The sequence below is a fragment of the Apodemus sylvaticus genome, assembly GCF_947179515.1.
Source record: "Apodemus sylvaticus chromosome Y unlocalized genomic scaffold, mApoSyl1.1 SUPER_Y_unloc_2, whole genome shotgun sequence".
NCBI classification, from domain to species: domain Eukaryota; kingdom Metazoa; phylum Chordata; class Mammalia; order Rodentia; family Muridae; genus Apodemus; species Apodemus sylvaticus.
In genome coordinates, this window is record NW_026262996.1 from 274,659 (window position 1) to 346,747 (window position 72,089).

Consider the following 72,089-nt stretch of genomic DNA (forward strand, 5'->3'; position numbering starts at 1 on the left):
CTTATATAAGGCTAGGATCACCTCCTATACTTTAAGTCCCCCCACCCCCTTTTTGAGATCCTATATGGGAGCCCCCGCACCTCCCATGCTGCCTAAGCTTCAGTCTGCTATCTTAGCTGAATATGAGCCAAACATGGTTTTAAAATCCTTGGGTGTCCTCCATAGGGTTCAGAATCAACTCTGGCCTTCCATCTGCCAGGTTTATGAGTCTGCTGCTTCTCTTAACCCCCACTGCTTTGAACCAGGTAATGGATCTGGATTAAGAGACAAAACAGCAGATTCTGAACCGTTTCTGGAAAGGGCCTCACACCTTGACCTTGCGTGATCCTGACCACGCAGACAGCTGATAAGGTGCATTGGAACAGGACATGAATACATCAATCCCACATTAAGCCTGCCACGATAGAGATGATCCAGCAATTGAGGACCCAGCTGACAAGACTTCTGAGAGAAGTGCCACAGGGACGATGGAAGGGTCACCCCGTACCCTGCTGAATCTGTGACTCCTGTACTCCTTGTCAGGAGCCATAATGGGACAAACTAATGTACTAGCAGATGATCATCCTGAAATGCCTGCTTCGGATTATTATATAATCTGTGCCAGGTGAGCCCGCATTCTGCAAGGCTGTGGGGGACTAATTCTAGGAAAGATTCCTGCTATTAACATGCTTTATCTGTTATCATCATACATCTATAATAATTAATAAGTAATAGCACACCCCTTTGGAGCAGATCTCTGCAGATCCACAAAGATGTACTGTCTTATAGTGATGCTGAGTAGACAAATAGAGGATTTAAGTTTTAATGATGATCCTATAAGAATTCCTAAAATTATATCTGTGATTCTTAAGCTCTTTTATAATGGGCCTGCTATTAGGTCCTTTTCTATAGTCAAACTGCAATGAGAACTCTGCCAGTCTCCCAAGTGTCACAAGTTAATTTATTCTTAGATGGCAACCAGACTCAATCCTACTCAGAGCATGTTCCAAGACCTGGTAAAAGAATTAACCAAAGGTCATAAAAAGGGAACTAATGGTTTATTTTACGTGCTAGGACAGAAGATAAAATACTGCCTGGGTTCACCTATATAAAACTTCACTTATAACTTAGTTGTGGTTTTAAACTTTCTACCAACCTGTAGAGAAGACAAGATGTTAGTGATAGATGTTACTATCTAGATAATTCCTCCTAATGGATATGCGTGTAAACATTCTCTGTTGTAAACTTCTCTTTCAGTTTATGATTTGACTTGTGTGTGTGTGTATGTGTGTGTGTGTGTGAACTTGGGATGAACTTTGTAACATGTGATCGTGTATCCTGAAAGATGTATAAGTAGTGAAGACAATAGAGAGAATGTGCCTTTTTTCTCCTCCTCCTCCTCTCTCTCTCTCTCCCTCTCTCTCTCCCTCTCTCTCTTTCTCTCTCTCTCTCTCTCTCTCTCTCTCTCTCTCTCTCTCTCTCTCTCTCTCTCTTTCTCTCTCTCCTTTTTACCTTTCTCCAATTAGAAGAATTTTCCCCTTTCCCCCATTAGCATCTTTCTGGTTTTCCCCCTTAGATAGCTTTCATAGGAAACTTTTTACAACTTAGTAATAAACTCATCAACCACTTCTTTAAGTGTCCTATTTTACTCCCTGGGAAGACTTCTGACTAGGAGGCTGAAAGGTAGAGCCCAGGAGTTCCTGCTGAGATAGAACAAAGACCACACTGCTTAATCCTCTGCTGTTAGGCTACAGGTGCTAATCACCTAAGCCAGCAGTCTTTCACCCTCAGAAAGAGCAAGAAAGTTCCTAGGACATTTTAGAAGTTATCATCAGCATTTCAGTACAGTTAGAAAGTCCTGAGACCCTCACACTTCAAAGCCATCATCACCAGAGTCCTACTCTGTGCCTCCACCACTACCTTCCTGGGGCCGGGTGGGGGGGGGGGCATAGGGGGAGGTCTGGGACTTTGGCAGCTCCTCATCCTGCTTATGCTTTGCTGCACCAGCCACTAGCCCCGTTACATTCTGGGTACCCCACAATGGGGGATGCTACAACCTCATCATCAAGTTCATGATGGCTGGGCTAACAAGAAGGCTAATAGGATTGCTGGTTCTTAACTTCTCTCTCCCTGGACTTAACACAGAAGTGTTGATTACTGGACAGGGACTGTGCATTGGAAATAAGATTCCCCCAGCCTATTCCCACCTCTGCAGCGGCAACATAACCCCTGTTGTTGATATATGCTACCCCCAGAGTGTGTTTGGTGGGCTTGCACCGTGGGGCCTACTCCATGCATTTATGCCTGGTTGTAAATACGACAGAGGATTTTTGTGTTCTAGTACAGCTTGTACCCAGAATAACTTATTACTCTAGGGAGGGTGTCCTCAACCAACCAGCACTTCCAAACAATGGGGTCCATTTGTGTTGTGTTACTCGGTTCTCTCCTTGGCATAGGGCTGGCTGGAGCTGCTAACGTAGGGACCTCAGCCCTAAATCCCAAGATAAAAATTTCAAGACCCTCTGACTAGAGATAGATGCAGAAAAATAGGAGATGAAATTAGTGGATCCCTGGCAGAAGTGGTCTTATAGAACAGAAACAGCCTAGACTTGCTGTTCCTTTGGCAGGGAAGACTCTGTGAAGCCTTAGATAAGGAGTGATGTTTCTGTATTGACCACGCAGGGGTGGTCAAAGAATTCCTGGCCTGATGGATTACAGAAAGGGCCTACAAAGAATCAGATTCTACTGATCTTGTCCCTGCATCATCAATGCTTTAGTTAGGTTTGTTAAGGAACGGGTTCATTAAACATCTCAAGGAAGAGAGATGGCACAAACTGAACAGGGGAAAATGATGACACAGGCTGACTCTATGACAGGCTTCAGTTTAAGAGATTAGGCCTAATACCAAGCCAGGCCTTAAGCAACTAGTCAGAAACTGCCCCACCACCTGACCTGAAGTAAGGACAATGGCTCAGCAACAGTTTCCAGCCCTCACACTCAGATAATAGTTCTGGAATGTCGCTAGAAACAGGGGCAGGATAAGGTCACCTACTGTGGACTTCCCCTAATGTGTTTTGAATCAGGCCTGCTAGCTCACTCCGGTGTCTGTCTCTCTCTTGATAATGAGAGACCCCAGCATGCAGGACTTCTGCAGAATAAGACACTCTTTGTGTTTACATACTATTTGAGTCCATGGCACCATTCTTTTTCAAATCGCAGAGGCTTACAAAGGGACAGAGGGACCTGTACATGTACATATACACATACCAGGAACTTAGAGCTTTTATTTTAAACACGGCCTCTTGTAACTCATCTGCAGCTGATGTAACGCTCCATGTCTTAGATGCTTGTGCCTGGGATTCCTTCCTTACTCTGTTGCTGGAAAGTTGCCATTCACATTTTACTCAAGAGTTTGGTTGAGTAGGGATGGGTCCTGTGGTCCTCTGAGCCATTTTGCTTGTCCCATTCTGTCTTCTGACACTGGACTTCTCTTTCTTGGACGATTAAGCAAACTTAATATTTTGATGTTCCAGCAGTTATGAATAGTGTTTACATCTATTTCCACATCTGTGGTTAAGTTATATGCTGGAAACAGCTGTATTGTGTCCCTCCTGTAGCTGAGGTTGTGCTTACTCACTCACGTGTGCCTATTTGTACGAGAAGGCCAGAAGAAGGTAAGTACCAAAGCAGATACAAACCCTTCGATCTATAATGCTATCCTACCTACAAGACATGGTACGGTAACAGTGTCACAAATTTGAGGGAATAACTAGTCAATATCTGATTTGACTTAGGGCCCTCTCCGTGAGACCTATATTTGACACTGCTTGGGTAACCAAGATGTTAAGACGTAATAGCCCAGTGACCTAAAAGCAAATACTACCGACCTATAGAAAAATAAAATTCAAAAGGGACCAATAAAATTATTGCTAAAGATATTTTTCTGTATATATATATATATATATGGCTTTGTTCTTTGTTCAGCCATCAAAGCTTCCTCCTGCAGCAGATGGGAAAAAATACAGAGACTCAGCACCAGACTTTATGGAAAGAGAGAAAGATAGAGGAGAGAGAGATAGAAATAGGGAGAGAGAGTGAGAGACAGAGACAGAAAGATAGAGAGACACAGAGAGAGATAGAGAGACAGAGACAGAGAGATAGAGACAGAGGGCGACCCAGAGAGAGACAGACACACACAGAGAGAGATAGAGACACACACAGAGAGAGATAGAGACACAGAGAGACACCGAGAGATAGAGACACAGACAGAGACAGAGAGACAGAGAGACAGAGAAATAGAGACAGAGAGACAGACAGAGACAGAGACAGAGAGACAGAGAGAGACAGATACAGAGAGAGACAGAGAGAGGCAGAGAGAGACAGAGACACAGAGAGAGATAGAGACAGAGAGAGACAGAGACAGAGAGACAGAGAGAGACAGATACAGAGAGAGACAGAGAGAGGCAGAGAGAGACAGAGACACAGAGAGAGATAGAGACACAGACAGAGAGACAGAGAGAGACAGAGACACAGAGAGAGATAGAGACAGAGAGAGACAGAGACAGAGAGACAGAGAGAGACAGATACAGAGAGAGACAGAGAGAGGCAGAGAGAGACAGAGACACAGAGAGAGATAGAGACACAGACAGACAGAGAGACAGAGAGAGACAGAGAGACAGAGAGGCAGAGAGAGACGGAGACACACAGAGAGATAGAGACACAGAGAGAGACAGAGAGGCAGAGAGAACCTTTGGTATACTCAGCTCTGAGTGGGATGCCTCCATCCAATCCTCCTGTCAGGGCTCAGGGAACCTCATAAAAGAGGAAGTGGAAAGCTGGAAAGCTTGTAAGTGCCAAAGGGGGTAGAGGAGAGAAGAAAACAAGGCTCTCTAAATTAACTGAGCAAAGCTCATATGAACTCACAGAGACTGAGGCAGAAATCACACAGGGCTTCCATTGGTCTCCACCAGGTCCTCTGGGTATATGTTATGGGTTTCAGTTTAGTGTTTTTGTGGTGTGTTATGGTTTTAGTGTATGTATGAGTGGGTCTCTGATTCTTGTGCCTTCTCTTGGTTTCTTTTCTTTCTGTCATAGTTTTTGTTTTATCTTGGTAAGTTTTATTTTGTTATATTTTATTATTAAACATTAAAAGCCTGTTCTTTTATAATCAGAGACAGAAAGGAAGGGAATCCAGAAGGGATGGAAGGTGTGCAAGTATTGGGAGGGGTAGAGGAAGGAGATACCATAATCAGGATAGATTTTGTGAGAAAAAAAGAACTGTTTTAAATAAATGGAAACGATAAACCACAACCAATCAAATAAGAACAAACTGCAAGACCTCTCTCTTCACTACATTAAAAGTGAAGAATGTCTCCTGCCTTCTCTGTGCCCCTTATATTTAATTTTGTATTCAAGTACACCTCGTACAACAATACATCAGTTTTACAACAATGATTGTTTAATGGCAGGTTTACATTCAGCTTCTGTTTTAAAGGTACAAGTCACATTGAATAAGCCATTTTGACCCCCATAGCAGATGCTTTCTGCTTTAGAAAACAGGGAACGCGGTCTAGTGCAGTGTTCATATGCATTATTTGCTGGGTTGTAGAAGAAAGATCCGACAGCATAGGTAAGTGAGTAAGAGCTTAAATCTTCAAAGCATGTTGTATATTGTGTGCAGCTGTCGTGTTCTCATACCTGCCTGGATTGTAAGCATTTTCCCGCAGATTTCCCAGAGCTTTCATACGTCCAGGAGGCGCAATGACCACTGCTGTGAGGAGCTAGATAGTCTCAGATCAGTGAGGCTCCAAACAGGACATTAAAGCCCCGCCCCCTCATGCATATTCATTCATGCCGGCTGGGTGTGTCATAAATCATTCACGTCGGGTGTGGATCACGCTCCTCCCTTCCGCTTCCGGCTGGGCTGGGTGCGTCATAAGTGCTTCAGGCGAGGCGGGCGGGGCGGCGTGGGTCACGCTCCTCCCTTCCGCTTCCGGCTGGGCCGGCGCCATCTTGTTCCTCGTGTGAGGAGAAGGACGCTCCTTTTGTGGAAGGAGTTTCCCGAAAAGCTGGCTGCTGACGAGGGACCTGAAGGTGGAGGCTGCTCCGGTCTGGGACCGGGTCTTCGAGGAAGAGGAAGTACGAAGAGAGTGGCAGAGAGCACAAACAGGCACCAGCATTGGTAACAATCTTGGCCTCTGCGGTGGGAGGCCTCGGGAACCGTTAGGCCGAGTGGTCAGGCCTTGTTAGTACGGGCGGGCGGCTAGCCCGGTGGGACAGTACAGTGAAAGGATTCGATCCGCATCAGGTTAAGGGGCTCATTTTGATGTTCTGGGTTCAGGGACGACAGGCAGGTAGGCAGTGGTTTCTGTTACTTGTGCAGGAAGGGGACAGCGGGAGACAGGCAGTATTTGAGGAGGCGGGAGAGGGTAGCGTTATGCTGGGGAGGCGGGAGAAGGTGGCGTAATGCTGGATCTCCGTCTTGGGTGAACCTTTCTAACCAGGGACACCTCCATCCGTGACCTACTGTTTTATAAAGTGTTTTCCTTGCGTTTGTTTCTTTGTGTTGTGGCGGATTTTCCGAGACAGGGTCTCTCTCTGTAGACCTGGCACTCACTCTGTAGACCAGGCTGGTCACGAACTCAGAAATCCGCCTGCCTCTGCCTTCCAGATGCTGGGATTACAGGCGTGCGCCACCACCGCCGGGCATTGCTCACTGATTCTTTTGGATGTAAACTTTTAAACTTTTAAACTGATCTCCCCTCTGTAGCATGCTTGAAGGTTTTACAGCAGGCAGGTACACACCATCAGGATGAGCTAAGAATGAAACTGGGATCAGCCTGACATTGGAATTGGTGCCTGGGTGTGGACTTAGGGAGTCTGACCCAGATCATTAGCCGTACTTTAGCAGTATTTAAGCACAGCAGAATTTTGGACATATGCATTATAATAATAATTCAGTCCCAAGTGCACAACAAATTTACGACATTGGGATTCTTTACAAAGAACACCGTGGCTTCTTTGACTAGGACGGACGGCTATTATTGAATCAGGATAGTGCCAAAGATTTACAGCCTAGAGAGGTTGACAGACGGAAACATAAATGTGTGTTACCATTGGCCTGACCCTGAGAAAGCCGATAGGAACCACTGAGGCTGTTGATTAGTACAGTCACATCCCTCATAAGAATGGGTTTTATGGCCTAGAAGCAGTGTCCAGGATTTAGAGGGAAAGGTTCTGGGATGAGTAAAACAGTTTCTGGGGCGTTACGGGTGGAGCCTGGCTCATCAGACAGCAAAATGTCACCAGGGTGTAACCTGTGTCTGTTCCCAGCTTTCCAGGAGAAAGGAAGGTAAACGTCTCTTTCCTTTGAAGGATGCCTGTATGCTTGCTTAACTTTCCAGGCTTCTCTAGTGCCTATCTGAGCATACACACTTTTTGCCCTCTCTGTCAGAGAAGGATAGCAGGGCACACACACAGACACACACAATACGGGTACAGAAAACCTTTCTGAAGAAAATGTTCCTGCCACAGAGCCTCAACGGTGATGCTCCCTTTCTCTTCAGATGTCCAGCTCAGTCCTGTCCAAGAAACGCAAAGTGTCTGGACCTGACTCTAAGCTGGATTCTAGTTGGTCTCCTACCTATTCTGTGATGTTTGGTGTGCCCCCAGGGCCAACCAACGTGAGTATGTCTTTTGTCAGGATGGAAACAATCAGTGGGGGTGGTGAAGTACCTCTGTCTTTCCAAATGTCTAAGTCTCATTACTATTTTATCTCCCCTGGAACTCTTTGCTCATCTTTAGGGAATGTCAAAAAATAAGGAAATGGACATAGATGAAGGACTTTACTCCCGCCAGCTGTGAGTGGTACTCAGGATGGGAGATGGAGATTGGGAGAAGGCACAGAGTGGGGCAGACCCTAACCTAGTGTTCTTTGCTGACAGGTATGTACTTGGTCATGAGGCAATGAAGCATCTCCAGACTTCCAGTGTGCTAATATCAGGCCTGCAGGGTCTGGGTGTGGAAATTGCCAAGAATATCATCCTTGGTGGGGTCAAGGCTGTCACACTCCATGACCAGGGCACTGCCCAGTGGGCTGATCTGTCTTCCCAGGTATATGTCTTTTTGACTTCTTCTTGCATATGCTCCAGCACGTGCATTGTGTATGTTTCAGTCCTATCTTTCAACCCCCTTTTCATAGTACTACCTACGTGAGGAAGATATTGGTAAAAACCGAGCTGAGATATCCCAACCACGACTTGCTGAACTCAACAGTTACGTTCCTGTGCTCACCTATACTGGACCTCTAATTGAGGAGTTCCTTAGTGGTTTTCAGGTACCCTGGAGTATCCCCATGCCCCCCACCTTATTCTTCCAGATTTGTTGCCATTTAGGCAGGCACCTTATATCGGATTTGGTTCTGTAAAACTAGGAGATTTAGGTAGCAGTTAGAGCTCCCCAGAGGGGCGGATTCTTTTGTAGAAGGGTGTTGTGTTGTGTTATGTTATAGTGAGGTCTGGAGCACAGCACCTGCATGTATAAATTCTCAGGCCCTTGTACAGGGAGGTGTAATGAGAGGAAACCCAGGTTGACTGGGTAGTCACTGTTGATGAATATATAACCTGGCTGTACATGGCCATCCGTCTATTTTCACCAGATAAATTAACTAGACCTTGTTTGTCCAACACTGCTATTATTATTGCTGCAGTTGGTAGTGTTTTTTAAAGCTGTTCTCTGTCCCTTACTATGTCTGACACCCGTTGAGTCTTGTGTATCTATGTGACAAAAGGGCTGGGCCAGCAAAGCCTGGGTGTTGGATTCTTCTCCTTTCTCTTTCACTTCTGACAGCTTTTTAGTTCTCTCACTCCACCCCAAACCTGAACCTATTGTTCTTTACAGGTAGTGGTTCTTACCAACACTCCTTTGGAATATCAGCTGCGGGTGGGTGAATTCTGCCATAGCCGTGGAATCAAGCTGGTAGTAGCAGACACTCGGGGCCTAGTTGGGTGAGTGCTTGCCTTTGTCTAACGTCTACCAAACATAGGCCAAGAGTCTCCCAAGCCTTCATGTCCTCCTCCACCAACCAGTTTTGAAATGATTTTTCACTTTTTCCTGTGTAATGGTTATGAGCATCACCTGATCCGTTCCAGTACCCTGAGTGCTGGAAGGCCCTGTGCTTAGTCCAAAGCACCACTCCCTTTGCCTCCTTCCCTAGACAACTCTTCTGTGACTTTGGAGAGGAAATGATTCTCACGGATTCAAATGGGGAACAACCGCTCAGTGCCATGATTTCAATGATCACTAAGGTAAGGAGGCCAGCCCCATAGGTTCTCATGCAGACGTAGGCAGTAATTGTGGGTGTCCCCCCCTTTCCTTTTCCTGTTCTCTGACCCTCCTTTTTTCCTCTCCCCTCTCCCTCCTTTCTCACCTTTCTTTGTCTAGATGATTCCTGGTCCTGTCTTTTCCCATTCCCTCACATTCTTCTAAATTCTTTTCCTGTTCCCCCTTTTCTTTCCCTTCCCCTGTTCCCACCCAACAATTGGACTTGGGATCTGCTACTAAATACGTCAGTAACCTATCACTGAGGTTGCAACCACTAGTTGCCTGCCCTTAACTATAAATCTTGGTAGTTTCTCTCTCTCTCTCTCTCTCTCTCTCTCTCTCTCTCTCTCTCTCTCTCTCTCTCTCTCTCTTTTTGTGGTGTGTGTGTGAGAGAGAGAGAGAGACAGAGAGAGACAGAGAGAGACAGAGAGACAGAGAGAGAAATTGAGATTCTTCATAAGTAGTTGAGGCTAGGTTTGAACTCAAGGTGAACCTTCTGTCTTCCAGGATGGTGGGACTATAAGCATGCCACATGTGCATGGCTTAATTCTTAATCTCTTTCTTATTTCTTTTTCCCCAACCAGGAGAATCCAGGCATTGTCACCTGCTTGGAGGAATCCCGACATGGATTTGAAAGTGGTGATTTTGTCTCTTTCACAGAAGTTCAGGGCATGAGTGAACTCAATGGCATTGGTCCCATAGAGATCAAAGTTCTGGGTATGGGAAACCTGTGGAAGGAGGGTGAGAGGTGGTAGCACAGAGAACAAAGGGAAGGTTGACACTGTGATATGGGCTATATCAGAAGCCAGGAATCACTCTGGAACTTTCTCAGCAGACTGGGCTGGTCTCAAAGTCTCAAGAGTCCTCCTGCTTGAGTACTGATTCCTGAGTGCTAGAAAGCCACCATGCCTTGATAAAACATGGATGGCCTAACTTGTATCTCCCACCTCCAGTGCACCATCTCTTTCTGTGACACTGGACTCATTCTCAAGTATTGTCAGGCAGCCCACTTATTCCTTGGTTTATTCCCTTTTGACTCCCCCCCCACCCCCATTGGTTTTATTTTAGACAATTTTCTCTTTTAAGCTCCAGAAAGGCTAAGTGACTAGGTCCATTCTAGTGTGTGTGCTTGGTAAACTAGGTTCTGGTAGACTAATGGCTGGAAAGGTGGCTCAGTTTGTAAGAGCGCTTGCTCTGTAAGCGATGTGGCCCTAGTTTGAATTTAGAATAACCGTGCAAAATGCTGTTTTGCAGTCAGGAAGGCAGCACATGGAGGGAACCACTACACTGGGGCTTGGGGAAAGCAGATAAAGATGGAACCTGAGGGCTCACCTCAGTCTTCCAAACTGCTTCATTGAGAAAATGCATGAAGACCGTGTGGTAGTGATGGACAAGTTAAGGAGAAGAGTCTGTAGTACTTTAAAACACAGCAGTTAGTGTGTGCAGAAGGCCAAATACAGTGAATCTCAGCAAAGGTGTGAGATTAACAAAGCTGTAGAGATAATATCCCTTAAATTAAAACACCTGCAGAAAACTAAAGTGAGATAAGTGAGCTCAACCACAGTCAAAGTAGCATGATGTTTCATAATCGTTGGATAGATGTATAAGGTACTTGTGAGTCTTTACATATTTGATGCTGGCTTCAGTTGACTTGCCGTGCTGAATTGTACTCCTAACTAAAAGATCTTATCTAGTAAACCCTGGTATCAACTACTTTGTATTGTCCAGACTTAAATGAGTGTGATTCTGAGTACTCAAGGTGATGTTTGTTTGCTAGGAAGTCTTTCTGCATGAGCTGAAACTGATCAGTGATGAGAGGGGACCAAAGACTCTTTTTTTAATGCTTTGTAGCCCTCCACCCTTGGGCTCTGTGAATATAAGCAGTTTGTAAGAAAGGTGCCATTGTGGATGATGGCTCCTGTAATCCTGGCACTCAGGAGGTGGGTGATGGGGATTAGAAACTCAAGCTCAGCCTTAGTTACAGAGCAAGAGGCCAGCCTGGGCTATGTGAATACCTGTCTCCAAATCAACAAGCACACGAAAAAGAATTGCTTCTCTTTTGAACATGTCCAGACTTATTTTTCTCGATAGTCACTAAATATTAGTAAAGTGGAGAACATTAATATAACAAGTCAGTTGGTAAACTTCTTGCTGTGCTCTCACAAGTACTTGAGTTTGATTCCCCAGAACCTCTGTAAGAAAAGTTAGGTCCTCTGGCTTGTATCTTTACAGAGTCTGTACGTGATGCTTAGGAGATGGAGACAAGTAGATTTCTTTTTGTCTTGTTTTACATTTATTTTATTTTTGTATGCGTGTATATGTTTTGGGATATGTCTGAGAGCTGCAGACACTTGGGAGCTGCCCAGTGTAGGTGCTGGGTACTTAACTAAGTTCCCGCTTTCTGGAGAGCAAGAAGCAGTCACACTCAGCCACTGAATCAGATCTTGGTTAGAGGAGACATCGGTTCCCTCCCCCCCATTTTGTTTTTCTGCCTTGAAACAGAAGCCAGTTGTAGTGTCACCTTCCTAGTGCCCAGAGTCTGAAGCTGTATGAATGAGATTGTGGCCGTTCTGTTTGGTATGGGTAACCCTTGACTAGTTTTGAACTCTGAATCCTCCTGAGTTGATTTCTGAAGTGCAGGGATTTCTGAAGTCCAGTGCCTTTGATGGATGTGGTGTGGTGTGGTTTGGTTTCATGGGTATGTTTTGCTTGCTTACTTGCTTGCCCACCCGCTTGCCCCTATCTGAGTAGAGCTTGCGATTTATAAAAAGCTGATGTGCCTTAGGCATGGACTGGGAGGATTTTGTATTTGATCTTGGGAGGGTAGCAAAGGACACAGATTGGATTGGCAGTCTTCTCCATCTTTTTCATCTTTCAGGTCCCTATACCTTTAGTATCTGTGATACCTCCAGCTTCTCTGAGTACATCCGTGGAGGCATTGTCAGTCAAGTGAAAGTATCTCAGAAGATCAGTTTTGTGAGTAGGTGGTGAGGGGCTGTGAGTAGGGCTCCTGCTTTTGAGATTCCTGGGTTGTTCATATCTGGTCTCAATTTATGCCCATTATCCACAGAAACCCTTACTCGCTTCGCTGGCCGAGCCAGAGTTTGTGGTAACAGATTTTGCTAAGTGCTGTCGTCCTGCTCAGCTCCACATTGGCTTCCAGGCCCTACATCAGTTCTGTACTCAGCATGGAAGGCCTCCTCGGCCCCATAATGAGGTAAATGAGTGGGAAGCCAGTCAGGAACCTCTGATTTGTCTGTATCCTATACCTGTTCTTCCTCCAGTAGGACCTGATAGGCTCTATTGTGGTTCCTTTTGTCTGACCAGGAGGATGCTACAGAAATGGTGACCTTAGCACAAGCTGTGAATGCTCAAGCATTGCCAGCAGTTCAGCAGGATAGCCTGGACATAGACCTCATCCGGAAGTTGGCCTATGTAGCAGCTGGGGATCTGGCACCCATGAATGCCTTCATTGGTGGTTTGGCTGCCCAAGAGGTCATGAAGGTCAGCACTGGTGGGAAAGGGTGTGGACTGCTGCTGTGTGCTTCTGATTCCATCGCTGCCTTTTAGTCCAGTTAGGCTACTGACAACATTCTTTCCCCAGGCTTGTTCTGGAAAGTTTATGCCCATTAGGCAGTGGCTGTACTTTGATGCCCTTGAATGTCTCCCGGAGCACAGAGTGCCCTTCATGGAAGATAAGTGCCTGCCGGTAGGTCTGTGGGAGCATCAGGAAACTTTGGGAACATCTTGAGGAAAGTGTCTCTCTAACCTCTCTGTACTCATTCACATAAATCCAGCGCCAGAACCGTTACGATGGGCAGGTAGCTGTATTTGGATCAGACCTACAAGAGAAGCTTGGCAAGCAGAAGTACTTCCTGGTGATTGACATTAATGGCCTCTGTCGACCCTTTCTAGGGTCTCTCTCTCCCTCTCTCTGCCTCCATCCATCCCTCTGTCCCTCCCTCATTCCCTCCATCCCTCCATCAATCTCTCTGCCTCCCTCCTCCTCCCTCCATCCCTCCATCTGTCCCTCCGTCCCTCTCTCCCCCACTCCCTCCATCTGTTCCTCCTCTGCCTCCCTCCTCCCTCCCTCCCTCCCTCCCTCCCTCCCTCCCTCTGTCCCTCCCCCTCTCTTTTTTTCTCTCTCTCTTTATCTCCCCCCTCCCTTCCTCCCTCCTTCCCTCCCTCCCTCTCTCTTTGATTCTTTGGGGGGCGTCTTTTGGTTTTTGTATCCTGATCACACCACCTGTTTTGTGGTTGGTCGAGGAAAGGCTTCATGTATCTCTTTTTCTTTCCCTCCTCTCAGCCACCCATAGGAATGTGCATACATGTGAATTGAATGTTTGTTCCTACACAGTCTTATGTTCTGTTGGTGTTTTCTTTTGGGTGTAAGGAATGGTGGGTTAGCATATGCCATCACTATTCACTCTGATCATATGGTTTACCAACTTCTAGGTAGGTGCAGGTGCCATTGGCTGTGAGCTGCTCAAGAACTTTGCCATGATTGGCCTTGGCTGTGGGGAGGACGGAGAAATCACAGTTACAGACATGGACACCATTGAGAAGTCAAACCTGAACAGACAGTTTCTCTTCCGTCCCTGGGACGTCACAGTGAGTAGGATGGCATGGCTTCTCTCTTCTATTTGACTGTAATCTAAATGGCTTAGATGTTTCTGCTTTCCTTTCCTTTTCTTTAGTTCCCTCCTGTTTTTCAGGCATTCAGGTGCGAGGTCAATAGACATTATTATCTGTCACATTTTTTCATTTGCTTGGTTTTCCCTCCTCACCTAAGCTTGAATGCTTGTGCATTGCAGATGTGACATTGTGAGATGGGTAAAAGAGGCATAACTGGGCATTCCCTATAGGTCAGTGTTAACCTTGATTGACTCGCTGATAATTCGTTTTTCCTTTGCTTTGTCTTACACTAAGCATCCTAGACTCTAGATTTAGAAAACATAATAAGGTAACAAAAGAAATGTTCCTAGGCCCCTCTAATGGGAAGATTGGAGTAAGTGAGAAGCTTCCTGATTGCATTTGGTATCCTCCTCCTATAACACTGAGTCTGCAAGACTAAATAATAACTTAGATGGTATTAAAATACTGTTTGTCTTTCCTCTCCCACATTGCTCTATCAGTGGAAAGGACAAATATCTTTCATACTTTTAGGAAGCCAGTTCTGGGAACGTGTTTTCCAGATAACTAGGAAGTGATGACAAAAACAAACAAACAAACAAATAAATAAAATGCAATTTTAAAAATAATTGCACTAGTACTATACTAGTACACTAGTATCCCACTAGTTCATACATATATTATGTATGTAAATATTATGTATGTATATATATACAGACACAGACACAGACACACACACACAAACACGCGCGCGCGGGCAGACACACACACTCACACAGAGCTGTTGTAAGAGAGTATGTAACCTAAAACATACTTATAAAAATGTGAGTATGGTATGAGTCCTCAAGGATGTTCTGTACTGGAAGTGTTTTTTATGCTAAATGCTTATGCTTATCTGTTCTTGACATAGTGTGCTAAGTGGACTAATGCTTTTAAATATTATGCTTAAAATCCTAACATGGGAAGTTGTGGTGTTTATGACCTATATACCCAAAAGCTCTTTTGGAGACTCTTCTTGAACGTGCTTGGCTACTGTTGTAATAAGTGGCATATGGTTAATGTTAGAATTTCAAAGGTGTAAGAGAAGTAATGAAGACCAGAGAAGTAGCAATTGGAAATGGCAGGAGGGTACTTGTTTTCAGTGCTTATGAAGACTTTCTCCTAGGAAAACTGATCTATCAGTGGTGAAACAGTACCAGTATGTGGGCAGACAGTTGACCATGAGAAAGTAGTAGAAGCCTGAAGAAAGATATGGCATTCGGTTGTGTGGTATTTAAAGAACGGAGAATTCAGGTGGAGGAGGCCACAATCCATTTACACCACAAGTGAAAGTAGAACCAGAGCAGGCTTTTGAGAAGTGAAACATGACTCAGTCTGTCTGAGGCTTCATTTGGGTTAGTCTGGATGTCATTAATTGAAAATAGAGTAGCTGTTGGGCCATCCCGTTTCTTGTTTTAGTACTCAAAATATTCTGTGGTGCCAAATTTCATTTACAATCCTTAAAGCAAAAGAGAATGGAATTTCATGAATAATAGAAGTGTAGCTGTCATAAGAGAGTATTCTAATCCGCTTTATAATACCTGTTGTGGCCAGCCAGATGGTATTGACACAGTTGGAGCCTGATCGACTTTGAGCCTTGTTTTGCCCTTTATGAGATCAAAGATATCTTGGGATATCTCTATGGAGTGTTGTTGCATCAGTGCATGGGAAACAGCTCTGTTTTTCATATTCCCACCCAGAAATTAAAGTCTGAGACTGCTGCTGCAGCAGTGCGTGACATAAATCCACACATCAGGGTATTCAGCCACCAGAATCGAGTAGGCCCTGAGACAGAACACGTCTATGATGATGACTTCTTCCAAAACTTGGATGGTGTGGCCAATGCCCTAGACAATGTGGATGCTCGTAAGTTTGGAGTTGAGTGAGGAGGGCAAGAGCAGGGTAGTGTGTATGTGTGAGGTTCTTATGTTCCTGCCTTGTCTCGGTTTTTCGAGACAGGGGTTCTCTATGTAGCCTTGGCTGTCGTGGAACTCACCCTGTAGACCAAGCTGACTTGTGTTCCTGTCTTATCTAAGCATACCTGCTACATGTCTGCCATTTCTTCCCATCCCCCTGAAGGATTATACGTGGACCGCCGTTGTGTTTACTATCGTAAGCCTCTGCTGGAATCAGGCACTCTGGGCACCAAGGGCAACGTGCAGGTGGTTGTTCCCTTCTTGACAGAATCTTACAGCTCAAGCCAGGACCCACCTGAGAAATCCATCCCCATCTGCACACTGAAGAACTTCCCTAATGCCATTGAACACACCCTGCAGGTGATCAACCTTGGGAGGAATGGGAGGTGGAAGGGTTAGGTCATCAAGCCTTTGCCAGTCTCATGCTACAGATTCTAGTTTCCTGTGTGTTCTCTGTCCAGAACACATCCCGTCCCTTTATACCAATACCCAGGGTGCCTGCCATTGGTTCCTTTCTTTAAAAAAAGAACTCTACCTGTGTGTGTGTGTGTGTGTGTGTGTGTGTGTGTGTGTGTGTGCTGTCATATGTGAGCATATGTGCATCAGCCCACATGCGTATCTATCAGACATGGTTTCTTTGGAGTTATCCTGTGCAAATTCAAACCAAGCAAAATCCCAACACAAAGAAGGGGAAGTCTGCACAAAGTTCCAGCTCTATCCGAAAGGATTGATAGCTGCTCAGAAGAGGAAAAAAACATTGTCTGCGATGGATTGTTATGGCATCCATCAACCACATTCCAGGGTAGGCCCCATGCCCATAAGTAGGTGGCCAGGTGGTCCTCAGTTTTGTTCTTGTGGTGCGTCTGTTTTGGTATTTCTTGTCTTGCTTGTGGGTTTTTATTTATTTATTTATTACGGGTTTTGCTTTTTACTGTGTTTTCTTGAGAGATGGCCCCTGAGTTAAGTGTCTAGGGAGTTTAGGGAGGTTCTGGGAGGGGTTGGCAGAAGGAAAAAATACAATCAAACTGAACATTATGAGAAATATTTAAGTCCAGTAATTAACCTTAACCTTCTAATTTGGAAAGAGTTAAAGAGAACATCAATTGGACATGTGTCTGAACAGTGAGAATGATCTATAACCGATGCTTTTTGCTACAGAAATCGGCTATTGTTGTCTGTGCTGATGTTCTAAATTACCTGTAATAGTGAGTGCATTTTTGGTTTGTTAAACTCTTACCTGAAGTGATTTAAACAGCTGGTTTTTCAGTGTGGCTTCTGCCTGTGTAGTCACGTACATAATCTTGTGTGCCCACTGGTTGGACAAAATGAATGCTGCACTGGAGACTAAATCCAGAGCCCAGTCCTGCTTGTGCTCTTCCAGTCCAGTCCAGCGGGGCCCATGGGGTGGGGTGGGAGGTTGTTTGGTTTCCGTTTGCCCGTAGGCTCATAGTGTCAGTATATTGAGGCCATGCTAAGGAGTTGGAGATCAGGAAGGAATGGACTGGAGAGTTCCAACCACATTTCCTTGTCCTGATTTTCCTGTTCGAGGTTATAAAATGGCTCTGAGTCTGCCCAGCAGGCAGAGAAGTGCAAAAGGTTTTAGAATGTGTTCAGTAACTTTGTAGGAGCCCTGTGTGGTCTTCAGATTCCTTATCTGCACAATGTGCATTAATGTAATACCTACCATCGAGATTCTGTAAAGCACTTAAACTAGATATGGGCTGTTTGTATACTTTGCTAAAGTTCTTTGTAGTTGGCACCATACTCAATCTTGCAGTATGCATGTGCTCATTCACTGACTTTGATGAGTGTAAAATCTAGTTACATCAGAGATTTAAAAACCAGGTGGCTACGGGGTGTTGTATTCCTCTGCACTAGGTCGTAAAAGCAGGTTAGTATGTGTTAGAGTTAGGATTTAGAATCTATATGTCCAGTGTCTGTATACATGCCCCAGACCATTTCAGCCGTGACCTCCTAGTTCTCAGAAACCTTGGTGGAAAACCAAAACAACAGAGGAGTTCCTATCGAGACCTGGGTACTGTTCTGCTCAGTACTATAGGTAACTGTTTACGGATCATGTTCTTTTAAGTGTGACTTCTTTTCTGTCTCTCTTTCTTATAATCCAAACACATCACACCTGTGTTGCTATGAACACTCTAGGTTCTCACACATAACATACTTGGCTGCAAAGTATGACCACTGGGTCTGGAACTCGCGGGTACCCTCATTGAACAGATTGAATGCAGCCTTCACCCAGAACAAGCTTTACTAACTGGTCGTCTCACTAATGTGTACAGGAACCTGTTTTGTTGGGCATTGCTGACATGCATTTGTTTGCTCTGTCTGTAGTGGGCTCGGGATGAGTTTGAAGGTCTCTTCAAGCAGTCAGCGGAAAACGTTAACCAATACCTCACGTAAGTAACAGGCAAACCAACAGCCAACAGAAGCCAATCAACCAAGGTGTCCTTCCTTGTCTGTTCTCTTCAGGCACATCCTCAGTGGATGCTTTGGATAATTACTGGTTAATTGAGCCTCATGCTGGTGGAGGATGATGGGAAGCGGTCAGGGTTGACTTTTTCCGTGGAGAAAGAAGGCTTCTCCAGAAACCTTACTTCTAGGCCTGTGAAGTAATCCAGATCTTTGCATTGGCTAGGGACCCCAAGTTCATGGAGCGGACACTGCAGCTAGCAGGCACCCAGCCTTTGGAAGTACTGGAGGCTATACAGTGCAGCCTGGTCCTGCAGAGGCCACAGACTTGGGCCGACTGTGTGACGTGGGCCTACCAGCACTGGCACACCCAGTATTCTCACAACATCCAGCAGTTGCTGCACAACTTCCCTCCAGACCAGGTAGTATATACTCAGTGGATGTATTTGGCTGGACACATTTCCAGGAAATTGGACGCTTACTGTCCTCTGTCTGGACATGGCTTCTTCCAGGCAGTCTTGCTGCCACAGGCAGCCTAAGGCAAGGTGTAGGCCAGTACTTGGTGCAAGCATTTGTGTTTTCCATCTTCTGTCTGCCAGGCAAGGGTCTTAGTTTCCTTTCCAGCTGCACTTGTGAAGGCTGAGTCACGTCTTGAGTTCTCTTTGAGGGCTGCAGTTGTGAGTGAGAAATTTTAGAGTTTAGCATGCAGCTGTCTGTGGGCTCCAATCCCAGCTGTGTTTGACACTGAGTCGTGTCATGCCTAATGTCTTGGTAAGTCTTGGTAATCTGTGAAGTCGGTATGATAATGGCTTGTGGGCATTTAGAAAGGACTAATTTGCATTTCTAAGTATTGCATTGGTTTAGCCTGCACCTCATATAAATTGGTAAGTTGAACTCGCTGTGTGTTTGGCTCATTGTGAATTTCCCAAGAATGGTGAACCTAGGCTTCTTGGCCCGAGGATTGCCTCAGAGTGCCTCTCCCTCGGTCCTCTTCATACCTTTGCATTCTCCTAGCTTACGAGCTCTGGAGCACTCTTTTGGTCAGGACCAAAACGCTGTCCACATCCGCTCACCTTTGACACAAACAATGTAAGTGTCCTGGGGATCTCCCACGTGGGTGGGTGGGGAGTGGGTCTCTACTCTCACCCTGTGGTTGTTAAGCTGACTTTTCTTTGCCATACCTTTCATTCAGCCCCTGCATCTGGATTATGTGATGGCTGCTGCCAACCTGTTTGCTCAGACATACGGACTAGGAGGGTCCCAGGACTGTGCCTCTGTGGCCAAAGTCCTGCAGTCTCTGCCGGTCCCCAAGTTTTCTCCCAAGTCTGGCATCAAGATCCATGTTTCTGAGCAGGAGCTGCAGAGTACCAGTGCCACCGTCGGTGAGAATGCTTCAGCCATTCGTTCAGCTATCACCTGTTTGTGTGTTGTCCCGCTCAGCCTTCCCTCTGGTGTTTGCCACTAGCCATGATTTCCACTGTATTTCTGAGTCTTACCTAGTCTGTGCTTAGGGTGGATGGGTGGTGGAAAAAACAAAAGTTCTGTATCTCATTTCTCTGCAATACAGGCTATTGGAAATGGTTCGTTCCCTTCCTTGTGTGATTACAGAATTCTCCTTCTTGATTCTTCTTGATTTATTTTCATGCAAAAATTATCTGACTGCTCCTTGCCCTCTGGGTGTCTTGATACCTTTGCTACTTTGTCTCCTTGGTAATAGGTCGCTTCTATTTTCCCCTCTGTGTTCCTGTTCTCTCTGTATCTGCTTAAAGCACACCTCGATTTCTGCACTCCTGTGTCACGCTCTGTTTTCTCTTCTGATCTCCCTGAAGAATCTCTTCTCTTGTACAAATCTCCCAAGTTGATACAGTTCCTCAATTTCCCTTTCAGAGTAGTTGTCTCCTCGTGAGTGGTATTTGACCAACAATCTTCCTTTCAGACTTTCCCTCCTTCGTTCACTGTTCATAACAATATGTCTCTCCCCTGTACCGTTGCTTGCCATTTCTTTACGTTAACTATTTTCTATCTTCCTGTGAAGTTATCTGAATCACTTTCCCCAAGTCCATCATCTTCATCTTAGAAAACCAAACTCCTGTGCCCCTTGAACAACTTCTCCCATCCTCTACCATCTCACCATCCCTGAAAACCTTTGTCTACTTTTTTGGTTTCAATATTTTGACCACTAGCTCTATCATATTAGTGGAACCACAGAGCAGCAAAATCATACCAGATTTTTCTTCCTGTGTCCCATCTATTTCATTTAGTGTAACGGCTATACATTAATATACCCCCTGCAGTTTTCTCCCAGCTTAGTAGGCCTCTGTATTTGTCTGTTAACTTATTGATAGGTAAGTGAGTTCCTTCCATCTTTCATTGTGTATGAATGTGCTGCTTCCTTGTGTGGGGGTGTTCATCTTTGTTACTCAGGTCTTCATGTGTTTGTATTCTTCACCCCTATGTCCTTGTGCACTTTCGGCAGGGAAGTGGTTTCTGTTCTCAACACCCCCCCCCCCCCCCCCCCCGCCATCCCACCCCGCCGTTCCCATACACCTTCCAGGATGCCTCTCCTTTTCAAATACTTCTCCATAAACACCACCTCCCAGTCCTATTTCACCTTGGGCAGTACAATGGGTTCACCAGAGACTGTGGTGTCCTTTGCTTTCTGCAGATGACAGCCACCTGGAGGAACTCAAGACTTCACTTCCTACTCCAGACAAGCTGCTTGGATTCAAGATGTACCCCATTGACTTTGAGAAGGTATTTGGTATTGGGGTAGCTGGGATCGTTAGGATGGTGGGCACAGATGCCTAGCAGGAAGCTTTTGTCAAGATCGTGGGCCTGCTGTGGTCTCCTTCTGTTTAAAAAGAGAAGTTTCTTTGATGAAGGGTGAGAGCTACATCTGTGGGCATGAGAGTTGATAATTAGAATGTAGTTGGGAATTAGGCTGGCGTAGTAAAGTAGGGATAACAGCTTCTTCCCTAAGTAACATATTCATTAGTTCACTGGTCCTGGGATGTAGGTTCCCAGTACCTGGCTTGATTTCCACAAACCACAACAGGTCAATATTCGGTATGTTCCATGGACACATCTACAACACAACAATCTGCTCCTAAGACTAGGGAAGAGAAGGTGGAAAAAATGTAAGAGCCGGGGGGTTTTATCTCTTAGAAATGACAGAAACAAGACCTGAAGAAAGGCAAAACCAGTAGTAACTTTTTCTCTATCATAAACGTTTTTAAACTTAAATATACATTGAGCATATTCTTCTCCTTCCTTTCCCTAGTCCCCTAGTCCTTCTACATCATCTTCCCCTCCCTACCCACCAAACTTTTAAGTTCTTTCTCAAAAACAAACAAAACCCTAGTAAAACAGGACTTCTCAAAACCAAGAAAACAAGACATCACAAACTCTTAAATTTTTTTTATTGATTATTTTATTTATTTACATTTTAGCTGTTGTTGTTGTCCCCTTCCTGGGTTCCCACAAACCCCCACAATCCATCCCCCCACCCATCCACTCATCCATTCCCACCTCACTACCCTAGCATCCCCCCTTGCACTGGCGTATCTGGGGTATCGAGCCTCCACGGGACCAAGGGCTTCCCCTCCCAGTGATGCCAGATAAAGCGGTCCTCTGTCCTCTGCTACATATGCAGCTGGAGCCTCTCTTGTAAACTCTTTGGTCAGTGGATTAGTCCCTGGTAGCTCCGGGAGGGGGGGTGGGGGGTGAAGGGGGGTGTTCAGATTAGTTGATGATGTTGTTTGTTCCTGTGGGGTTGCAAACCCCTTCAGCTCCTTGAGTCCTTCTCCTAACTCTTCCATTGGGGTCCTATGCTCAGTCGGATGGTTGGCTTCGAGCTTCTGCCCTTTCTGTTCAAGTGCTTGGTCAAGTGCTTCCAGAGCCTCTCAGGGAATAGCTCTACTAGGCTCCTGTCAGCAAGCGTTTTTCTTGGCATCAGCAATAGTGTCTGGGTTTGGTGTCTGCAGATGGGATGGTTGCCTATGTGGGACAATCTCTGGATGGCCTTTCCCACTCTCTGCTATACTCTGTACATTTCCTTTAGACAGGAACCATTCTTGGTTAAAATTTTTGAGATGGGTTGGTGGTACCATCCCTCAGCCTATCCACTGGATATGATCTCTACAGGTTCTGTCTCCCCTTTGTTGGGTATTTCGGCTAATGTCCTCCCATTGGATCCTGGGAATCTTTGCTTCCCTGGCATCTGGGACTCTCTAGTGGCTCCCCCCCTTCCCCCCCCTCCGTTCCCCATCCCCCACTCAATGCTACACACCTCCATTCAATTTCCTGCCACTCCAGCAGGGCTCCTTTGCACCCACCACACTGACCACTATAGACCTGTGCTCCCTCCAGACTCAAAAGCAGCCCTCCTCCTTTATCTAGGTAGCTGGGGATTTGCTGTATCACCATGCTGTATCAAGCAGTGTCCTCTCTCCCAACCTCTATTAACAGATAGTTTGATTTTTTTCCCTCCCCTACCGCCCTTCTACTGGCTTTAACTTTGCCACTGTGGACCAGAGTAGTCTAATTAATCTGGGTGTTAAGAGCTTTGGGGGTAGGGGTGGGGTAGCTACCTCATACAAGGAATGTCACCTGGTCTAAGCTATGTTTTGCTTTGTCTTGTACAAAAGCCCTAATTGAAGCTTGAGTCCTCTGCCCAGAGACTATTTGCTGTTGATTATAAATGTTTGTAAGACAGCAGTTTTATGTTGCCTAGGGTGATTTGAACTTAGGGTCATTCCGTCTCTATCTCCTGCATGCTGGGATTACGAGAATGCAGTTCTCTGGCTCCTGTTCTAGGGCTGCATGAGAGGGTTGATAGATTTTTTTTTTTCCCAGAGGGAGATTGGGTGAGCAGCACCGTCTCTTTTCCAGGTAGGTCTTGGTAATAGCATTAGATTGGCCTTGATGACATTGCCCAAGCTGGTAGTGCATGCAGCCTGTGGTGCCATGTTACCTGTCAGTGCTGGTCATCATCAGGAGCTTCTTGGGCAAACTCTTAAAGTAAAAGCATCACCGACACAAAACACTGTCTACTCTAGTGTGTATTGGCCAACTACTCCTAAATGTAGAAGTTAGTCCTGGTTCCTCCACCCAGCTCCATGCTCCCTTAAATAAGACTCAGACAGACAGCAAAATATATTTTCAGATACTTTGGCCAGATCATAACTCAGTATAACCCATTTACTTTGATCTACATTCTGCCACAGGGCTGGTTACCTGTGTTCAATTTTACCATGTGTCTGTCTCGTATGATCTTCTCAGAACAGATCTTCCTGTGCCTGGCTCTATCCCAGATTCTTTCTGCCTCCCAGACGTCCCACCTTCTCTTCTGCCCTTTCCTATACTGGCCATCGGTTTTTTAATTGACAGGTGTATCCTGCTTCTCTTCCTGAGTTCATACGACCTTTGCTCAGTTGATTTAGAAGGACTTGTTCTCTTGAAGTCCTCCATCCCCTCTAGCTCTTAAACTCACCCTCCCTGCCTTCGTTTCCGTAAGATTTCCTGAACTCAAGAGTGATGGCTTTCATGGCAGCATCCCATTTAGGGATGGGCTTTCAAGGCCTCTTCACCCTTTGCCTAAATGTCTGTCTGTGGGTCCCTGTCTGTCTGTGGGTCTGTGGGTCTGCTGCAGGAGGAAGCTTCTCTGATGTTGGTGGAATAAGACACGGATCCACGAATATAGAAGAGTATCAGTCATCAGGAGTCATTTTTTGTCATTGTGGCTTCTTTTTTCTTTCTTTGCTTAGACCGGTATTACTTGATTTTACACTAGATTCCTGGAATATCTCAGGTTCTTGGTCACCCAAGCAGTATCAGGTATGGATCCATCCTGTGTTGTGGGCCTTAAGTCAGATCAATCCTTGGTTGATTATTCCCACAAGCTTTATACCACTGTTTTCCTAGTACATGTTGCAGGCAGAACACTGTCGCAGATAAAAGATTTGTGGCTGGCTTGCTGTTTATGTTTTTCTTTTGATAGCATGCAGAGCAACTTCCTGTACCAAAAACTCTGGAAGCCTGTAGGGGTGAAGGTTCTGTGTAGGCATCTCCATGTTCAGTGAGTTGTGCAGGTGCTGTCTTCAGCTATGGGGTCTTGCTGTCAGTTTGTGAAGAAGAGTCACCAATAGTCTTTGCAATAGCCTCGGTTATTTGGGGATTCCCATGGGACCTCTTAGAGCAGTAACTCATTTGGATGGAACCCAATCCGAGCAATGGAGCCTGCCTTTGTTTACAAGAGATGGCCAATTGGGTGCGTGCCTGCGTGTACACATGGGTGGATGGTGTGTATACATGTGGGTATACATGTATGTGCGCACGCACTCACACACACACACACACACACACACACACACACACACACACACACGGCTTTTTAGGAACTTTCTACTTTACTATACCTCTTGTATTGCCATAATTTTAGCTGCCTCTCCCATTACTCTTTCTTCAATTTGTGTACCACACTTATTCGCCGCACTAGCCTAGTCTAGTGGGACTATATCCCTAGCTCAAGTAGATCATGGTGGATGAAGAGTTTTTGAAGTGTCCTTGGATTAGGTTTGCAAGTACTTCACTGAGTATTCTTGCATCTGTGTTTATAAGGGTAATTGTTCTGTAATTTTTTTTGGGGGGGGGTCTTTATGTGATTTGATTTTAAGGGTAGTTGTGTCCTCATGGAATAGTGTTCTGTTTCCATTTTGTAGCGTAATTTTATAAGCATTGGCATTAAGTCTTTTGAAAGTCTGGTAAAATTGAGTGCTAAAATTATATGGCTCTGGGCTTTGTTTGACTGGGAGCCTTTTAAAGACTGCTTCTATTTCACTAGAAGTCTTAGGTATTTTTAAATTGCTTATCTGATTTTGATTTAACTTTGGTCAGTGTTTCTTAGGGAGAAAATGACCCATTTCATTTTAGACTTTCCATCCCAGTGTAGAATACAGGTTTTTAAAGTATGTCCTTACTATTCTCTGGGTTTCTTCTCTGTCTGTTGTCATGGCCCCCTTTTTGCTTTTGAATTTTTTGTTTGTTCATTTATGTGGATGTTCTTCTCTGCCTTGTAGTTAAGGTGTATAAGGGTTTGTCAGTCTTAATTGATTTTGTCAATAAACCAACCATTGTTTCATTGACTCTTTGTATTGTTTGCTCATTTATATCTGGTTTGTTGATTTTTTCAAGCCTGAGTTTAATTCTGTGTGTCTTCTACACTTGGGTGTGATTTCTTCATTTTGTTCTAGAGCTTATGACAACTTTCGTGTAAGCACTTTGTGCTATGAATTTTCCCCTTTGAATGGCCTTCGTTGTGTCCTTTAAGTTTTGGTTTGCTGCATATTCATTTACATTCTGTTCTAGAAAGTGTTTTATTTCTAGTTTCTGTGTTGACCCATTCTTTTATTCAGTAGGGAGTTGTTCAGTTTTCTTGAGTTTGTAAGGTTTCTCTTGTTTGTGCTGCTGATCTCCGTGGTGATCAGAAAGGATGCAGGGCTTTATTTCAACGTTATTGTATCTGTTAAGACTTTGTGTCTGAGCACATAGTCAATTCACTAAGAAAGTTCCATAGGGGCTTAGAAGAAGGTTGTGTTCCATTGTGTTTGGGTGACATGTTCTGTAAATGCCTGTTAAGCCCGTTTGGTTTATAACTTCAGCTGGCTCCACCATTTCTCTGTTCAGTGTTTGTGTGGATGATCTGTCCATTGGTGAGACTGGGGTATTTTGAAGACTCCCACTGTCAGCATGGGAGGGTCAGGGCGTGATTTACAAACTTGAGTGCCCTGTGTGTGGAAACATAGAAATTTAGACTTGAAATGTCTTCTCATTTGATTTTCTTTTGGTGACTATGTACTGTCCTTTCCTGTCTTTTTTTATTAGTTTTAGTTTGAAGCTTATTATGTTAAATATTAAAATGGCCACGCTATCCATATTTTTTGGTTGTTGTTCCTTGGATCCATATTTCTTTCTCTTTTTACCCTGAGGTGATTGATGTCTATCCTTGATGTTGAACTGTACTTCTTACATGCAGCCAAAAGATAGATACTGTTTTCTCATACATTCTGTTAGTGTTCTGTCTTTTATTTTAGGGTTTGAGACTCTTGATTTTGATAGATATCAATGGCCAGTGACTGTTGATTCATGTTACTTTGTTGGTGGTGGTGAGGTAAGTATGTCAGAGTGCATTTCCGTCGTCCGTCTGTCCATCCGTATCTTCCCTTCTTTTGATGTCCTGGTCTGGGATTATTATTTAGCCCCTGCATTTTCTTTGGTGTAACCTCCTTAGGTTGAAGTTTTCAGTGTTTTGTTTGTTTGTTTTTTTGTTTTTCGAGACAGGGTTTCTCTGTGTAGCCCTGGCTGTCCTGGAACTCACTCTGTAGCCCAGGCTGGCCTCGAACTCAGAAATCCACCTGCCTCTGCCTCCCAAGTGCTGGGATTAAAGGTGTGTCTGTGTCCCCCCCTCCCCCTCCCCGGCTTGAAAATGAGTAGCTCAGGCTGGCCTCGATCTCGTGATCCTCCTGCCTGGCCTCCTTCAGCAAATCCTACTGTCGTGCACCACCACTTCCAGCAAAGTTTTCTTTCTTGCACCTTTTTTATAGCTGAGATTGTTGACAGATACTGCTTAAATTTGGTTTTTTGCTTGTTTGTTTTTTCATTGCTTGTTTTGTTTTGTTTTTTTAATCATGAAATGGTCTTAATTTTTCCCTGTACAGTGGAAGTTTTTCTGCGTATGGTATTCTGGACTGGCATCTGTGGTCTCTTAGAGTCTCTGGAACATCATCTCTCCAAGCTTTTAAGGCTTTTAAGGTCTCCTTTGAAGTCAGGTGTAATTCTCATACATCTGTCTCTATTTGTTACTTGGTCCTTTTCCCTCCTATCTTTCCTTGTGTATGTTTGGTGCTTTGATTATTACACAGCGAGAGGACTTTCTTTTCTGGTCCAAATATATGTGGTGTTCTGTATGCTTCTTGTAATTTGATATGCATTTATTTCTTTAGGGTAGAGAGTTTTTCTTCTATGATTTTGTTGAAAATACTTCCTGAGCCTTTGTACTGGGGATTCTCCTTTTTCCTCTACCACCACTATTCTTAGGTTTGGTCTTTCATGGTGCCTCGGATTTTCTTTGACGCAGGACTTCATTTATTCCATGGCATCTTTAGCACCTGAGAAACTCTCTTCCATCTCCTGTTTTCTGATGGTGGAGCTTGCCTCTGTAGTTCCTGTCTAAGTTCCTATGCTTTTCATTTCTGGTTTCCCACAGTTTGGGATGGGGAGGAGTTGTTGTTGTTGTTTAATCTGTTTTCACTTTCAGGTCTTGAATTACTCTAGGAAATTTGCTAATTTCCTCTTTAAGGATGACCTTTATCATATCTAGAAAAGCTGTTTTTAAGTTTAAGGCTTTTTACTTGTGCTTCAGATATGAGGCCTGTCTGAGTAGAGTATGGTGGCTGTGTGTTGCCTCTAGGAAAATCTTCTGAGGTCCTGATAGGTGTGGGGACTGGGGATTCCAGGTAAAATGTGTTTCTTAGTATTGGGACCTGAGACTTAGGAACTGGAATGGACTTGGGGCTATGACAGGGCTTTGCAAGAGGGAGGGAAAGCATGATGTTTGACTAGGAGTGGATGAGTCATTGCCTTGGTTATGGGGGCAGAGAGTTAGGAGAGACCACAGCAGAAGGCCTACTAAAATGCTTCTGTGCTTCTGGTTTCCCAGGGAAGGCTTGCTGAAATTGGGGGATGGAACAAAGCAGTTAGGAGGGGAAGACATCTGTGGGATCTTTAGAGATGAAGTTTGGTGGAAAGCTACCACAGGTAGTCTGCCCCAGAGCTAGGGATGAGGCTAGTAGATTTGATGTGAAGGAGCTTACGGGGAGGGGGAGATCTGGTTAAAGTTACCCTACCTGTTTTCTGGACCAGAATGGCCTGCAGTTTCCCAGAGAGGGCCTCCTATAGTTCAGATCTGGGACAAAGCATGGGATGTGTGGGGTAAGGTTAGGAAGGAAAGATGTGTGGGGTCCACTACAGATGAGTGGAGAGGCAGCTACAGGTATTCTGCTGCAGAGCTGGGGATGATAGTAGGGGATTAAACTTTGGAGGATCAGAAGGAGAGGTGAAGGTCTGCAGTTAGCTGACCTGCTCCACTGAGCAGCCTGTGAGTTTGCAGAGTCCCAGTAGAGACACTTAATGGAGGGGAGGGGGAGTGTGGAGGGGGAGGGGGTAGTTATTATTGGAACCCACCCATAGACAGAGAACTACAGGCAACTAAGGAAGTCTGAGGGTAGAGAAATACTCTACCCTGGTGTTGAGTCTTCTAAACGTTTATTCATTACCAAGATGTCATCCCTGAAATCATGGAGTGCAAGTAGCACTCACAGACTGAGTAGGTTCTATTTTACGTGTTAATATTTAAATATAGGCAAGACCAGAGGCAAGGTTTTTAAACAGAGAGCAGGGATCAGTAGTCAGGAAGGATTTGAAGGAGTTAGAGAGAATTGCCTTAATTATATTTGACTTAAACAGCAACAACAACAAAATTAAAAAACACCTGTACGACAGTATCCATGATCATTGGAGTTAACAGTACATAATTGGGGGAGACAGTGGTATCCTGAGTAGACATTCACTCTCTTTAATTCTCCACTCAAAAAAAAAAAAAAGGATGATGACAGCAACTTTCACATGGATTTCATTGTGGCTGCATCCAACCTACGAGCTGAAAACTATGACATCTCCCCTGCAGACCGGCATAAGGTAATACGAGTCTGTGACGTACCACTGACCTTTGTCCAGGCTGACTTTCCTTCATTTGGGCCTTCTGTAGACCCCTGCTTCCTCCTAAAGAGTAATCCCTGATAGTCACTGTCTGTCTTACAGAGCAAACTGATTGCAGGCAAGATCATCCCAGCCATTGCAACCACCACATCAGCTGTAGTTGGCCTTGTGTGTCTGGAGCTGTACAAGGTGGTTCAGGGCCACCAACAACTGGAGTCTTACAAAAACAGTTTTATCAACTTGGCTCTGCCGTTCTTTAGCCTCTCTACACCTCTGGCTCCAGCGTGTCACCAGGTATGGGACCTATGAGCATAGGAAATGTTGATGTTACCATTTAGAGAAGCTGAGTACCGTGTATGTGTATCCATACCGTGTATTTGTGTGCATGTATGGGGGGAGGTGGGGGGTGCGCTTCACAGCAGATGAGATGGTGTTACATCACTGAGATATATTTTGAATACCTCTGTTCATTCGTCAACCACATAGACTACAACATAATTGTAGTCCGGGCCAGGTATTGCTAGAGTGTAAGATTCTGTCTCAACAAAGCAGAAAACAAAGCAGGAAGGGTGCTTACATAACACTGCGTGGAGAGCTACGGGGTATGTTAAATGAGGGATGGAGAAACCAGGGTCTTAGTGGTGTGTGTGCTTTTCCTTACAAAGAGTCAAGCTCCCTAATCATGGTTAGGTAATGTCACAAAGTGTGTTTTTGATAATAGAGCTGTGGTTAATGAGTTAAGCACATATGTTAAGCCCCGTCTTAGCACTTATCTTTGTCCTCTAGTACTATGATCAAGAGTGGACATTGTGGGATCGCTTTGATGTGCAGGGACTGCAACCTAGTGGTGAGGAGATGACCCTCAAGCAGTTTCTAGACTACTTTAAGGTAAGGCTCCTTCCTCTGTGAACTCCCCCTTTGTGGGGACTTGTCCATTTGAGTAGCACTATCCATCTCACAGTTACCAGTCCTATCTCATCTAACCTCTGCAGACAGAGCACAAACTGGAAATCACCATGCTGTCCCAGGGTGTGTCCATGCTGTATTCCTTCTTTATGCCAGCCACCAAGCTCAAGGAACGGTTGGATCAGCCGTGAGTTAGCCTCTGGGCTGGTGGGAGTGGAAGCCTTTCAATGGGATTCTCAACAACCCATGAGTAGTATCCTACTCATGGTCCCCCATTCTTTTTTTATAATGAAAAAACACCTTTCCTTCTATGTTTGTTTGCTTCCTTCTTAAGTCTCCTGTTCCTTGATTTCAGGATGACAGAGATCGTGAGCCGTGTGTCAAAGCGAAAACTGGGCCATCATGTGAAGTCCCTTGTGTTTGAGCTGTGCTGCAACAATGAGAGTGGAGACGACATCGAGGTTCCTTATGTACGATACATCATCCGCTGATCTCTTACTCAATTCTTTCAGTTCTCTCAGACTACATCAAGACCTTTCTAGTTATGATGAAACCTGAGTTTAAACCTCCTTGTTCCTAAGGCCTTTGTTTAGTGCTGTTTTTACATTGTTAAGTACTGGAATTCATAATAATAAATTTTCAGCTTGTGAGTAGTGTGTCTTCCTCTCCTTTCAAGGGTGAGTGTGCTGCTGCCCCTAGGAAGAAGTGAACTCTCCTTATCCTAAAGGGTAACTCTGTGACAGAATCCAGCTGCACCGAAGCAGCATGGACATTATCCAGTAATTCAGATACAATAATGAAGATTAAACTTGAGATCTTCTCATTCCTCTTGCGACTTCTGCTTAGGGCGAAATGATGCCTGTGGCAACAAGGCCAGCCGGAGCCTGTCAGCCCTTACCTAAAGTTCATATCCTTTCTTTTCTCTTGCTACATACCAGTCCTAGCAGAGACTGTAGTCCTGGCTGATCTGGATTGGGATCCTGTGTCTTACCTTTGTCTTGTCTTCTGATTTTTTTTTCTTTTTCTTTTTCTTTTTTTCCCTTGGGTCAGGAGCCATGATGGGACAAGCTAATAGCTAACAGATGATCATGCTGCAGTGGCCTGCTTTGGATTATTATATAATCTGTGAGACGTGCACCCTTATTACGCAAAGCTCAAAAGGATTCATTTTAGGAAAGATTCCTGCTATTTACATGCTTTATCTGTTATTATCATACATCTATAATAATTAATAAGTAATAGCACACCCCTTTGGAGCAGATCTCTGCAGATCCACAAAGATGTACTGTCTTGCAGTGATGCTGAGTAGACAAATAGACGACTTAAGTTTTAATGATGATCCTATAAGAATTCCTAAAATTATATCTGTGATTCTTAAGCTCTTTTATAATGGGCCTGCTATCAGGTCCTTTTCTATAGTCAAACTGCAATGAGAACTCTGCCAGTCTCCCAAGTGTCACAAGTTAATTTATTCTTAGATGGCAACCAGACTCAATCCTACTCAGAGCACGTTTCAAGACCTGGTAAAACAATTAACCAAAGGTCATAAAAAGGGAACTAATGGTTTATTTTACGTGCTAGGACAGAAGATAAAATACTGACTGGGTTCACCTATATAAAACTTCACTTATAACTTAGTTGTGATTTTAAACTTTCTACCAACCTGTAGAGAAGACAAGATGTTAGTGATAGATGTTACTATCTAGATAATTCCTCCTAATGGATATGCGTGTAAACATTCTCTGTTGTAAACTTCTCTTTCAGTTATGATTTGATTTCTGTGTGGGTGTGTTTGTGAACTTGGGATGAGCTTTGTAACATGTGATCATGTATCCTGAAAGATGTTTAGGTGTTGAAGAGAAAGAGAAGAGAACTGAGGTGAGAGGAACAGACCCAAGGAGAAGTTTTTAGACAGAACTGAACTCAAGAAGAACTTAGAACTATAGGCACAGCTTTCAGAAAAAAGGCATTGAGAGTAAGAGCATTTGTGACTTCAGAGCAGGAGGAGAGAGTAAGATTAAAAGGAGAATGCAGAGTGGAATAACTTAGAAACTATAGGTAACACTAAAGAAACAGAAAACCTAAGAGAGCAGTGTGCAGAATGCAGAGGGAAAAGGAAAAAAGCAGAAAGCAGAGGAGCCAGACAGGCTTCTCCTTACCATGGGACAGAACAGGTCATTTCATTAGAACAAGGCAGGCTTAGTCTTATTAAAAGGAACAAAGCTTTTCTCTTACAAATGTGGGTTTAATTCATTTAGCATTAAAAGGGTGGACGATTTTTCTTTCTCTATGCATTAAAGACTGGAGCTCATTTTTCATCCAGAATGAGTGAGTTCTTTCTGCACTGGTACTTGTTCTTTTGCTTCATATGCATATGTAAGTATGGATGTGTGTGAAAGTATGTAATTGTGAGAATGCATGTGTATAAGTGTGTAATTGTGAGAAGAGAGAGTGTGAGTGTGTGTGTGTGTGTGTGTGTGTGTGTGCGCGCGCGCGTGTGTGTGTAATTGTGAACCTGCATGCAAGTCGGGCCCAACTGGTTTGAATGGAAATGTATGAATGTATATGCATGAATCTATAAGATCTTAATAAGAGATTATGCATATTTGCATATGTAAAAGTTTTTTCTTCCACAAGTGTTATTCTCTTCTGCTGGTTCAATAGAAGTTCCAAACTTCCCCCTAGCCAGACAAACAAGAGGCATCTGGACAATTAATCCTTGATTTAATCCCCTACTGTTTTAGGTTGAGTTGCTTGCACGTGAGACTTCAGTCTCTGGCCTCAGAGGAACATGGAAGGCAGGTCAGTTACCATAGCATAGAAACTGAGACTTGGGCAAGTAAACTTTTTATTATACAGCAACCCTAAATATCTCATGAGAGAAAGTCCTACCCTCCACCGATGCTCTTCCCCCTCCACTGCCTCAAGAAGAACCTACAAGAAAGAAGAACCTCCACACTGGGCCTGGCACTGGTATTTTTTCCCCTGCCAGTTGCTCATGTGAGATAAGGGCATAAAAGGTTGTTACTATAACTAAGGGCCTTAAAATTGGTTGCTGCTTAACACATGTATTATTATTGAATATGTTAGGTTTGCCTAGGCTTTCCCATAACATGCCTCCTCTACTTTGGACAGTTCTTTACATTTAAGGTCATTATTAGGCCATGGGTGCTGGCCCTTGACAACTGGCTTCCCACCCTTACGTGCCCCTTTTCACTGCTTGGCTCAGAACTGTATGTTTCTTATTCTCCTTATGACTTTGGGGTTATTGAGTTGAAATGTCTAAAGGCTTCCTAGTTGGACACTTTTGTGAAAGGTTTTTACTCCTGAGGTGTTGTGATTTCAGGTACCTTGCTTCCTCATCTGAATACTTGCATTGCCTTATTTTCTGCAGTTCTGACCTCCTGTTCATGAATGGTTGTTTATACTTACCTTGGAAGGTGTCATGTAGAGTTTCATTGATTAAAAAAGATAGCTCTGCTCAGTGTAGTTATGTGGTTGGCTGTTATTTTGTCTCGTGGTGGAAATAAAACTGGTAGAATGTTTGCAAGCTATTAAGAGCATAGTCTTGGAGACCTAAAGCACTTCTGAAGAAAATGCTTGTGTGTAACTTTCTCTGGCAGCTTTCAATACTCTGTTCATCCAGTAGTCTCTGCAGTTCTAATATTTTCTTTTTTCTTTGATAAAAATCTTCCCATATGGTACATTTTGATCATGTTTTCCATTCCCTCAAAGTCCTCCTCACCTCATACCTTTGAAAACAGTCACTGCTCTGTGAGATAATAATATCATTGTATCATTTCTTTAACCCATTCCCTTTCTCTCACTAAACCCTGCGATACACTCCTCTTTCCCCTTCGAAATCCATGGCCGTTCTTTCATTTCTTGTTGTTACGTACATACATGTATATACATATATATTTATAAATACATAAATACAAACTGCTCCCACTGTGCAGGGTAACTTGTATACATGTCCTCAGGACTGCACATTTAGTATTGGATAAACAATTGGTGTGCTTCTCCCTGGGAAGGCCTATTCTCCCATTCTCGGCATTCCTCAGTTGCCTGTAGTTCTTTGTCTAGGGTTATTTAAAGAACTTCCTTGTCCACATTAGCATGTTTATTGTTGTTCTCCTTGTTCAGCTCATGCTTAGGTGTTCAACAAGTTGTGAGTTTGTAACACTGCAAGAGACACAGTCTCACAGCATGGGAGACTCCCTGATCCTCTGGCCCTTAAACTCTTCCTTTCCCCTCTTCCTCTGGTGATTTTTGAGCTTGGGTACAGAAATTGTGTTTGTGAGCACAGGGCTCCACAGCTTTCTGCATTTTGATTGGATATAGGCTTTTGCAAAGGTCCCTATCCGTTTGCAGAAAAGTTTCTTTGATGGAGAGTGAGCAGTAAACATATCTATGGGTTTAGCCACAAAATACTGAGAATGTAGTCGGGGATTATACTGGCTTAGTAAAACTGTAGAGGTTGTAGGTTCCTCTCCAAGATCCAGGACTAAATTGGTCTTCAGTAGGTTGATGGGTTTCCAGTACTGGTGTTTTAAATACAGTGTGAGCAGAGGGACATTTTTGGGTCATGTGTATTTTGACTTATGTCTCCTTGTATTTCCTGTGCATGCATTTCCCTGAATATGGAGAGTTGAGGGACTGTGATTCTATTGAAACTTTATTCATTTATTTTTGGTCTCTTTTGTTTCTACCTCCTAGTTCTATACGCAGAATATTTTAAAAATTTATTTAAAAGTTCATGTTTATTTCATATATGTCTGCTGTACGCACACGAACAACTCAAAACCACTCTTTTGTTTCTACAACCTACAGACATTCAGACATCCCTCGCATTCTCCCCTTCATGGATTCATCTTTTTTATTAAATTCTTTGATTTATTTACATTCCAGATGTTGCCTCTCCCCTGGTTCCCCCTCCTGGAGTCCTTTCCCCACATGCCCCTCCTCTTTGCTTCTGATAGGGCGCCCCTCCACCTACACTTCACCAACACCAGCCTCCCCCTTCCATAGGGCATCAAGTTTCTATAGGATTAAGCACACCCTTTCCCACTGAAGCCAGACAAGTCAGTCCTGTGCTGCATCTGTGCCAGGAGCCATGGATCAGCCCGTGTATGCTCTTTGGTTGGTGGCTCAGTCTCTGGGAGCGCTGAGGGATCCTGGTTAGTTGACACTGTTGGTCTTCAACAGGGGCAGGGGTTGCAGTTCCCTTCAGTTCCATTTAATCCTTCCCCTCATTCTTCCATAGGGGTCCCTGACCCCAGTACAAGGGTTGACTGTATCTGCATCTGTTTCAGTCAGCAGCTGAGAGCCTCTCAAGAGGACACAGCTGCTTACTAGGCTCCTGTCTGCAAGCACAGCAGAGCATCAGTAATCGTGTCAGGGTTTCATACCTGCCCATGGGATGGATCCCAGGTTGGGCCCAGTCACTGGATGACCTGTCCTTCAGTCTCTTCTCACCAAAGAAGCCTTTTGTCCCTGCATTTCCTTTAGACAGGAACAATTCTGGGTCAAAAATTTTGAAGATGGGTGGATGGCCCCATGCCTCCACTGTGGGCCCTGTCTATCAGCTGGAGGTGGTCTCTTCAGTTCCACCTCCTTACTGAGTCCTGGAAGCCTGTCACCTCTCTGTGACTTTCTAGAGGTTTCCCCTGCCCCCACCCCACACTTCTCCATGTTTCCAATCATTCTCCTGGCCCACTGGGCTTCTCTCTTGTCTCCCATCATACCTCATTCTGCTCCCCCCTCCTTTCCTGCCCCTGCCCTCTTCCACCCAGATCCCTCCCTCCTTCTTCCTCTCTTGATTATTTTGTTCCCTTGTCTATGTAGGTTTGAAATATCCACAGTTGGGCCTGCCTTCTTGTGAAGCTTCCCACAGTCTGTGAGTTATATCATGGGTATTCTGAACTTTTTGGCTAATACCCACTTATCAGTGAGTAGATACCATGCATGTCCTTTGGTTCTGGGTTACTTCATTCAGGACGGTATTTTCTAGGTCCACCCATTTGCCTGCAAAATTCCTGATGTGCTTGTCTTTATCAGCTGGGTAGTAGTTGATGGTATAAATGAATCACATTTTCTGTATCCATTCATTGGCTGAGTGATTTATGGGTTGTTTCCAGATTCTTGGTCTTTTTAATAAGGCCACTATGAGCATAGTGGGGCGTGTGTCCTTGTGATATGGTGGCGCATCTTTTGGGGAAATGCCCAGGAGTGGTATAGCTGGGTCTTAGGTACACCCAGATTTCCAGTTTTCTGAGGAGCCGTGAGACTGATTTCCAGAGTGGTTGTACGAGCTAGTAACCCCACCAGCAGTGCAGGAGTGTTCCTTGTTCCCTACATCCTCAGCCAGCATGTGCTGTCACCTGGTTTTAGGTTTTGATCTTAGCCATTCTGAGCGGTGAAATCTCGGGGTTGTTTTGATTTGCATTTCACTGATGACTAGGATGTTGAACATTTCTTTAAGTGCTTCTCAACCATTTGGATTCCTCTGTAGAGAATTCTCTTACCTGGATCCTTAAATGCTCTTCTGATCATGGTCATGTCCCAAAGTTGTAGGAATGCTTGTTCATTTTTTGTGTGTGAGTGTCCTCAGCCCATCTTCAGTCTTTGACAGTTCTTTTCTTTCTGGATGATTTAGTTTAGTGATGATGCTTTCCCCATATGTTTGATTTCATGACCTGTGCTGAGGTTTCCATTTTTCCCCAGGAACTTAATGTTTCTTGGATGATTTTCCTAACTGTTCCTAACATGTATATTTTTTTTAACTGACTAGTTTACTACATGGATCTGTTTTGTTGAATCCTCCTGCGCTCCTTGATAATTTTCGACACTGACCGGAATTCATTGGCTTTTCAACCATTTCATTGTGACTAATTTGACTGATGAAGTCTTATGGTCATCTTGTACAGTAGGCTCAAAATGAGGCTAATTTCCCCTTACAACATGTTGTGAAGGGGAAAGCACAATAGTTGGGAAAAGACTTGAGAGATGGTTGAGTCTGCAGAATGCTTGCAACACCAAGTGAAGACCAGTTCAGACTCCCCAGCACCCACATAAATGACAGTCTCCTAATTCCAGCATCTGGATGTTACATATTAATTAGGGTATCGTTGGGGCACGCTGGATAGCTAGACTGTCTCAGTCTGCCTGGTTTATGTGGGATACCGGACCCCCGTTTGAATGAGGAAGATACCCAGTGACTTTTGTATCTTTTGTACATTTCCGTCTAGCGCCTTCTTTAGGGCTCACTTTGTAGATAAATACTGCTTAAATTTGGCCAGAGTTGTTGGATGTTGTATTTTCTCTACAGATTATGATAGAAGGCTTTGCCTTTGTTTCTGGTTACTGGGACCATGCATTAAGGAATGCTGGTAGGCTAGGGACACTTCCCTCACCTGAGTAACAACTCATGCCTACCAAGTGCTAAGGAAGTAGAATCACTGAAGGCAACGTCAGTCCCAGCCCTGTGTTTTTCTCTGGCCACACCTTTCCAGTCCCCCAGATCCAAGCACCTGCAGTTTTCCTTCTCCTACTAGAGGGTATCTCAGGATCCCCTACTGCATGCACATACCTAAAGTGATATGAATCACCTGAAGCTTGGCCATGACTGCCTCTTGCTTGCTGCCTGTTCCATGGAGAGCCTCTGCTTCCTGTAATTAGGCTCACAGGACCACCCCAAAAGAATATGCCATGGCTTAAGAGAACCAGCTCCTTGGGAGCTTTTGTCCTCCCGAGTTCTCTGATGGTTTGCAATAATGTGTGTCTTTCTCAGGAATAGGAGAGGGGCGCTATCCACCTCTCAGCATGCTACTAAGGCAAAGACACTATTTCCACAATTGGCATCCTGCCATATTAAATTGTACACTAAACTGCAGGCCTGCTCCACCCCTACTCCCCTCATCTGGGTAACAGCTCATCCCTACCAAATGTTAAGGGAGTAGAGTCCCCAGAATGGTATTCCAGTCCCAGGTCTGTATCTTTTCTCCAGCCACACCTTGCTCGTACCCAGATCCAAGCATCTGGCTTAATAGACCCAGGTTCTTGGGTCCTCTAGCATTCTCAACTACTTTCTAATAATATGCCTCTATGTCAGGGATAGGAGAGGGTCTGTTGGCCATTTACCACGATCAACTTATTTACTGTATTGCCAGTGTCAGAATGCATCACATACAACAAGGGATTTGACGGAGCTCATTACTACCCACACTAAACCTTGAACCCTCTGGTAAAGGTTCCTAATCTGAAGCTCTTGTTGCCCTGAACGGTGCAGCTAACCACTGGCAGGTCTGCCTCGTGGACCTTGTATTCAAGGACCTAGAGAGCAAAGTGGACAAACACAGGCTGGGGGAACACGGCACAACAGCCAAAGAACCTTGTATCAGGGACACTTCTGTCTCAAATGTTCCCTCGTGCAGATGCAATGGAGAAGGCCAGGCCAAGGGAAATAATCCAGCCTTCCCAGGGAATTCCATGAACACATTATGAGAAATGAAACCAATATCCACTCTCCCTGACGACTCCTCACTCTTACAGCTCATTTCATAGGCTGTCCTTACCTAAGCTGCTGCTACAATGGGCCCCTTCTCCTGCCAGTATATATACTATGTGAAGACAGAGAAGCACACACTCTTCTGGGGAGAACTAGGGACCTTGTGTCTTTGCAAGCTGGACTTTGATTAGCTTGTTTCTACTGACAATCCCCTGTAGCTTAGCCTTTCAAGCTTCTGTCTTCTGTCCTCGCTAACTGCCTCGCTGCATGGAGGATACACTCAAAGGGATATCTGCAAGAGGCACTGGGAAGCAAGCACTTTTCAGGATGATCCCTGGAATCTTTGTGTAGCACAAAATGGAAGTGGTGAGGCCAAATACCACATTCAAACCAAAAACTTCTCTAGGAGAAGGAAGTCCATGTCTGCTATAAACCCCCATAGACCGAGGAATGAAAGAAAGTACCCATGTATTCTCACATTGTCTCTCTCTGTATATATATTCTCTCTCTCTGTGTGTGTGTCTCTGTTTCTGTCTCTTTTTCTCTCTCACACACACACAGTCAGACACACACTCATACTCGCACGCACAAACATACAGACACTACTCACCCAGACAGTATAAATAAATTACAACAACCTAAGCACCTGAGGCTATACCTACCTAATTACACAGCAAACTTATCACCAACAATTACACCCCAACATCTCCACTTTCAGTGACTCTGCTGCTGTTGTACATATCTCTTTCTACCTAAACTTTATGAGTACACATTCAGAATTGTAAAATACAAGTGTGGGTTGGAAAGAAATTCCCCTGGAGAGCCTGAAATGGAGATAGGAATATCTGATAAATATTCATGTAAATGACCATGCTGCCCCAGCGCCAAGCAAGCAGCAGAGGGGACAAGTATGCTCCCCAAAGGTTTTGAGGGCCACAGGCTGGAGCTAGGCAGGGGGACCAGCTATAGGCCAATGAGACCCTGGAGTCCTGCTAAGCCACCAAGTGCCTAGATCAGGGTCTGATCAGAAAGGTGCATTAAGAGGAGTTCAATAGCATGTCTGATGACCAGATCTTTGAGGTTCTCACAGACTCCGAGGAAAAGCACGGTACTGCTCTGCATCTGTGCCAGATTTACACAGGCTTTGTAGCTGTTGGGAGAGCCCACTAGGTTTAGGGATTCAAAAAAAAAAAAAAGACCCTGAGCTACAGGGAATCAAGTCTTCCTTGAATGAGCTTGCACAGAAGGAGGACCCTGATCTAACTCCTAAGGAAAGACACTGGCTTCACAGCCATTCAGTGAGCTGCTGTCAGGAAGACACCATTCAGTGAGCTGCTGTCAGGAAGACACTGTGCCCCTTAGAGTACTAAGTAAAATTCTTAGCATCACAGACAGTAGAAGAGAGTGTGGAGACTGGAAATCTATTGTGATGGTAGAGCATCAGGAACCTGAAGTGGGGGAAGGAACCTGCAGCAGAGTTGACCTCTGAGCTGACTGTCATATATTGTGATTAGCCCACCATTCCTCAAGACGGCCATGCTGCAACCTCTGAAGCCCTTGGCATGGGGCACCTCGGCAGCAACAAGTGGCAACATTCTGGGGATTTGAAGCACTCCCTGGTGAAGAGGCCTTACTGCTGATGGTGGAAGTCCAGGAGGTGGTGGAGGTGGACACCCAAGTGCAGGAAGACCAGAGGCAAGAAGAGGATGAGGCCAGAGACAAGGCTCAGGAAGGCCTGTGGGAACAGCCTGGGAGTGGTCTAGCAAAACACCATTCCCCATGGAGGGACTGGAGCTACTGCAGTCCTAAATAGGCTCAGTCAATGCCCAAGCCAGCAGTGTGCAGGAGAGGCTCAAGAGACATGTAGCTGAGAGGAACAGTAGTCACCTGGGAAGCAGACAGGCTGTGATCCAGGGCATCCCAGGCTGCTGGGCCACATCAATATCCTTAAAACACCTGCCTCTGTGCAGTTCAGTGTACAGAGCAGCGGTTCATTGAAAGGTACACATATAGTTTACAATTGTGAGGGACCCTAGATAAACATGAATAAATGTGTTGTGAGGCCGTGTGCGTGTGCTTTTGTGTGTTTTCTGTGTCTGTGTGTGACTATTTGTATGTGTGTGTGTGTTTGTGTATGTTTCTTACTGTGAAGGTTTGTTTATGTTTATTTTGCCCCCTTTCTCCCAAAATGTAGCTTGTCCAAGCTAGCCAGGGAGAACTTGTTTGGTAAACGTTTATGAACTGCTATGGGGATCAACTTTCTCAACTTGTACCATGAGGCCATCTTCTCCCAGTGGTCTCTGGATTATGCTGCAGATTTATCCAAACAAGTACTGGGCTTAAGACACTGGTTTTAGAAAATGACTCCACCATTTCTGCCTTCACTATTGATTTTACTATGGGTTAAAGAACGACAGGACAACCTCCATTCTCCTTATTGGTCAGCTTGCAGACTTGTTTCCAAAGTCTTGGTATTTGTATTTGTATTTCTCGGGTAAAATGGGATTTAAGTTCCTGTAGTTCAGACTGTTCTTCAAACCAAGGGACCACAAAGTCCTTCTGAGAACCAGGTGGACTTCACTTGAAAAAGGAGATTCTCACAAACTGGCAGACAATATTGATGCAAAAATACTAAATAAAATTCTTGCCCACCGAATCCAAGAACACATCAAAACGATCATCCACCATGATCAAGTAGGTTTCATCCCAGGGATGCAGGGATGGTTCAATATATGGAAATCCATAAATGCTATCTACTACATAAACAAACTCAAAGAAAAAAACCACATGATCATTTCATGAGATGCTGAAAAAGCATTTGACAAAATTCAGCATCCTTCCATGCTAAAAGTCTTGGAAAGAACAGGAATTCAAGGCCCATACCTAAACATAGTAAAAGCAATATACAGCAAACCAGTAGCCAACATCAAACTAAATGGAGAGAAACTTGAAGCAATCCCACTGAAATCAGGGACTAGACAAGGCTGCCCCATCTCTCCATATCTTTTCAATATAGTTCTTGAAGTCTTAGCTAGAGCAATTAGACAACATAAGGACATCAAACGATTCAATGCTATTACCATAAAAATCCCAACCCAGTTCTTCATAGAGCTAGAAAGAGCAATTTTCAAATTCATCTGGAATAACAAAAAACCCAGGATAGCTAAAACTATTCTCAACAGTAGAAGAACTTCAGGGGGATTCAATATCTCAGACTTTAAACTCTACTACAGAGCAATAGTGATAAAAACTGCATGGTATTGGTACAATATCAGGCAAGCGGATCAATGGAATAGGATTGAAGACCCAGATATGAACCAACACACCTATGGTCACTTGGTCTTCAACAAAGGAGCTGAAAGCATCCAGTGGAAAAAAGATAGTCTTTTCAACAAATGGTGCTGGTTCAATTGGAGGTCAGCATGCAGAAGAATGTGAATCGATCCATTCTTATCTCCTTGTACCAAGCTCAACTCCAAGTGGATCAAGGACCTCCACATAAAACCTGACACACTGAAACTAATTGAGAAAAACTGGGGAAGACCCTGGAGGACATGGGCACAGGGGAAAGTTCCTGAACAGAACACCAATAGCTTATGCTCTAAGATCAAGAATTCACAAATGGGACCTCATAAAACTACAAAGTTTCACAAGGCAAAGGACACCATCAAAAGGACAAAATGTCAACCAACAGACTGGGAAAGGATCTTCACCAACCCTAAATCTGACAGAGGGCTAATATCTAATATATACAAACAACTCAAGAAAGTAGAACCCAGAGAACCAAATAACCCCATTAAAAAGTGGGGTACGAAGCTAAACAGAGAATTTTCACATGAAGAACTTCGGAGAGCTGAGAAACACCTTAAGAAATGTTCAACATCATTAATCATTAGGGAAATGCAAATCAAAACAACCCTGATATTTCACCTCACACCAGTCAGAATGGCTAAGGTCAAAAACTCAGGAGACAGCAGGTGTTGGCAAGGATGTGGAGAAAGAGAAACACTCCTCCACTGCTGGTGGGATTGCAAGATGGTGCAACCAATCTGGAAATCAGTCTGGAGGTTCCTCAGAAAACTGGGCATGTCACTTCCTGAGGACCCTGTTATACCACTCCTGGGCATATATCCAGAGGATTCTTCAGCATGCAATAAGGACACATGCTCCACTATGCTCATAGCAGCCCTATTTGTAGTAGCCAGAAGCTGGAAAGAACCTAGATGTCCTTCAACGGAGGAATGGATTCAAAAAATGTGGTATATTTACACAATGGAGTACTATTCAGCCATTAGAAACAATGAATTCATGAAATTCTTAGACAAATGGATGGAGCTGGAGAACATCATACTAAGTGAGGTAACCCAGTCTCAAAAGATCAATCATGGTATGCACTCACTGCTAAGTGGATATTAGCCTAGAAACTTTGAATGCCCAGGACATAATACACAAACTAAATGAGGTCCAAAAAGAATGGAGGAGTGGGCCCTGGTTCTGGAAAGATTCAGTGCAAGAGTATAGGGGAATTCCAGAACAGGGAAGTGGAAGGGGGTGGATGGAAGAATAGGGGGACGGAAGAGGGCTTATGGGACTTGCGGGGAGTGGGAACCCAGAAAAGGGGAAATCATTTGCAATGTAAATAAAAAAAATAAATAAATAAAAATAAAAATGAAAAAAAAATGGGATTTAAGTTCCTGTAGTTCAGACTGTTCTTCAAACCAAACAACCACAAAGTCCTTCTGAGAACCAGGTGGACTTCACTTGAAAAAGGAGACTCTCCCAAACTGGCAGACGACAACCTGGTAAAACAACACAAAGGAAAACACAACACAACACAACAAACTCAAAAAACCTGGTAACCATGTGTTTATACTAAACTCTAACAGCAAAAGTTAAGCTTTCCTGGCTTGCAAAAGTCAGGAAAGACCTACATAAGATTCTCCCTGCAGCAGCTGGGGGTGCCTTGCTCACTCCTGACCCTGAGGAGTGCAAGTATTGGGGCTGGTTGATCATTACAATTCTGGCTGTGTAGATTGTGGTCTCTAGAGGGCTTGCTTGGGTCTCCCCTCTGACACTACAACAACAGTGAGTGACCCATTCCTGATAATGATACTCGGTGGCCCATAATGTGTCTTCATCAGCCAGTGAGTGAATTTCTTTCTGACCCAGAAATGGCTTGTGTTGGTTGGGTTTTCCTGGGAGGGAGACTGTTGTGTACATCCTAGGGTGTTCTCCTGACAGTAGCACAGTATTAAGTGGGAGGGAACAAGTGCCTTTTCTTCTCTTCAGGATCTTTTTTATCAGGCACTCATAAAATTCCCAAGGTTTTGTGGGTGTGGGTGTGTCCTTAACCCTCTGCTGGGAGTCTTTCCTAGCTACAGGAGGTGAGTGTTCAGGATCCACAACCATCCCCAGGGCTAGGAGTCTCAGCTAGGTTCACTCTCAGAGACTCCCTGGAGCCTCCCCCATACCAGGTCTCTGGTACATCCTAGAGAAGTCCACCCACCCAGCTCCAATTTCCTCTCACTCTCCTGGCCCTGTCTCCCCAGCTCTCCCTACATCTGGTCACCCTCCTTGTTCTCTTCCCCATCCCCTCTACACCTTCTTCCAGTACCTCCTACCAGTGATTCACCTATGATGACAATTTTATTTCCATTTCTAAGATTCAAGCATCTTTCCTTAGGCCCTTCTTCTTCTTCTTCTTCTTCTTCTTCTTCTTCTTCTTCTTCTTCTTCTTCTTCTTCTTCTTCTTCTTCTTCTTCTTCTTCTTCTTCTTCTTCTTCTTCAGCTTCCATCAGTCTGTAGATTGCAGCGAGGATGCAGATTGTAGTGTGCATGTCCCATACTCTATGATGAGTAAATACCATGCATGTCCTTTGGGGTCTTGGATACCTCAACCAGGATATTATCTCTTTCTGTATTCTGTTTCTGTTTCTGATTTTATTTTTGTTTTTTGAGACAGAGTTTCTCTGTGTAGCCCTGGCTCTCTTGAGGCTCACTCTGTAGAGCAGCATGGTCTCAAACTCAGAAATCCACCTGCCTCTGCCTTCCCAGTGCTGGGATTAAAGGACTGAGCTACCCTGCCTGGTCAGCATATTTCTCTGTGTGTATATATTTGTGAGTGTGTGTGTGTGTGTGTGTGTGTGTGTGTACATTGTTGATTGGAGGGCATCTAAGTTAGTTCCAGTTTCTGTAGTGGGTTAGCCTGATGCTGCTTGTATTCTAACACTAGTTCTGATCCCTTAGCAGCTGGTCTCCCCACCTCCCCAAGAGCAGATCATCAAGTACTCAAGTGATACCATTTCTCCCCATTTTAACTGCTGATTGAAGGACTGGAGCCTGTGATCTGGCTGTGGAGTGGAAAGGAGGGATTGGAGGCTTCAGAGAGGCCGGCAGGTAGAGAGAGACGTGGGAGAGAGGAAGAAGACAGAGTAGGAGGAAGCCTCCACCGACCAGAAACACGTGGTCAGGAGAAACAGCAAATAACAAGAGGCAGTACCACAGGGGGAATAAGTTAGTTAGTCCTAGATCTGCCCAATCTAGGCCTATGGCTAATAACTAAAGCATCTGGATTGTGTGTCTTTTATAAAGGCTTAGCAGGATGATAAAGGTCAGTAACAAACTGGCACATCTTATGTCTAGCTTGGAACTGAAAACTAACCTGAGATAAAAGCCTCCCCCCTCCTGACTATGAACAACTAGAGCTGAGTTCTAAAGCTGCAGAGGGTTGAAATCAAATGTGGATGGGGTCTTTGAGGTCTATAGAGAGATAGCTTCTACAGAGGCTCCCTCCCCACTGCATCTGCTCCAACAGGAGGCAGCACCAAGACATAAGGTGGTACCAGTGCCACAACACAGTCTGGGGTTCCCTGAGCCTGTGAGAAGGACCAGGGACCCTGGGTCTGACTGCCTGAGATGCAGCCTTCACAGCTGAGGATCAAGAGCTGTAAAATATGCAGCTAACTTTCCAAAGCCTTCTCACAGGCACAGGGATCTGATCTGGGCATCTCTGCTCCTAGTCAGCTTCAGGCTTCCCTTGCAGGTTTTCCTCCTCCCCGAGTTTGTATAGGGCACTGTGCAGCCAGACCCCTTCTCCCGACTGCTTCTATTATAGGCTGCCTGACATCGGCGGTACACATGCTGCAGGGAGCAGCCCGGACAAGAGACAAGCTAAAGCTCAGAGGTACAGAAGCCAAGGGTCTTTCTACAGTCAGCCTCTCACCCAGAATTAAAAGAATAGGAAAGGGCTGCAATGTCCTCAATCAAACACCAGAGGGAGGCAGACAAAGGAACAAGAAGCTCCAGGTCCAGGAATAAGAATTAGACATTGATAGGGCAGGGAGGAGGGGGTGGGTAGTGGGTGGAGGAACACCCTCATAGGAGCAGGGGGAGGGAGGATGGGATAGGGAGCTTCCAGAGGGGGGACCCGGAAAGGGGGTAACACTTGAAATGTAAATAAGGGAAACACCCAATTAAAGAACATTCAAGACAGCAAAAGATGACAAACTCCTCTCAGATCTCATGTCCTGCTACTTTGACCTTTTGAAAGGGATGCAATGAAAGGAAATTGACATTTTTCCACTTTTCATTACTACTAGGCTAAGTATTCAATTTCATCTTTGTTTGCTATGCTTTGCCAAAACAAAAACAAAAAAGCCAAAAACCTGGTGAAAATTTCATGAAGCTTAGAAAGGGAAATCAAAGATTTTGTGTAGCAGAATGAGAAGAGTGCCAAGGAGGAGACGGGAGAATATGAAAGAATTATAAGTCAGACTGTGGAGACTGTTCAGAAGGCTGGGAGACAGGAAGAGGAAGGGGCTGATAATTGGAGAAAGGAGCTGGAAACGAGCCTGGACCAAAACATACAGAATTTCATAGATCAGACTGAACAACAGACACATAGCAATAAACTTTGGAAGGTGAGCCTGGAGGTTAATATTAATGAAATTCAAGTGAGGTAGAGATTACACTATCAGAATTACAACATAAAGATAAGCTATGGCAGCAGGGCCTAGAACAAAAGACACTGGAATTTATAGAGCAGAAGGAAGAGGACAGAGAAATTTAAGACGTGGCAACATGGCCTGGAGGAAACACTGGAACTTTTAGAGGTCACGCGACGCAACAGAGAGAGGAAAATGAAGGTTAGAATCAGGAGTTGAGAAAGACGCTAGACCAAAAGATGAAGAATGTCACAGGTTTCACTGAATGACAGAGTTTGCAAGCACCAGACAGAGACAAATTGTGGGGCATAGGCCTTAAGAGAGGAACTTAAAATATTAATCAGGGAAAATACTCAGGTAGAGACAACAGTCAGGATTAGAGAAAGACAAGCAAAGGTTGTTAGAATGCAGTTAAGTTTTCCCCCTCAGTATACAACAGAGACCAGTAGGCGATAATCATCCCCCAAATTATCAGGAATTTGCATGGATGTTTTAGAGCTAAAAGGTTTTGAGGAAAATGTCACAAATTTTGGAGTGCACTCTCCATCTGTAAAACACATCCTGGCTTCTTGGGCTATCAAAAATATAACTCCCCAAGGATGTGGCCACAGCAACATTAGACCCTGAGGCTCATTTACAATGGTTCTCGTGCTGGAGAGAAGAGGTGAAGGAGATAGCAGGACAATATAAAGTCAGAGGTGGTAATGCCTCTAAAGAGCAGCTGCTTGGTGAGGGTCATTTTGCTGAGCTAGAGGCACAGTCGGATATGATGAAGAAACCTCAACATTATGTCACTTGGCAGCCTTAAATGACTGGGACAAGGTATGAGAAACAGGGAAAAGGCTAAAACCTTTTCTCAGGTCCTTTTCTCAAGGTCCATAGGAAACATTCCTTAGTGCCACAACTCAAGCCTTCCCACATTCAGCAGTGTCAGCATTTCTACAAGTCTAGTATTGCATCTGATTCCCAAGAACTTAGACTGCCTATCTCCAATTGGAATCTATCAAAGTGCCACATAGGCAGATGGTGGTGTATAAAGGTACAAGGGGTAAAAACCTGTGTTAGAATGATGTAGACATGTTACTGTGCACTGTGTAGAGTTTACCCTTGTATTATGCAAATGATGATTTCTCTATCCCTCAGCCACTGCTGAGGCAGGTGCCTGGCTCCCAGTGCTTGGTTCCTCAGCCAAGGGCCAGGAAGCCACCGAAGGTGTAGAGCGTTCCCGGAGAGAGTGATGGTCTTCAAAATGAAAACTCTGCCCTCTGTATTTGTAGGGCTCTGGCAGGGCCCCTCTGCTGGACTGGGCTAGGGTTCCTCAATGGAGGATCTGGAGGGTGATGTGGAGGAGCTAAAGGGGTTTACAGCCCCATGGGAAGAACAATCACTTCGGCCACCCAGACACCCCAAGACTCCCAGGGACTGAACCATCAACCAAGGGGTACACATGGTTGCAGCCAAAAATGTGGCAGAGGAATGCTTGTTGGGCATCAGTGGGAGGAGTGGTCCTTGGTCAGGTAAAGGTTCAATAGAGGCCCCAACAAAAGGAAACTGAGGTTGGGGGGGAGGGGGCGGGCGGTTAGGGGGAGGTGGGAGTGCATCCAGAAGAGGGGCATATAAGTGGAGGAAGGGGGTGGGAGGAGGGGTTGGGAATCTGTGGGGAGGGGGCCTTATCGGAGGGGGGAACTTGGGAAAGGTTTTACTGTTAGCAATGTAAATGAAGAAGATCCTCAATTAAAAAAAAAATGCTGGAAAATTTAAGTTCCTGTTAGGAACTACAGCAACTGAAGGACAAAAACTTTTAAGAAGGAAGTTGTTCTGAAAGCACTGACACTATTGACTGTTCTTTTTAAAATAATAAGGCACTTTTATGGTAAAAGGAAACTGGACTAAAGGTGAGGCCCAAGACTTTTCCTGCCACAAATTACTGTGGAAATAGCTGGCAGTGATCGAAATCAAGAGATCCCAGAGGGTCGTCCCACGGGCTGCTCATGGGACCAAACAGTGACACTTCCTTGGATGCCCTGGGGAGCAAAGATGCCTCCAGGCAGCAGCAAATGAGAGCCACCCCAAAGTTTGGACCATATCAAAAAGCGCTCAGGGAAATCCGATATTCCCTCCTGCCTTTTGCCAATGAGTCAGGTACTCAGCAGCTGCAGAGGTGAACCCGCAGATGTTTCAGGACTTGGTGAATGCAGGATGTGACCAGGAGAGGGCTGGCAGAGCTCTCAAGCAGACAGGCACTAGGAGTATTGAAGCCACCTTGGAATGCATCAGGAAGATGGGCGCCCTGGACTCCTGGATAGAGCAGATTGTGTGAGTCATCCAGCAGATCTCCCCATGAAAGGGCCTGGTGCTCACCCACCCCAGTCACTAGGCGGTCCAGTTTTGAGGCACAGGGGAAGCAATCCCATCCTGCCACCAGCTGGGTGGTGCAAACTATGAGGGCCCTGCCGCACTGGTGGAGAGGACATGTCAATATTTAGATTTCCTTCCCACCCACCCTCATCCCCCGCCCCTGTCAGCACGCACCCAGGGCGCCCCAGCTCACCAACATCCACCCGAAGTACTGTCGATTCAGTGAAGCCAGGGTGCACACTTCCCAGGCACACTATGGTCTTGGTCATCTACTATCAGAGCAGCCTGGGTATGGGGTGCAGCCCACCCCTCCGTCCAGAGCAGGATGCCACCAGATGCCTATTCCAGATGCCTACTCCAGCCTGGCCAAGCGTCACTACCACCAGCGTCACGTTCCCTGCCCATACTGGGCTGTACACCACTTCCGACCACAAGCCGGTGGCTACAGCACCTGGGGCGCACCCATTACAGGTGTTGGGTACCCGGGGTCCCACGTTTACTGGCGACGGGTCTGTCCAGGCTGTGCTGGCAGGGTCCAGGAACAGCCTCAGTGCTGACTTGTTGGAGCTGGGCTCCGAGGTGCCCTGGTCTGCAGCTCCACTGGCACACAGCAGGGACTCGCTGCAGAAGGCTGGTCTAGAGGCCTCCTCTCAGCACGTGACTTTCTGGGCCGGCCCCAGCAGGACCAACTCTTCAGCAGTGGCCCAATCAGAGCCCTCAAAAATGCAGGTCCCCAACATGGTCACCGCTGCGAGGTGTGCCGCACACATCCTTCACTATGGGAAGAGTGCGCATGTGCTGCGGAGCCCCAGACAGCTGTGGGGCCCTCGCACCCCGCACAGCACAAGCCACCGAGGGCCTGGAGACGAAGGAGGGCAGTGCAGGCCCACACCCGCTGGATGTGGACTATGGCGGCTGGCTACGAGTGCAGGTGCCCTCCACCTGCTGATCTAAAGCACTTGCTGCTGCCCGGTAAGTCTGGGCAGTACAGCAGCAGCGTGGACCTGGACAGCCTGTGCACCAGTGTGGAGCAGAGTCTGCGAGGGGCCACTGAGCAACACAGGAATGACATGAGCCACAAAGGTGCCAATGGAGACAAAGCTGGCAGGGACAAAAGGCAGATCCAGACCTTCCCGGTGACTGTCCACAAGAATAGCTGGGATGAAGAGAAGAGAGAGTCTCAAGACTTACTCCCCATATGCCTTCCAATTCTTCATGGAACAACACGTGGAGAATCTCATCAAAACCTACCAGCAGAAGGTCAGCAGGAGGCTAGAGCTGAAGCAGGAAATGGCCAAAGCTGGACTCTGTGCAGGTATGTTGAGTATTTGGCTGTGAGGTAGACAGCTTACAATAGAGGGTTAGAATGGAATTATAATGCCTGGTTTTTGTGCACTGAACATACAGATGGACCTTGGCTTCTCTGTGTCATTGTTGGAGAACTAGCTAGGATAAAGGAAAACAGACACTGTATTAATTCAATGCATTCATTTATATTAATTTTCATTTTTACAGGATGTTTGATTCCAATTTGGGCATGACAAATGCCCAATTTAATTAATTAGGCCAGACAAAGTAGGCTTTTGTTTGCTGGACTTCGTTTGGTAGGTTGACATCTGGACCTTGCTAGTCAGTCTCAGGAGGAGGAAGTGGCCGTATGAGGAAGTAGATCTTGTTGACTTGCTTTAGGAAAGGTAACCTAATGAGTTTTAGCAAAGCGGAGGGAATGGGGGGGGGGGGGAAGGGTAAGCCTGTCACAATACCCTTCAGTATCTGTCTCCGCAAACTATGGCTTTAAGCTGTCCAGAGCACATAATTTCAAACTTTCGGTCTACTTACAGTGAACTGTAGTGAGGGTCCAGACCCTCAGCACTCAACTAGCCTGACCCCACAGAGCTCTACTCAACAGAACGCACATGTTTCCCTATCTAGAGTACAAAGTGTCTGAAGGTCCTCTGACATCCTGCATCTCACTACTTCTGGTTGTCCCAGGCTGACAGCATCTGATGGTCCAAAGGACACAGCATGTTTCTTCCCAGAGCTGTCAGTGTCTAAATCAGTAAGAAAATCCACACTGTCAGACTGTAACACGTCTGAACAACTAACTGACTGAGGCCATACTATCTCAACTTGTGATTTGGACAGTGGAGCCCTTTGGCCACTACATAGTGGACCTAGGGGGCAAGTTAATGCAGTGTTTCAGAAAAGTCAGATACTTCTGACTGTTTTCAGTTAAGCACTGTGGAATCTGCACAGCCAAGCACTCTCAACTCTCAACTGACAAGCCCTTGGCCTTGCTGCTCCCATTTACCAGCAGGAACCCTGGAGGCTAACTTTCCTGGACTGGTTGTTTGCCCACAATTTCCTAGGAGATAACAGGCTGGCTGAAGTGGTGTGCTCTGGTCGTCTTATTCCCAAAAGGACTGTCATGTGTCCTTAAAGGCCCTTAGGCTGGCGAGGGACTCTGACCCCAGAAGCTAGAGAGACACTTGCCTCACCTCCTTTCAGGTCATTGCAGAAGACCTCTGGCTCAATCTCCTGCAGTAATTCTTGTCAGACAGAAGAAGACTGGAAGGAGAGCACATGAGACCCTGCCTGAGCTGCCTTGCTTATGAGAGTGTGCAGAGCTCCTGACACATCCGGACTTGACCACATTGTCCAGAAGATGTGCAGTGTGTTCAGGGGCCATGTAGGAACCAGTTTTATCACAGGCAGTGCACCTTCAGAGAGTGCAGTGCCATTGGGCAAAGAATCTCTTAGTTCAATGGATAGCGGATGGCCTACCAAGTTGGCCTCTAGAGGTATAGAGTGTTTTGGTGTGGGGAGCAGAAGGTGCATAACCCTGGGTCAGGGAAAACACAGTCCTGATTAGTGTCTCCTGGGAGTTACCTGGACAACCATTCATCCATGTTCAAGGCCTGGCCTCATGCCTCTCTCAGTTTGCCTCAAGAACATACCAAATCATCTGTCAGTTTCCCATCTGGCCAATCATTGGTGTCTACATACACAAGCTGGTTGGCATTCAGCAAGTTGAAATGACTTTTACTTCGGTTACTTGGCCCACAAAACAGAAAGCAATTAAGAAGATGCTTCTGACTGGTAAGCTGAATATAATAGGGTGAATGTTCTCCCAAAGATTTAGATGCTAATAGCAGTGTGGTAGTGGATATTTCAGAGGCAAGATCTCTTAGTAAGCACTGACTGCTTACTGGTCCTCCTCTAGCTATTGTGATCCTTCTTGTGTGAATTCCTACCAGCGTGACAAGATGGCCATGAGGCCAATACAGCTACATGCCTTTGTATGAGCCATTCCCATGCTGCTTGGACTTTCTGCTTCAAAACTGCAAGGAAAACAAAAGATATATTTTAGTAAATAGTCAGTCTCACACATTTCCTCTTACTAACAAAACATAAACTAATACAGGGAATCTCCTAATCCCTCTGGTTTTTCCTAGACGGTTTCCCATTTCTACAATGGAAAATAATTCCTTTGCTCCATACTACCTGACAGTGTTTACAGTCACTTCCATAGTCCACATAGCTCACAAACACAGCCAACCACTTTAATAAGAGGTCCAAGAAATCAGTAATCTCTTCTCAGTTTCCTCAGAGTTTGGGGTAAATCCTCCCGTGCCTGACTGTAAGGCAGAGTTCCTCTCTCTGTACCAGAACTTCCATCTCCCTATTTCCTGCCTATGTTAATAGGCCAACAGCGTTTTTGTGTCATAGTAATCGGTACGTGCATACCATGCATGTCCTTCTAGGTCTGAGTTACCTCACTTAGGGTGATATTTTCTAGTTCCATCCATTTTTCTGAAAAATTCATGAAGTGAAGTGCTTTGTGCAACTGACAACCTGAGCATACCCTCAAGTAAAGACAACACAGTGAAGTTCAAGGAAACCCCAGACTTCCATATATAACATTTATGTGCTTGTTAATTAATGCATTAGCACACCTGCCCATAGACTCTGTTTGCAAAGCATTTTGCATCCTTGGCTTCTTTAAAAGCAAAGGCATCCCCAACTAATATGTCTTTATTCTTTGGCTTCCCTTGATGTTAGGAGTTAAAATCTGCAGCACTGCAGGAGCCAGACAAGAGTTTTACTATTGAGCCCCCCATCCTAACCTTATGAGTGGTACTTTTATGAACTGTCATTTTCAAAGAGTCTGCCTGAATGTATGTATGTATGTATGTATGTATGTATGTATGTATGTATGTATGTACGTACGTATATACGTATATATGGTGTGTGTGGCACCCAGAACACAACTTTCCAAATCAGTTTTCGACTTCCATACATGCATATCCCTGGGATCAAACTCAGACTAGCTACTATGCTTTATCCTTTGATCCATGTTTCAGGAATCTGAAGAGATTCTGAAGAATCTAGACTCCTAGCTCATGAGAACATCATCCTTTACACCACACCAAAAATTTCTTTAAGGGAATAGAAAGATGGCTCAGTGGTTAAAAGCACTGGCTGCTCCTGCAGAAGAACTAGGTTCAGTTCCAAATTCCCTTGTGGTATGGTGACTTAGAACAGTCTGTAACTCCTATTTCGGAAGATGATTAAAATATAGTACCGCCCTGCCTGGCCTCTGCTCCAAGTCCCTGGTGGGTCTCTGGCTCCCGCCCAGCACCCACTCCTTCCAAGTAACCAGCAAAGCATGATTCTTAAACTTGAGTAGTTAACCAAATATATTTGTGTATATGAAACTCCCAATTACATAATGCCAAATTACAATGATAAAGTTTTATCCCAATATTTGCAACCTCTCAACACACCAGAAACACACGGATGCCACCTGGATCTGTGTGTCTCCTCCTCTTCTCCCTCATGCAGCTCCCAGGCTCCCTTTCTCTCTCTCTGCCCCTCCCTCTCTTAGCTCCCCTCCTCTCTGCCCTCCCTCCAATCACTGGCCTCTCACTGCCTCAGTGTGAATGGATAGGAAATATCTTGTATCACCCTCAGGTCTCCATGAGCATGAAGCATGAATATGGTATGCATATTCATATTCTCTCTCTCTCTCTCCCTCTCTCTCTCTCTCTCTCTCTCTGCAATCACATACACATAAAATAAAAAAATTAAATCTGTTACTTTTCAGTAACTAAGAACACCAATCAATATAATCATATAGGTAAAAGTAAAGTTTTTTCAAAAAAAGTTTAAAATGTGGATAATGATTACTTACTGGAGTCTGCAGAGTAAATTAGCAAGTACTAACACAACTGTTCCTGCTAACACTTTTCACAAATGTTTAATGTTCTTCATGATACTTATAAGTGGGCAGGTGCTCTCTTGGTAATCCAAGTTTATATGGTACAGTCAAAGCCAAATTATAAACACATGACAACATAAATTTTCAATCATTGTCTTCATAATTTGGACATTCTGAACTCAGGAAAGAAGAGAGGGAGGGAGGGAAGGAGGGAGGGAAGAAGAGAGGTAGAGGGGGAGGGGAGGCAAATAAACTAGTTAATTATAGGAGTCAATATTCAGTGACTGTAACATGTATACAAATAAAATATGTGGCAATAGGTCAGGACTAGAGGTAGATATTCTGGTTATTATGATATGGCAATATAATACCAGATATAGAGGATTACAAAGATTATAGCTACTAACACTGGAAGTATATACCAAGAAATGAGAATTGTAAAAACACCTAATTCATAAACATATATAGTTGGGGAGCTCAGTGGTTAAGAACTCTGGCAGCTCTTCCAGAGGACACTGGTTCAAGCCCTAGCACCCATATTGTTAGTATTCTGTCTAAGCTCCACCCCACAATTACCTGGCAACAGTCAGGTATGCCCCTCCCCATAGACCTGGCCCACTATAAAAGGGGCTGCTTGCCTCTCCCCTTTCTCTCTCATCACTCTTGCCTCTTGGCACTCTCACTTCTCTGCCCCTCTTGGGCTCTCCTCCCCTCCCCACTCTCCTCTCTGTCTCTCTCTGTCTCTGTCTGTCTGTCTCTCTCTGTCTCTGTCTCTCTCTCTCTCTGCCTCCACTACCTTAACTCCCATCCTCTGCCCTGAATAAACTCTACTCTATACAGTGTCTGTGTGTGTTTGGTCCCTCAGGGGGAAAGGCCCTGGGCATGGGCCCACCTAGTCACCCCTTCCCCATAGTGCCTCATACTGTTCTCTAAACCACTCTGTCTTCTTATGAACCCGACACATATAGCAGCAAACAACACCCTGTAAACCCAGGTCCTGGGGATCTGTACTCTTCCTGCACATGCTACACAGACGTACATGCAGGCAAAAGAACCATCCACATAAAAAAATAAATGAGTTTAAAAATCAATAGAGTAAAGGGACTTTAACTGGCCTGAACATGGCAAGCATGGCTCTGGTACTCCATACAGCTTGAACTTGGTGAGCATGGTTCTGGCATTCGGTGCCCTTCTTCCCCATTCCCTCTGCCTTGCTAAAAGTCATTAGATTATATTCCTAAAACAAGCCACCAAGGTCTATTGCCTTATTTGGTCACTTCTTCCTTCCAAGGCTGATTACCAAGAGCCAACTATCAAAGTATTGAAGTCCAGCAATAAAAAGTCTCTTTGGCTCATCTAATTAACCTACCCTGTTAAGATTAAGCACCTCATTCAAACATGGGGCTTCCCCTTATACCCTTATAAACTGCCATTTGTCTAAGCCATGTCTGACTCCTTTATCCAGAAGTAATCCTTTGTCCTGCTCCCTTCTGGGACAAATACTCCTCCTCCCTGCTCCTCTATCTCCTGTCCTTTCTCTTTTCCCCTGCCCTTTGTTTCTCTGGGCTAAATAAATCTTTGGGCTGAGAATTTAATCTTGAGGGTCCTGAGCTGTTTGTTACTGTCCCTATCTGGTAGGGGATGGAAGGAATGAATGCAGAAAATGTATAAGTGGGTGATAACAAGCCAGATCCTCTTTCAATCCCAGGACATGAGTCTGAGAGGCCTAGTTAACATATCAAAGGAGACCTGGTCTCTAGGTTCTCCCAGCATCCCTCAGTCCCTACCCATTAAAGGGTATGGCTGATGTACACCACCCTTTATTTTGACCTCTCTTTTTAGCCTGGGGGGATTGGCTTGCCCTTCCCTGACAGGCGTTTGCTCCCTCCTTCTCTCTCTCTCTCTCTCTCTCTCTCTCTCTCTCTCTCTCTCCCCTCCCACCCCCATCACACACACACATACAAGCACACACACCAGACATTCAAATATTTTGGCTACAAAATTGGCTTTGTGTGTGTGTGTGTGTGTGTGTGTGTGTGTGTGTCTTTGTCCTCCTGGCTGCTATACTTGGTTCCTCTCCCTCTCTTCCTCCCTTCTTTCTCCCTCAAAAGGCTCAGGGTCATGAGTACTCACAACATTCCCAGATATCCCTGCCTCTGGCTATGCTCTCCCTTTTATCTACAATAAACTTTCTCATTAACCATACCTAGAAGCAGTCATGCACTTCCTTTTCTTTTTTATTTCTTTTTTCTTCATTCATCTGCTGCCCAAACTGGGAGTCGCTCCACCCACCAGATTTGATTCTGGAGTCTACCTCTTCAGCTGCTTCTTCCCTCTACCTTTTCTAACTCTATCTCTCCTCACCTACACCCTTCCGGGCTGCCCACTGCATGAGCATCTCTCATTCACACCCTTTAGGACCACCTGCCTATGGGCATATCCCTACTACTTCTTTGTGCACCTGGATAATTCTTCACACTAAGACAATTGCACCTCTCCAGTTGTTTTTTCTACCTGCCACTGTCCCCTTGTCTCTCAAGTTCTACTGGTTGTCACTACAAAGCTCCCTGCTTGGTCTACTTTCACTATGAATGCCACACCACTGTACAAGAAAGCTTCTTCTTACCCTCCCAGGGCCCCATCATCTGGAAAAGGATGTTTTTCTTCTGTGATTTGGGACAATTCTCTCTGAGAAATCTCTCTGGGACCCAAAGACAGAAATAGAGAATTTATTCTTACAAGTTATCCTCTGTAACTTGGGAGGCAGAGGCAGGTGATCTCTGAGTTAAAGGCCAGCCTGGTCTACAGATTGAGTGCTAGGACACCCAGGGCTACACAGAGAGACCCAGTCTCCACAAACAAACAAAGGATATATAGAATACCCTACTTAATAAAACAAAGCTCTAAATGCCTCAGGGATGCTATACATTGAAAAGAGCACTAAATGTGTCAGGGGTGCTATACATTTAACAGAGAACTAAATGCATCAAGGATGCTAACCATTTAACAGGGCACTAAATGCCTCAGGGATGCTATACATTGAACAGAGCATTAATGACTCAGGGATGCTATACATTTAACAAAGCAGTAATTGCCCCAGGGATGCTATACATTTAACAGAGCACTAAATGCCTCTGGGATGCTAACCACTTAACAGAGCACTAAAAGCCTCATGGATGGTATACATTGAACAGAGCACTAAATGCCTCTGGGATGCTAACCACTTAACAGAGCACTAAAAGCCTCATGGATGGTATACATTGAACAGAGCACTAAATGCCTCAGGGATGCTACACATTTAAAAGAGCACTAAATGTCTATGGGGTGCTATACATTTAACAAAGCACTAATTGCCCCAGGGATGCTAACCATTTAACAGGGCACTAAATGCCTCAGGGATGCTATACATTGAACAGAGCATTAATGACTCAGGGATGCTATACATTTAACAAAGCAGTAATTGCCCCAGGGTTGCTATACATTTAACAGAGCACTAAATGCCTCTGGGATGCTAACCACTTAACAGAGCACTAAAAGCCTCATGGATGGTATACATTGAACAGAGCACTAAATGCCTCTGGGATGCTAACCACTTAACAGAGCACTAAAAGCCTCATGGATGGTATACATTGAACAGAGCACTAAATGCCTCAGGGATGCTACACATTTAAAAGAGCACTAAATGTCTCAGGGGTGCTATACATTTAACAAAGCACTAATTGCCCCAGGGATGCTATACATTTAACAGAGCACTAAATGCCTCAGGGATGCTAAAAATTTAACAGAGCACTAAATTGGCCAGAGATGCTATACATTTAACAGAGCACTAAATGTGTCAGGAATGCTAACCATTCAGCAGACCACTAAATGCCTCAGGAATGCTAACCATTTAACAAAGCACTAAATGCATCAGGGATGCTAACCATTTAACAGAGCACTAAATGCCTCAAGGATGCTAACCATTTAACAGAGCACTAAATGCCTCAGGGATGCTAACCATTTAACAGAGCACTAAATGCCTCAGGGATGCTAACCATTTAACAGAGCACTAAATGCCTCAGGGATGCCAATCCTTTAATAGAGCACTAAATGCCTCAGGGATGCTATTCATTTAACAGAGCATTAATGCCTCAGGGATGCTATATATTTAACAGAGCAGCACTAATTGCCCAAGGGATGCTATACATTTAACAGAGCACTAAATGCCTCTGGGATGCTAACCAATTAACAGAGCACTAAAAGCCTCATGGATGCTATATATTGAACAGAGCACTAAATGCCTCAGGGATGCTATACATTGAACAGAGCACTAAAAGCCTCATGGATGGTATACATTGAACAGAGCACTAAATGCATCAGGGAATCTAACCATTTAACAGAGCACTAAATGCATCAGGGATGCTATATATTGAACACAGCACTAAATGCCTCAGGGATGCTATACATTGAACAGAGCACTAAATGCCTCAAGGATGCTATACCTTTAACAGAGCACTAAATGCATCAGGGAATCTAACCATTTAACAGAGCACTAAATGCATCAGCGACGCTATATTTTGAACAGAGCACTAAATGCCTCAGGGATGCTAACCATTTAACACACCATTAAATGCCTCAGGGATGCTATCCATTTAACAAAGCACTAAATGCATCAGGGAATCTATACATTTAAAACAGCACTAAATGCATCAGGGATTCTATACATTTAACAGAGAACTATATGCCTCAGGAATGCTATACATTTAACAGAGCACTAAATGCCTCAGGGATGCTATACATTTAACAGAGCACTAAATGCGTCACGGATGCTATCCATTTAACAGAGCACTAAATGCCTCAGGGATGCTATACATTGAACAGAGCAATAAATGCTTCAGGGATGCTATACATTTAACAGATCACTAAATGCCTCAGGGATGCTATACATTTAACAGACCACTAAATGTGTCACGGATGCTATACATTTAACAGAGCACTAAATGCCTCAGGGATGCTATACATTTAACAGAGCATTAAATGCATCAGGAATGCTAACCATTTAACAGAACACTAAATGTTTCAAGGATGCTGTACATTTAACAGAGCAATAAATGTGTCTGGGATGCTATACATTTAACAGAGCACTAAATGCCTCAGGGATGCTATATATTTAAGAGAGCACTAAATGCCTCAGGGATGCTAACCATTTAACAGAGCACTAAATGACTCATGATGCTATACATTGAACAGAGCACTAAATGCATCAGGGATGATATACAATTAACACTGCACTTAATGCCTCAGAGATCCTAACCATTTAACAGAGCAGTAAATACATCAGAGATACTATACATTGAACAGAGCACAAATTGCCTCAGGGATGCTAACCATTGAACAGAGCACTAAATGCCTCAGGGATGTTATACATTTAACAGAGCACTAAATTCATCAGGGATATTAACCATTTAACAGACACTAAATGTCTCAGGGATGCTAACCATTTAACAAAGCACTAAATGCTTCAGGGATGCTATACCTTTAACACAGCATTAAATGCATCATGGATGCTATACATTTAACAGAGCACTAAATGCCTCAGGGATGCTAACCATTTAAAGAGAACTAAATGGCTCAGGGATACTATAAATTTAACAGACCACTAAATGCCTCAGGGACATTATATATTTAACAAAGCACTAAATACTTCCTGGATGCTATACATTTAACAGAGCACTAAATGCCTCAGGGTTGCTAACAATTTAACAGGGCACTAAATGTGTCAGGGATGCTATACATTTAACAGAGCACTAAATGCCTCAGGGATGCTAGCCATTTAACAGAACACTACATGCATCAGGGATGCTAACAATTTAACAGAGCACTAAATGCCTCAGGGATGCTAACTATTTAACAGAGCACTAAATGCTTCAGGGATGCTATAGATTGAACAGAGCACTATATGCCTCAGCGATGCTAACCATTTAACAGAGCACTAAATGCCTCGGGGATGCTATCCATTTAACAGAGCACTAAATGCCTCAGGGATGCTATTCATTGAACAGAGCTCTAAATGCATCAGGGAAGCTATACATTTAACAGAGCATTAAATGCTTCAGGGATGCTACCATTTAACAGAGCACTTAATGCATCTGGGATGCTATATATTTAAAAGAGCACTTAATGCATCAGGGATGCTCTACATTTAAGAGAGCACTAAATTCCTCAGGGGTGCTAACCACTTAACAGAGCACTAAATGCCTAAGGGATACTATACATTGAAAAGAGCACTAAATGCCTCAGGGATATTATATATTTAACAGAGCACTAAATGAATCAGGGATGCTAACCATTTAACATAGCACTAAATGCCTCTGGGATGCTAACCATTTAACAGAGCACTAAATGCCTCGGGGATGCTATACATTAAACAGAGCACTAATTGCGTCAGGGATGCTATGCATTTAACAGAGCACTAAATGTCTGAGGGATGCTATACATTGAACAGAGCACTAAATGCCTCAGGGATGCTAACCATTAGCAGAGCACTAAATGCCTCAGGGATGCTATACATTTAACAGAGCACTAAATGCCTCAGGGATCCTAACCATTTACAGAGCACTAAATGCCTCAGGGATGCTATACATTTAACAGAGCACTAAATGCATCAGGGATGCTAACCATTGAACAGAGCACTAAATGCCTCAGGGATGCTATACATTTAACAGAGCACTAAATGCCTCAGGGATGCTATACATTTAACAGAGCACTAAATGCCTCAGGGGTGCTATACATTTAACAGAGCACTAAATGCCTCAGGGATGTATACATTGAACAGAGCACTAAATGCATCAGGGATGCTAACCATTAAACAGAGCACCAAACGCCTCAGGAATGCTATACATTTAACAGAGCACTAAATGCCTCAGGGATGTATACATTTAACAGAGCACTAAATGCATCAGGGATGCTAACCATTTAACAGAGCACTAAATGCATCAGGGTTGCTATACATTTAACAGAGCACTAAATGCCTCAGGGATGCTATACATTTAACAGAGCACTAAATGCCTCAGGGATGCTATACATTTAACAGAGCACTGAATGCTTCAGGGATTCTAACCATTTAACAGAACACTAAATGTCTCAGGGATGCTAACCATTAAACAGAGCACCAAACGCCTCAGGAATGCTATACATTTAACAGAGCACTAAATGCCTCAGGGATGTATACATTTAACAGAGCACTAAATGCATCAGGGATGCTAACCATTTAACAGAGCACTAAATGCATCAGGGTTGCTATACATTTAACAGAGCACTAAATGCCTCAGGGATGCTATACATTTAACAGAGCACTAAATGCCTCAGGGATGCTATACATTTAACAGAGCACTGAATGCTTCAGGGATTCTAACCATTTAACAGAGCACTAAATGCATCAGGGATGCTAACCATTAAACAGAGCACCAAACGCCTCAGGAATGCTATACATTTAACAGAGCACTAAATGCATCAGGGATGCTAACCATTTAACAGAGCACTAAATGCATCAGGGTTGCTATACATTTAACAGAGCACTAAATGCCTCAGGGATGCTATACATTTAACAGAGCACTGAATGCTTCAGGGATTCTAACCATTTAACAGAGCACTAAATGCATCAGGGATGTTAACCATTAAACAGAGCACCAAACGCCTCAGGAATGCTATACATTTAACAGAGCACTAAATGCCTCAGGAATGCTATACATTTAACAGAGCACTAAATGCCTCAGGGATGTATACATTTAACAGAGCACTAAATGCCTCAGGGATGTTATACATTTAACAGAGCACTAAATGCATCAGGGATGTTAACCATTAAACAGAGCACCAAACGCCTCAGGAATGCTATACATTTAACAGAGCACTAAATGCCTCAGGAATGCTATACATTTAACAGAGCACTAAATGCCTCAGGGATGTATACATTTAACAGAGCACTAAATGCATCAGGGATGCTAACCATTTAACAGAGCACTAAATGCATCAGGGTTGCTATACATTTAACAGAGCACTAAATGCCTCAGGGATGCTATACATTTAACAGAGCACTAAATGCCTCAGGGATGCTATACATTTAACAGAGCACTGAATGCTTCAGGGATTCTAACCATTTAACAGAGCACTAAATGCATCAGGGATGCTAACCATTAAACAGAGCACCAAACGCCTCAGGAATGCTATACATTTAACAGAGCACTAAATGCCTCAGGGATGTATACATTTAACAGAGCACTAAATGCATCAGGGATGCTAACCATTTAACAGAGCACTAAATGCATCAGGGTTGCTATACATTTAACAGAGCACTAAATGCCTCAGGGATGCTAAGCATATAACAGAGCACTAAATGCCTCAGGGATGCTATACATTGAACAGAGCACTGAATGCATCAGAGATGCTATACATTGAACAGAGCTCTAAATGCCTCAGGGATGCTAACCATTTAACAGAGCACTATATGCCTCAGGGATGCTAACCATTAAACAGAGCACCAAACGCCTCAGGAATGCTATACATTTAACAGAGCACTAAATGCCTCAGGGATGTATACATTTAACAGAGCACTAAATGCATCAGGGATGCTAACCATTTAATAGAGCACTAAATGCCTCAGGGATGCTATACATTTAACAGAGCACTAAATGCCTCAAGAATGCTAACCATTTAACAGAGCACTATATGCCTCAGGGATGCTAACCATTAAACAGAGCACCAAACGCCTCAGGAATGCTATACATTTAACAGAGCACTAAATGCCTCAGGGATGTATACATTTAACAGAGCACTAAATGCATCAGGGATGCTATACATTTAACAGAGCACTAAATGCATCAGGGATGCTATACATTTAACAGAGCACTAAATGCCTCAGGGATGCTAAGCATATAACAGAGCACTAAATGCCTCAGGTATGCTATACATTGAACAGAGCACTGAATGCATCAGAGATGCTATACATTGAACAGAGCTCTAAATGCCTCAGGGATGCTAACCGTTTAACAGAGCACTAAATGCCTCAGGGATGTTATACATTTAACAGAACACTAAATGCCTCAGGGATGCTAAGCATATAACAGAGCACTAAATGCCTCAGGTATGCTATACATTGAACAAAGCACTGAATGCATCAGAGATGCTATACGTTGAACAGAGCTCTAAATGCCTCAGGGATGCTAACCATTTAACAGAGCACTAAATGCCTCAGGAATGCTATACATTTAACAGAACACTAAATCCCTCGGGAATGCTATACATTTAACAGAGCACTAATTGCCTCAGGGATGCTCTACATTGAACAGAGCACTAAATGTGTCAGAGATGCTATATATTTAACAGAGCACTAAATGCCTCAGGGATGCTAACCATTTAACAGAGCACTAAATCCATCAGAGATGCTATACATTGAACAGAGCTCTAAATGCCTCAGGGATTCTAATTGTTTAACAGAGGACTGAATGCCTCAGGGATACTATTCACTTAACAGAGCACTTAATGCAAGAACTTCCTTGTCTGCTGTAAAAAATGGAAACCTGAGGAACTGGTACAGGAAAGAAAATAAACATATTAAAACACACACACACACAGAGAGAGAGAGAGAGAGAGAGAGAGAGAGAGAGAGAGAGAGAGAGAGAGAGAGAGAGAGAGAGAGAGAGAGAGAGAAGAGAAAGAGAGAGTTCTCTCCAGAGGAAAAGTTTAGAGATAAACCACGATTAGGCACTCTTGGAAATTTCCTGGGTAATAATACTTAGCTTCAAGGATTGGGAAAATGAAGAACTCTAAAGACACCTATCTCTAAACTGGTTTCTTTTGGGAACTTAACATAGTCCTAGGCAATGAAGTTTAGACATGACAAGGACACACTCTTAATGGACCTTCCATTAAGTGTGTCAGCGATGCTATACATTTTAACAGAGCACTAAATGCCTCAGGGATGCTAACTATTTAACATAGCACTAAAAGCCTCAGGGATGGGATACATTTAACAGAGCACTAAATGTGTCAGGGATGCTATACATTTAATAGGGCACTAAATGCCTCAGGGATGCTAACCATTTAATAGAGCACTAAATGCCTCAGCGATGCTATACATTTAAGAGAGCACTAAATGCCTCAGGGATGCTAACCATTTATCAGAGCACTAAATGCCTCGGGGATGCTATACATTTAACAGAGCACTAAATTCTTCAGGGATGGTAACCATTTAACACTGCACTAAATGCATCAGGGATGCTACACATTTAACAGAGCACTAAATGCCTCAAGGATGCTAACCATTTAACAGAACAGCAAATACCTCAGCGATGTTGTACATTTAACAGATCTCTAAATGCCTCAGGGATTGTAACCATTTAATAGAGTATTAAATGCCTAGGGACGCTAAGCATTTAACAGAGGACTAAAGCCTCAGGGATGTTATACATTTAACAGAGCACTAAATGCCTCAGGGATGCTAACCATTTAACCGAGCATTAAATGCATCAGGGATGCTAACCACTTAACAGAGCAGTAAATGCCTCAGGGATGCCAATCATTTAATAGAGCACTAAATGCCTCAGGGATGCTATTCATTTAACAGAGCACTAAATGTTTCAGGGATGCTATACATTTAACAAAGGACTAAATGAATCAGGGATGCTAACCATGTAACAGAACTCTAAATGCATCAGAGATTCTAACCATTTAACAGAGCACTGAATGCCTCAGGGATGCTATACACTTAACAGAGCACTTAATGCATCAGGGATGCTATACATTTAACACAGCACTAAATGCCTCAGGGATGCTATACATTTAATAGAGCACTAAATGCCTCAGGGATGCTATACATTGAACAGAGCACTAAATGCCTCATGGATGCTATACATTTAACAGAGCACTATATGCCTCAGAGATGCTAACCATTTAACAGAGCACTAAATGCCTCAGGGATGCTAACCATTTAACAGAGCACTAAAAGCCTCAGGGATGGTATATATTTAACAGAGCACTAAATGCGTCAGGGATGCTATACATTTAACAGAGCACTAAATGCCTCAGGGATGCTATACATTGAACAGAGCACTAAATGCCTACGGGATTCTATACATTTAACAGAGCATTAAATGCTTCAGGGATTCTAACAATTTAACAGAGCACTAAATGTATCAGGGATGCTATACCTTTAACAGAGCACTAAATACCTCAAGGATGCTAAACATTTGACAGAGCACTAAATGCCTCCGGATGCAAACCATACAACAGAGCACTAAATGCCTCAGGGATGCTATACATTTAACAGAGCACTAAATGCCTCAGGGATGCTAACCATTTAACAGAGCACTAAATGCCTCAGGTATGCTATACATTGAACACAGCACTAAAAGCGTCAGGGATGCAAACCTTTTAACAGGGCACTAAATGCATCCAGGATGTTCTACTTTAACACAGTACTTAATGTGTCAGGGATACTATACATTTAACAGAGCACTAAATACCTCATGGACGCTAAACATTTAACAGAGCACTAAATGCATCAGGGATGCTATCCATTAAACAGAGCACTAAATGCCTCAGGGATGCTATACATTGAACACAGCACTAAAAGCGTCAGGGATGCAAACCTTTTAACAGGGCACTAAATGCATCAAGGATGTTCTACTTTAACACAGCACTTAATGTGTCAGGGGTACTATACATTTAACAGACCACTAAATACCTCATGGATCCTATACATTTAACAGAGCACTAAATGCCTCAGGGATGCTATACATTGAAAAGAGCACTAAATGCCTCAGGGATGCTACCCATTTAACAGAGCACTAAATGCCTCGGAGATGCTAAACATTTAACAGAGCACTGAATGCCTCAGGGATGCTAACCATTTAACACTGCACTAAATGCATCAGAGATGCTAACCATTTAACAGAGCACTAAATGCATCAGGGATGCTAACCATTTAACAGAGCACTAAATGTCTCAGGGATGCTAACCATTTAACAGAGCACTAAATGCCTCAGGGATGCTATACATTGAACAGAGCACTAAATGCATCAAGGATGCTAACCATATAACAAAGCACTAAGTGCCTCAGGTATGCTAACCATTTAACAGAGCACTAAATGCCTCAGAGATGCTAACCATTTAACAGCACTAAATGCCTCAGAGATGCTATACATTTTTTTTCTTTTTAAAAATTATTCTTTTATTTTTCTTTTACAGTTTAGTTGTAACCTTCCTCCCAGTCTGCCCTCTGACTCTTCCTCATTCCATATCTCCTACTGCATTTCCAAGAGGATGTCTCCCCTTACCCCCCCATCTCCATCCCACTAGACCTCTCTACTCCCTGAGGTTTCAAGTCTCTCAAAGATTAGGTACATCTTCTCTTACTAGGTCCATACCAGGCAGTCCTCTGCTATATATGTGTCAGGGGTCTCATATCAGCTGGTGTATGCTATCTGGTTGGTGGCTCAGTGTCTGAGAGATCAGAGTTTAAAAAGCTTTCAATGAGGTGGTATCCTCCTTTGGTTTAATTTTAATTCTAAAATAAGATTCATATCCTGTGATGCCAGAACACCATAGTATGGTCCTAGACTTTGTCCTTCTCTCAACAGGAAATACCCCTGAGCATCAAGACTGCCTTGATTGGAAGGTCCTCCTAGTTACTGCTAGCCTGTTTGAGTACCTCATATAAATAAATCACTGACTCTTGGCCATTAGCTTGCTTATATGATTGACCCAAGTCTCCCCCGGTATAGGTCTGATTACCTTTCTAACAGCTGCTCACCACTAGACCTATCACTCCATTCACTTGTCTCTCACCAACTAAATGATTCGTTCACTAAATGCCAAGTCCCCACTTGCAGAAGTTTCTTGAACCAATTTTTCCTCCAACAGTTATTGTGACTTCAGCTACATGTGGAAGTAGATAGTACCTATAATGAAAATCCATTGTACTTTTAAGCTTTCTGACCTTGGGCAAATTTCTTTTTTTTTTTTTCGATATATTTTTTATTTACATTTCAAATGATTTCCCCTTTCCTAGCCCCCCCCCACTCCCAGAAAGTCCTGTAAGCCCCCTTCTCTCCCCATGTCCTCCCACCCACCCCTTCCCACTTCCCCGTTCTGGTTTTGCCTAATACTGCCTCACTGAGTCTTTCCAGAACAAGGGGACACTCTTCCTTTCTTCTTGCACCTCATTTGATGTGTGGATTATGTTTTGGGTATTCCAGTTTTCTAGGTTAATATCCACTTATTAGTGAGTGCATACCATGATTCACGTTTTGAGTCTGGGTTACCTCACTTAGTATGATGTTCTCTAGCTCCATCCATATGCCTAAGAATTTCATGAATTCATTGTTTCTAATGGCTGAATAGTACTCCATTGTGTAAATGTACCACATTTTTTGCATCCACTCTTCTGTTGAGGGATACCTGGGTTCTTTACCATACACATACCACATAACTACACTGAGCAGAGCTATCTTTTTTAATCAATGAAACTCTACATGACACCTTCCAAGGTAAGTATAAACAACCATTCATGAACAGGAGGTCAGAACTGCAGAAAATAAGGCAATGCAAATATCCAGATGAGGAAGCAAGGTACCTGAAATCACAACACCTCAGGAGTAAAAACCTTTCACAAAAGTGTCCAACTAGGAAGCCTTCAGACATTTCTACTCAATAACCCCAAAGTCATAAGGAGAATAAGAAACATACAGTTCTGAGCCAAGCAGTGAAAAGGGGCACGTAAGGGTGGGAAGCCAGTTGTCAAGGGCCAGCACCCATGGCCTAATAATGACCTTAAATGTAAAGAACTGTCCAAAGTAGAGGAGGCATGTTATGGGAAAGCCTAGGCAAACCTAACATATTCAATAATAATACATGTGTTAAGCAGCAACCAATTTTAAGGCCCTTAGTTATAGTAACAACCTTTTATGCCCTTATCTCACATGAACAACTGGCAGGGGAAAAAATACCAGTGCCAGGCCCAGTGTGGAGGTTCTTCTTTCTTGTAGGTTCTTCTTGAGGCAGTGGAGGGGGAAGAGCATCGGTGGAGGGTAGGACTTTCTCTCATGAGATATTTAGGGTTGCTGTATAATAAAAAGTTTACTTGCCCAAGTCTCAGTTTCTATGCTGTGGTAACTGACCTGCCTTCCATGTTCCTCTGAGGCCAGAGACTGAAGTCTCACGTGCAAGCAACTCAACCTAAAACAGTAGGGGATTAAATCAAGGATTAATTGTCCAGATGCCTCTTGTTTGTCTGGCTAGGGGGAAGTTTGGAACTTCTATTGAACCAGCAGAAGAGAATAACACTTGTGGAAGAAAAAACTTTTACATATGCAAATATGCATAATCTCTTATTAAGATCTTATAGATTCATGCATATACATTCATACATTTCCATTCAAACCAGTTGGGCCCGACTTGCATGCAGGTTCACAATTACACACACACACACACACACACACACTCTCTCTTCTCACAATTACACACTTATACACATGCATTCTCACAATTACATACTTTCACACACATCCATACTTACATATGCATATGAAGCAAAAGAACAAGTACCAGTGCAGAAAGAACTCACTCATTCTGGATGAAAAATGAGCTCCAATCTTTAATGCATAGAGAAAGAAAAATCGTCCACCCTTTTAATGCTAAATGAATTAAACCCACATTTGTAAGAGAAAAGCTTTGTTCCTTTTAATAAGACTAAGCCTGCCTTGTTCTAATGAAATGACCTGTTCTGTCCCATGGTAAGGAGAAGCCTGTCTGGCTCCTCTGCTTTCTGCTTTTTTCCTTTTCCCTCTGCATTCTGCACACTGCTCTCTTAGGTTTTCTGTTTCTTTAGTGTTACCTATAGTTTCTAAGTTATTCCACTCTGCATTCTCCTTCTAATCTTACTCTCTCCTCCTGCTCTGAAGTCACAAATGCTCTTACTCTCAATGCCTTTTTTCTGAAAGCTGTGCCTATAGTTCTAAGTTCTTCTTGAGTTCAGTTCTGTCTAAAAACTTCTCCTCGGGTCTGTTCCTCTCACCTCAGTTCTCTTCTCTTTCTCTTCAACACCTAAACATCTTTCAGGATACATGATCACATGTTACAAAGTTCATCCCAAGTTCACAAACACACCCACACAGAAATCAAATCATAACTGAAAGAGAAGTTTACAACAGAGAATGTTTACACGCATATCCATTAGGAGGAATTATCTAGATAGTAACATCTATCACTAACATCTTGTCTTCTCTTCAGGTTGGTAGAAAGTTTAAAACCACAACTAAGTTATAAGTGAAGTTTTATATAGGTGAACCCAGGCAGTATTTTATCTTCTGTCCTAGCACGTAAAATAAACCATTAGTTCCCTTTTTATGACCTTTGGTTAATTCTTTTACCAGGTCTTGGAACATGCTCTGAGTAGGATTGAGTCTGGTTGCCATCTAAGAATAAATTAACTTGTGACACTTGGGAGACTGGCAGAGTTCTCATTGCAGTTTGACTATAGAAAAGGACCTAATAGCAGGCCCATTATAAAAGAGCTTAAGAATCACAGATATAATTTTAGGAATTCTTATAGGATCATCATTAAAACTTAAATCCTCTATTTGTCTACTCAGCATCACTACAAGACAGTACATCTTTGTGGATCTGCAGAGATCTGCTCCAAAGGGGTGTGCTATTACTTATTAATTATTATAGATGTATGATGATAACAGATAAAGCATGTTAATAGCAGGAATCTTTCCTAGAATTAGTCCCCCACAGCCTTGCAGAATGCGGGCTCACCTGGCACAGATTATATAATAATCCGAAGCAGGCATTTCAGGATGATCATCTGCTAGTACATTAGTTTGTCCCATTATGGCTCCTGACAAGGAGTACAGGAGTCACAGATTCAGCAGGGTACGGGGTGACCCTTCCATCGTCCCTGTGGCACTTCTCTCAGAAGTCTTGTCAGCTGGGTCCTCAATTGCTGGATCATCTCTATCGTGGCAGGCTTAATGTGGGATTGATGTATTCATGTCCTGTTCCAATGCACCTTATCAGCTGTCTGCGTGGTCAGGATCACGCAAGGTCAAGGTGTGAGGCCCTTTCCAGAAACGGTTCAGAATCTGCTGTTTTGTCTCTTAATCCAGATCCATTACCTGGTTCAAAGCAGTGGGGGTTAAGAGAAGCAGCAGACTCATAAACCTGGCAGATGGAAGGCCAGAGTTGATTCTGAACCCTATGGAGGACACCCAAGGATTTTAAAACCATGTTTGGCTCATATTCAGCTAAGATAGCAGACTGAAGCTTAGGCAGCATGGGAGGTGCGGGGGCTCCCATATAGGATCTCAAAAAGGGGGTGGGGGGACTTAAAGTATAGGAGGTGATCCTAGCCTTATATAAGGCATAAGATAGGAGAGGTGCCCAGTCACCGCCTATTTCAGGTGTTAATTTGGCCAGGGCCTCTTTCAGGGTCCGATTCAGAGGGGTCTGCTTGCCGTGAACTCTGGGGTAGGTATGCGTAATGTAATTTCAGGTGGTCCCCAGAAGCTATGGTAGAGATTGAGTTACCTGAGAGATGAATGCTGGCCCACTGTCAGACCCAAGCAGGGTAGGCAAACCAATACCTGGGTATGATGTCTTCCAGAAGCTTCCTGGCTATTACATTGGCAGTCTCCTTTATAGGGTAGGAGACTTCTACCTATCTTCTTCCTATCTTGAAAAGGTATCTATAAAAACTAGCAAATATTTATATCTATATGCTCTTGGTTCTATTTTTGTATCATCTATTTCCCAATTAGACCCTGGCTGTTGACCCATGATTCTGTTTTCTGGAGCAGCTCCTTACTGGGGCCTGAGGAGTTCACAGCCTGGCAGGTGGCACAGCCTGAGATTACCTGATGAACCAAGTGTCCTAAGTCAAATATTTTGTACCTTGGCCCTCTTTGCAATTCCTTCAGTTTTCCTTGACCAAGTGTGAAGCTTGATGAATCTGATGAATGAGAGGCTTAGCCAAGTCCTTAGGTAGGATGGTGCAGCCTTCAACTCCTTAGCCTTCAGAGGTCAGCAGCCATCCATCTCTTCTGTAAACTCCTTGGCATTTCACCCGATATCGTTTGTCTTCAGGAGTATATTCGGGGCTGGCTGGGAGTGCAGGAGGTGGCCAAACCACCAGAAGTTGACAGCTTCGATGGCTTCCCTTTCGGCTTTATCAGCTAGCTAGCCTGTTCCCTCAGACAGCATCTGAAGTCCTTTTCTGATGCCAGAGGTGATGAACCAGGCGTTTTGAGAGGGCTTGAATAAAGCGAGTATATCTTCCTTATTTTTGATGGTTTGTCCTTCAGATGGTTATTTCCTTCCATAATCCCATCTGCTGTCCGTGCAACTCTTAGCACTATGGATCCTTTTGCCAGTTTTAAAGCCTGGGTGAGACCCGTTAGTTCGGCTTTCTGGGCTGAAGTTGCTGGCAGCAAAGCAGTTGTCCAAACAACAGAGTCCAAGACCATTAGGGCCGCCCTTGCGTACCTGATTCTGTTCTGGATGCCGCTGTTCCTATCCATGAAGTATATTCGTTCCCCGTCCGACCAGAGAATGTCAGACAAGTCCGGCCTGACATTCTGCGAGTGCCCCACAAGTATAGAGCAGTCATACTGCACGTCCGAGGGTGGGGCAGGAAGCAGGGTGGCTGGGGTTAGGGCAGGTGATGGGTTATATCTTATGTGAGGGGAGTTCAACAGTATAGCCTGAAGGTGCACCACTCTGACTTTGGACAGCCGCTGGCTGGGTGGACTCTTGAGGGTCCCCTCAAGAGTAGCCTTGGGGTGGTGATAACAAGTCTGCCACATGGTTTTATTTTGTCAGCATCCTTGTCTTGCAGGACTCTGGACGCTCTGATCCAGAAGCACACTGGCCATGCTGGGGCCACCGGGTCCAGCTTCTTAGATAAATAAGCCACAGGTCTTTTCTATGGCCCCAAAGTTTGGGTGAGCACCCACTTTGCTATCCCCTTCCTCTGATCCACATACAGGTGGAAAGGTTTGTGACTCTCCAGAAGGGCCAGGGCCGGCATC

The 72,089-nt window shown here is 44.2% G+C and overlaps 1 protein-coding gene, 1 long non-coding RNA gene and 1 pseudogene across 2 annotated transcripts; 2 read left to right on the forward strand and 1 right to left on the reverse strand.

Annotated features, from left to right (window-relative positions):
* The first annotated feature begins 5,985 nt into the window (after nt 1-5,985).
* LOC127676066 (ubiquitin-like modifier-activating enzyme 1 Y) lies at nt 5,986-30,643 on the forward strand. Its single transcript, XM_052171991.1, has 26 exons — nt 5,986-6,160; nt 7,545-7,661; nt 7,783-7,838; nt 7,923-8,091; nt 8,180-8,314; nt 8,878-8,984; nt 9,194-9,284; nt 9,885-10,017; nt 12,179-12,276; nt 12,371-12,517; nt 12,628-12,804; nt 12,905-13,009; nt 13,098-13,178; nt 13,756-13,911; nt 15,672-15,837; nt 16,051-16,247; nt 18,237-18,301; nt 18,541-18,736; nt 19,329-19,403; nt 19,507-19,696; nt 20,980-21,068; nt 28,974-29,066; nt 29,190-29,381; nt 29,874-29,975; nt 30,080-30,180; nt 30,349-30,643. Exons 2-26 carry the CDS (start codon nt 7,545-7,547, stop codon nt 30,482-30,484), a joined length of 3,174 nt encoding a protein of 1,057 aa, XP_052027951.1. The 5' UTR covers nt 5,986-6,160; the 3' UTR covers nt 30,485-30,643.
* Nucleotides 30,644-39,558: 8,915 nt separating this feature from the next.
* Nucleotides 39,559-50,141, forward strand: LOC127676059 (serine/threonine-protein kinase LATS2-like; annotated as a pseudogene).
* A 135-nt stretch (nt 50,142-50,276) lies between these two features.
* Nucleotides 50,277-56,643, reverse strand: LOC127676082 (uncharacterized). Its single transcript, XR_007975654.1, has 2 exons — nt 53,998-56,643; nt 50,277-52,144 (listed from the first exon to the last, which is right to left on the reverse strand). It is a non-coding gene; the product is annotated as an uncharacterized LOC127676082 (long non-coding RNA).
* Nucleotides 56,644-72,089: the final 15,446 nt, after the last annotated feature.

Excerpts from the sequence above, each read along its gene's own strand:
- LOC127676066 (XM_052171991.1), top strand. The coding sequence starts at position 7,545 with ATGTCCAGCTCAGTCCTGTCCAAGAAACGCAAAGTGTCTGGACCTGAC. Across the intron at positions 9,285-9,884 it reads TGATTTCAATGATCACTAAG|GAGAATCCAGGCATTGTCAC; the intron begins GTAAGGAGGCCA and ends TTCCCCAACCAG. Across the intron at positions 19,697-20,979 it reads GAGTACCAGTGCCACCGTCG|ATGACAGCCACCTGGAGGAA; the intron begins GTGAGAATGCTT and ends TGCTTTCTGCAG.